At 49.7% G+C, this 70,853-nt stretch overlaps 1 protein-coding gene and 1 long non-coding RNA gene across 2 annotated transcripts; both read left to right on the top strand.

Annotated features, from left to right (window-relative positions):
• Window positions 1-2,029: 2,029 nt before the first annotated feature.
• Window positions 2,030-4,445, top strand: LOC129517500 (uncharacterized). The gene is made up of 3 exons (XR_008666065.1): window positions 2,030-2,176; window positions 3,969-4,032; window positions 4,196-4,445. It is a non-coding gene; the product is annotated as an uncharacterized LOC129517500 (long non-coding RNA).
• An 18,066-nt stretch (window positions 4,446-22,511) lies between these two features.
• Window positions 22,512-46,926, top strand: IDS (iduronate 2-sulfatase). The gene is made up of 9 exons (XM_055338396.1): window positions 22,512-22,733; window positions 23,190-23,326; window positions 23,971-24,148; window positions 26,439-26,527; window positions 28,843-29,043; window positions 30,573-30,743; window positions 35,768-35,894; window positions 38,711-38,884; window positions 42,186-46,926. The coding sequence occupies exons 1-9, from the start codon at window positions 22,637-22,639 to the stop codon at window positions 42,689-42,691; spliced, it is 1,680 nt and encodes a 559-aa protein (XP_055194371.1). The 5' UTR covers window positions 22,512-22,636; the 3' UTR covers window positions 42,692-46,926.
• The last annotated feature ends 23,927 nt before the right edge of the window (window positions 46,927-70,853 follow it).

The following is a 70,853-nucleotide window of genomic DNA, read 5'->3' as shown; positions in this document are numbered from 1 at the left end:
TGTGTGGCATCCCGTTGTCGGCTGTCCCACAACTTACTGGCTACTCCCTTACTGACGGAGAGTCGCAAGCTGCTTTGCACTTTCCGCCACTACAGAGGACATCCTCACAAACACTCACTGGCATAGGACTTGTTTAGAAGGTGGCTAGGGTCACGGCAGGGGTGTCTGAGATGCTGACACATGCCCGCACACGGCCTTCCACCAAGGCTCACCTGTGTATGCTCCCCCCAGCACGGGCAAGGGCTCCGTTTCCTCACTCAGCTGTCGGCCCTGAGCACAGTTACTCTGCTCACCCCTTGCCAACCCGATGGGTGACAAAGGGTCGCCCTGGTCACTGGCGAAGGATTATTCACGAGAGAGGCTGGATGTCCTCCCTCCACCCCCCAGCACGGCCTGGCCCTTTCTCTTTCTTGTACTGGGGCATGTAAGTGGACTGCAGTTTTGCCTCATGTCTGCCATTCAGGGTTTTGGCCAATCCTTTTCTCACCAGGACAACTGAACTGTGTTGGGGGAACCCCTAGAGGGATGGATCTGTAACAGGTGCCCTCCTGCCTCAGCATGCAGAGTACCTGCTTTGTGGCCTGAGGAGGAAACGCTATTCCACTTCTCTGGGCTTCTTCACCTGCACAAGGATTGGGGGTGGGTGGGTGGAGGAGAAAAACTCTTTAGGTACAAGACGACAATGTTGGCTAACATGCCAGAACAGGCTTTCTACTCAGCAGGGATGGGGGGCCACTGGCACTGAGGAGGGCCCGCCAGATGGGAATCACCCCTCATGGTTTGGTTCTGCTAATCATGCCCCAGCCGGCAGCAGAGAAAATCATTTCACGTAAGCAGATCATGTTCGCACAGCCTAGCCCGCCCCGAACCCAACAGGAGAAAGAAGACACCACCCCCCTTCCACCGTCACAAGATTTGGGCGCCCTGCAATCCGGTTCCCCTCAATAAAATCCTGAGTAGGCCCCACGGGGATGAGTGCCAAGGGCAAGCAGCTCAACGCCGCACAGCCGGGGGGGTCCTCGGTGAGGCAGGTCACAGCCTGGGGGCCCAGGGGGAGGCGAGGAGGGGCACAGTGAGGGCAGAGTGGTCCGCGTGGACCGGCACGCTCACGTTTCTTGGCGCGCACATCCTTCCCTGGTATATGCACTTAGAAAGGTGGGGGGCCTTTTGATTGTGGCGGGGGAAGGGGGCAGGGAATGGTGGCCTGGGCCGCTCTGCGCATGCTCCCAGACCCCCCGCCCCGCCCCGCCCCGCCCCCCGAGTCCGGGAAACCCCAGCCCAGGGGTACTGTCCCACGCCAGGTGAAGCAGGCGGGGGCCACAAAGGCTTCCTGGCTCCCCTCGCAAGGGGTGGGGGCGGGCCTCCGGGCACCTGTCCCACCGGCCAAGCGAGCCAAGGGCGCGCTAGGCCCACCTGGCAGTCCCAGGGCGCGGGGGACCACCCCGCCCCCCCCACGCTCAGGCGAGGAGACGAGGCGGGCAGCGGAGAGACGACAGAGCGCCCTGCCCGCGTCGGGACTGTCCCGCCATCGCTGCGGCCCAGCACCGGGGACCACCGACAGGTGACAGGCGACAGGCGCCACCGGCCCCTCACCTGATAGGCTCGCACAGACGCCGGCGTCCTGTCTTTGCGTGGCGTACGCCGGCTCGAACCCACGTACGTCCTTACGCGCCCACGGGGGTACGCAGAAGGCTCGTGCGCAAGCCCGTAGGCACGCAGCCAAGCAGTTCCGCACACACGCACTTACGTGCACACGCACATAGGCGCGCAGGCCCCGGCCGCTAGACGTCGTTGGACTCACGCGGCCCCGACTCGCGCGGGAGGATCAGGCTGGACCGGGAGGTAGACGCCGGCGGCCTGAGCGGAACCGGAAGGAAGAAACAACGGGGTGGGGCGAGCGGTCGGTGAGAAGGGGCGGGGCGAGGCGAGCTTGGGGGCGTGGTTGTGGGCGGGGCTAAGGGGCGGGGCTGGGGAGGAGAATGCGGGGCGGGCCTGTGGGAAGGAGCTGTGGGGGCGGGAGCTGTGAGACGGGGCTGGGGGAGTAGCTGGGGCGCACCTGCCAGAGGATTCAGCCCCGGGTGTGAGAAAGAGTTGGGGAGGAACTAGGGCAGTGAGCGGGAAGGAGCAGGACGGAGCCGGCGGCAATGTTGCGGAGGAGGTGCTCTGCCAAGAGCAGGTTGGGCCTTGGCGGTGTAGCCGGGGAGGTGCACGGGGTTCTGGGGAACGCTGGGTAAGCGGAGCTTGGGGCAGAGCACAGGACTATCCGTGGGCCCCTGGGGATGAGGACCTGGGGAGTTGTAGGGCAGGGCGGGAGACCCTGGAAAGGCAAACTTGGAGTAGGGCGTGTCTGGTGGAAAGCTCGGAGGAAGAGCTGCGGCCGAGCGGGGCGGGGCTGGGAAGGGGCAGGGACGGATTGGCCGAAGGGTTGGAGAAGTAGCTCCCAGCAGGGTCTGGGGCTGGAGCACGGCTCGGGGCAGGAGCTGTGGAGGTGCAGGCGGGACTGAGGCGGAGCAGAGGCTGGGAGGACCAGGAGGGGGCTGGGGAGGGGTAGGGCGAGTTGAGGGAAGGCTGGGGGGAGGAGCTGGGGCGGGGCTAGGGCGGAGCATGGAGGGCCTGTTTGGGTACCTGGCGGAGGTGGGGCGAGCCGGAGGACAGCTGTGGGGAGGAGCTGGGGAGGAGCGGGGTGGGCCTGGTGGAATAGCTGGGAGGAGGAGCTGCAGAGGAACTGGCGCGGCTCCGGGTGGGGGTGGGCGGCTGGGTGAGATTCTTAGTGTAGCTGGGAGGCGGGGCTGGGGAGGAGCTGGGCGGGACTGTCGGGGGAGTTGGGAGGCGTGGCCGTGGGGGGCGGGCAGGAGTAGTTGGGGGGGTAGTTAGGAGGCGTGGCCAGGGAGGGGCAGGCCGGAGTGGTGGGCGGAGGGACGGGTCGTGGCTGGGACGGGGTGGGCGGGGAGGCGGGGCTTGGCCGGGGTTGGTGGGGCCGGATTGGTGGGCGGTCGGGGGTGTGGTCCGGGGGCGGGCAGGAGTGATGGGCGGGGGGCGGGGCTTGGCCGGGGTTTGTGGGTCCGGATTGGTGGGCGGCCGGGGGGCGTGGCCGGGAGGGTCCTGCGGGGATGACGGGCGGGGGAGGCGGGGCGTGGCCGGGGAAGGGCGGGCCGGAGTGGTGGGCGCTGGGGGGGGCGTTGCCCGGGGGGGCGGGCAGGAGTGATGGGCAGGGGGCGGGGTTAGCCGGGTTGGTAGGGCCGGATTGGTGGCGGCCGGGGGAGGGCCAGGAGGGGACTGCGGGAGGAGGGGCGTGGCCGGGAGGGCGGGCCAGAGTGGTGGGCGGTCGGGGGCGTGGTCCGGGGCGGGCAGGAGTGATGGCGGGGGGCGGGGCTTGGCCGGCGTTGTTCGGGCCGGATTGGTGGGCGGCCGGGGGATGTGGCCGGGAGGGGCCTTCGGGGATAGTGGGGAGGGGGGCGGGGCGTGGCCGGGGAAGGGCGGGCCGGAGTAGTGGGCGCTGGGGGGGGGCGTTGCCGGGGGGGCGGGCAGGAGTGATGGGCGGGGGGCGGGCTTTAGCCGGGGTTGGTAGGGCCGGATTGGTGGGCGGCTGGGGGGCGTGGCCGGGAGGTGCCTGCGGGGAGGGGCGTGGCCGTGGAAGGGCGGGCCAGAGTCGTGGGCGGTCGGGGGGCGTGGTCCGGGGGGGAGGGCAGGAGTGATGGTCGGGCGGGAGGTCCCGGGGCTTGGCCGGGGTTGGTAGGGCCGAATTGATGGGCAGACGGCGGGGGGGGGGGGGTTGCCGGGGAGGGGCCTTCGGGAATGGTGGGCCGAGGGGCGGGGCGTGACCGGGGAGGGCGGGCAGGAGCGGTGGGCGGTTCGTGGGCGCAGTCAGGGGTGGGCGGGGCGGGAGTGGGTCCCCGGGAGCGACGCGGGGGCTGGGACTGGGCGGCCTGGTGGCCGAGGCCAGGTAGTGTCTGACCCCCGTGCGACAGGCATCAAGTCGGCGCCGCAGCGGTGTGAACAACGTGGCTGCCCCAGGGACCTCAGCGACCTCAGGTGACTCTCAGAATGGACTCCCGAGAATACGGAGGCGGGGAGGGGCGGCGGGGACGTGTCGGGTGAGGCCTGCCCCTTGGGAGCTGATGGCAGGGGCGGGCGAGTCTCCTTCCAAGCCACCCTGGGACGGCCAGCGGGGTCTGTATCTGAACTTTTTTTGCAGGTGAGAAGAGAAATTCTTCTGTGTTTCCTGCTGCGCCTCTAACCTGACCTGCGCCAGATGAAGCCAACTGCCCTGTCGGTGCTGTTTCCTATCCTCTACCTCCCAGTCAGGGGCTCCACACACTCAGTGTTGTGGCGCTTTGCTCCTTGGGTTCCCTTACCCTCACGCTCCTTCTGTAGTTGGTTGGTGACCGAGTCCTGTGTCCCTGCCTCCCACATGCCTGATCAGAATAAATTCTCCTCTTGCTGTCCCCAGTGCTACTTCCTTGAGTTCAGACCTGCGGTCTGCACCTCCCCACCTGCCTGGACATTTCCGTCTTTCGTCCTCCAGTGAGTCCTCCACATGCCGGCAGTTCAGTTTGGTTTCTTAGCCGCACATCTCTCCTCAGCAACCCTGTACTGAAAACACAGGTGAACCCTCTCTTATTTAGGCCCGGCACCTCGGGCTCCAGGAGAGCCTGCCAATGCCACTAGCTCTCTCCATCCTTATAGCCAAACACTCTGGGTCACTGTGCTGCAGATTCCCTGTGCCCTGAGTGCACATATTCTCCAAACACTGCCTGCAGCCTGGAATATCCACCTCCTCTTCCCCTGGCAAACTCCTGTCCTCCTTCCAGGCTGTACTGCCCCACGCCCAAGCATGAAGCACTCTTCTCTGCCAGTTCTGGAAGCACTCTGTACTTTCTTTCCTACCTTTCTTCCCTGGACTCTCATCTCCCAGTGCTGCAAATGCGTCTGTAGCCCCCTCAGGGGCACCAAGTTCCTCACAGGCGAGGACTATGTCTTCCTTGGTTCTGTAACCCAGGTGCTCAGGACACGGTAGTCACTCAGAGAGGACTGCTTTGTCTTCCAGTGAGCTGCACAGTCTCTTTGCAGAACCTGGAGGAAACAGGAATGCTGGCCATGTCTTCGTAGAGTTTAGGCCTCAGGCCTGCAGAGACCATTTTCTGCAGACCACAGTTCTGTGTCCATAATACACCGTGTCTTCCTTTTAGAAAGTCCTTGGTATTTCACCATCGCTCTTTGCCGTGCCACTGTCTCCAAGACAGCGCCTCTTGCCTTTGTAGTTTCTCATCCTTCTCTCCGGTGACCTTTTTGCTAGGCCCCTGGCTGCAGCTGCCCCCTTATGACCTGGCTCCTGCTGTTTGTCTTAGTGCTCATCACTCTGGTTCTGCTGTCCTCTTTGGCCCAGATGTTCTCCTGCCTACCTGATCCTCTGTGCTCAGTGTGATCCGTATGCACCTCCTCCCTTTCTCTCCTTCCCTGAGCCTGTCACCCATTCTTTCACCTGCCAGGAGGTGCAGACCACAAGGTGCAGAATGCCATTGCCTCCCCACCCCCTGTGCTTCTTTAACCTTAAGGCCAGAAAGGCCTCTGGTTTGCTCCTGCCACATGTTTTGCAACACCATGGGTCTGGGATCAGCTTGACCCAAATCCCTGGTTTCCCTCATATATGTCTTGGCAGGTCTGGTTTCCTCCTCTCTGAAGTACTTTTTGCCCGTCTTTCTATTGAATGGCTTGCAGCTCTTGTACCGAGTTGTGAAAGCACCTTTTCTTCTTTTAATTTTTTTTAAGTAGGACCCACACCCATCATGAGGCTTAAACTCATGTCCCCAAGATCAAGAGTGGCAGGGGGAGCTCTTTTTGTTTTTTTTTAATAAATTTATTTTTTATTGGTGTTCAATTTACCAACATACAGAATAACACCCAGTGCTCATCCCAGTGCCCCCCCGCCAGTGCCCGTCACCCATTCACCCCCACCCCCCACCCTCCTCCCCTTCCACCACCCCTACTTCGTTTCCCAGAGTTAGGAGTCTTTATGTTCTGTCCCCTTTCTGATATTTCCCACACATTTTTTCTCCCTTCCCTTATATTCCCTTTCACTATTATTTATATTCCCCAAATGAATGAGAACATACAATGTTTGTCCTTCTCCGATTGACTTATTTCACTCAGCATAATACCCTCCAGTTCCATCCACGTCGAAGCAAATGGTGGGTATTTGTCATTTCTGATGGCTGAGTAATATTCCATTGTATACATAATCCACATCTTCTTTATCCATTCATCTTTCGATGGACACCGAGGCTCCTTTTTGAAGTGTGGATCCTCATTCCACCTTGGTTCTTTGTGTTTCAGATTCCTCCTCTTTGGTTGGGGGCCTGGCAGTAGGCTGCCCGTCTCTTCCTGGTTTTCCTGGGACTCTTCTGCTTATAGCATTGCAAGTTCTGTAGCCAATCAAGATGGTTAGTCACCCTGCCTCCTGGGATGGAGAGCACTTGTGGGGAAAGACTTGTGTAGTTTTTTTGCTCCCTTAGGGGTGCGGTGGACGTTCTGGTTCTTCATGGGAAGGGGTGGGCCACTGCCACAGATTCACAAGTTTCAGAATCATCTTTGGAGTCTGTCTCTTCTGGGGCCTTCCCTTAGATGTCCCTTCCCCTAGATTGTGGCAGGGATGCAGGTTTTCCCAAGTGGGCTTCTGATATTGATATGACATACCTGCCTTAATTAAACGTTCAGCCATCTTCGAAGTTTCCTATCAAATCCTGAGTTTGACTTTTGCCCACGGTCTGAGGTGGGGGATACTTTGTAAGCTACCAAGAAAACTGTGGAGGAAACTCCCTTCATTTTCAGCTTTTTAATCACCCTTAACTTCTCATGAGCTTGTGAGCCATCAATGCAGAGAGGTCACCTCCATCCATTCCCATTGTCCTTGGAGTTGACATCACACATTCCACATACTTGGATCTTCTCACCTGCCAGCCCAGTGAAAAGTTCTAGTGTGAAGGTTCTTGAAGCTGGACTCTATCCTTATGCTTGAGGCTATCTGCACACCACCTGTCCTCCAGGATGGGTCCTTGTCACCAGTGGGGCAGGTAAAGAGTAACCCCATATCTAGAACCCCATCTCATCACCTGCTTTTTGGGCCACTCTGGAACCCCTCAGGTTAAGTCCTTCAGGAAGCTGACCCTAAGAGAGAGTTATGAATGCCAAAGACTGGGGTCGAACACCTACTAGAGGAGCAGGGAGAGAGGGGGGTTGGGCAGGGTGTTCCTTTGAACCAGATGCTGACCTGACTTCTACCAGCCTAGGGATGAAGGGCAAGGATCATCATTGCAGGGTCCGCATCCAGCCTGGCATGCATGGTCAGGCTCTCACAGCGGGGCCTGAGGCCCTGCAATCCATATTGACTGAATGGATGAGTCAGCACCCAGAAGGAGTGGCTAAGGTATAGGTATATGCTGAGTGGCACATGCAGGGCACCAGCCACCTTTGCTAGGGCAGAGCCACAGCACTCTGCCCTGTGGCTGACACAGTGGGAGGTGATTTGGCCACTTGTATGTCAGATACCTGCTGGATCAGGAAGGGCATTTGCCATCCAGGTGTCTACTAGCACTGGTGTCCACATAGCCTGATGAATGAGGGCAGATCTGGGTACAAAGCTTCGTAAGGCAAAGCACGTTCAAGTCAGTGGCCACCCATCGGTGGTGAGCCAAAGAGGCTCTTTGATGGTGTGCACTCACCTCTGTGCTACTCCAGGCTGATTGGGAGCAACTTCCAGGCAGGCGTGCAAGCTGTGGGACCTGAAAGGAGGCAGAATGAGTTTGGGTAAATGTGAATAAGAAGGAACTACTGGTGTAGAGAAAGGAGCTGCAGAAAGCTTCACAGAGGAAGAGCTGGGTCTTGAAGGCACCTCAGGGCTTTTTGGGTGGAAAGTTGGGGAAGGGCTGCCAGAAAGGGCCAGATGCTTGCAGAGAACTGAAGGAAGGTTGCTGGCTGGAGCAGGCATGTTTGTGAAGGGCACATTAATTCGGGTCTGCGGTGGAATTTTTGGCCTAGGAGTTTGGCAGATGTTGATCCGCTGTGAAGTTGCATTCATTGCCCACAGAGGGAAGTGTGTGAGTGCACACACAAAGCTATCTAGAAGAGGCTGGCCAGGCTCCTGTCCTCTGCAGGGGAAGCACGGCAGGAAGTACAATGTTTTTTCTATGGCCACAAACCTGGGACTGATCTGTGGCACTGCCACTACTGCAGTGTCAGTCCAAGCAAATCACTTCACCTCTCTGAACCTCAATTTCCTCCATCCAAAAGATGGGCATGATATAAAAATCTTAAGGAGTAATAATATTTTCCAGTTTACCTCCTGGGGGTGAGGATGACATGAGGTAGTTCCCATGAGAGCGATCTATAAACCATAAAGCATTCTTCTGCAAATTGTGGCTGAAGAGGCATCTCTTCCAGAGAAGGCTTTGCTACATAAGAGTGTGTGGGTGCTGGCCTGTGCCTTGACACCTGCTGATGGGAGATAGGCAGATGCCAAAAACTCTTTAGCTTGTAAAAGAGGAGGAAGAGTAGTAACACCCTTGGCCCCCGGTCCCAAAGCTCCTACAGGATGTGGCCTGGTTGGGGTCTCAGGTGCTATGCATGGATTTTGACCAAAGATGTATAGTGAGTGGCCCCTGGGGCCAATGGGGAGGCATCGTGAGCCTACTTGAACTGCCCAGGTTTGAGAAGTGGGGGCTCTGTGGGTGCTGGGGAGGCATAAAATTCGGAGTCTCTTCCCAGATCTGTGTGGGAGTCAGTGTCAGCCTGCTGCCTCAGGTCACCCAGGTCCAGGATCTGCTATCCACAATTCTGTCATTCATAAAGCTTTGGTAACCAAAAGTGTTCTCTTTTCATCTTAAAGATTTTATTTATGTATTCATGAGAAACAGAGAGAGAGGCAGAGACACAGGAAGAGGAAGAAGCAGGCTCCCTACGGGAAGCCCGAAGTGGGACTCGATCCCAGGACCCAGTATCACGTCCTGATCCAAAGGCAGACGCTCAACCACCGAGCCTGGGTGTTTTCATAAGCTTGACCTAAACTCTTTTGGTGGTAAAACTGAAAACGGATGGCATGAAGTTATTTAGAGAATCCTGAATTTTCTTTATCTCTTTCTGGTTCCGTTCTTTATTTGGCTTGTTAGTAACACTCGGTGTTAACGGTCACATGTTTCCCCGCAGCACTGTCCACGTGTTTGCTAGACCCAGCAAGGGTGTCACCGTCATATGGTCTGTCCCCATCACCTTTCTGATTTCTGAAACTCCTCTGGCCCTGAGATTTTGGGTAAGGCAGTGTGCACTTGTGCTGCTAATACCAGCCAGAGGCAACATTTGTTGAAGATTTATGGAGGGCCAGAGTTCCTAGATGTATGGCCTTCCTCCAGCCTTCAGCCAGCAGGGACGCCCTTCCTGAGGCAGGCAGGACTGGGTCCACTCAGATGACCAGATGCCTCCCTTGCTGCCAACCTGCATCATAATGAGAAATCTTGTTGGGTACCAACCACATCTCCCCATACTGGCTGAACGCGGAGCTCAAAATAGGAGGGCCCCTGGGTGAGCATGTCTGTTCACTAGTCTTTTGTATCAACTACAGTCGGCCCACAGCCTTACTTCATGCGGTCCTGAGCCCCCATGCTGTCTCCCAGTGCACACAGACCCTGGGCCCGCTCACATGATTTCAGGGGTACCATGTGATTCGGAGTCTGACTGTGAGCTGAAGGTGATGACACAGGCAGCTTGGTGGCCTCAGAGGCCCTGCTGCAGCTTTCATCATGTGCTCTTCACCAGCCCCAGTGGGAAAGTGTGGGCAGGGAGGGCACCCCACAGCCTGCCCTGGTCATCCTTGCACAGGCCCCTGCCCAAGCGGCCTGTCGGTTCTCTCCGAACAGAACAGTAAGATGCCAGAAAACAGCTTGCCGAGGCCGGTCTTTGATGCTCTCATTTTTGTCCAGCAAGTCTATTTTTTTTCCACGAGGGATGTGTTCTCCCCTCACCTTGAAGCATCCTCCATGGAGAGCTCATGTCTTGCAGCCAACCCAGGGGAACATGAAGGAGGCAGGGTGGGGAGGCAAGGCTGGGCAGCCTGGAGGCCGACACAGGCAGCACAGGGCCTGGCACACGGGGGGCACCTACCACAGGGTCGTGTGTGAAGGTCACACGGGCACACGTGGCTGGTTTATTGTCTTCCTCTTCACCGAAGCAGTGCTGAGGCTAAGCGAGGGAGCAGGGCTGGAACCCTGTCATGGCCAGTCTTTGTCACCTAGAAGCTGGGTGACCTGAGCTTACCTCCATGTGCTCCTCCTGTAAACTGAGGACAGGAGGACCCACACCCAGCGCTGCTGGAACAGATACTTCTGGCAGTGGCATCCAGTTCTTATTGCATACTTGGTGGCTAAGAATATTATTAGAATTAATTCTGAGTCTGAATTGCCAAGTGCATGTGTTCCCTGAGCAAAATTAGGGTGGTGTGCCAGCCGAATTTCTGGAAGCTGTGTCTTGCCTGCCCACCCTGCTTCCATGCCTCAGTGACCCTCCGTGTAACCTGATTGCCCATGAAGACATGCCGTGATCGCTCTCACAGCACCGGGGCTGAGCAGCCCAGACCAGGGTCCCTAGCCTGCAGCAGTGTGGCATCGTGGCTAAGAGGCCCGGGTTTGGGTTCCAGCTCTGCTGGCTGTGAGACCTTGGGCCAGCGATGCCCCTTCTCCAAGTCTTTCTTGGTCCAAACCTCTGTGTGCTGGAGTTGATAGCAGGGCATGGGCCCCAGGGCAGCAGTGAGGACTCACTCGGGTGGAAAGGCTGGAATGGATTTGGTGCACAAAGATGTTACAGGAAAGAGAAGCAAGACAGTGGTGTTGGGGTCTTCTGACTTGCCCCACCCCACCCCCACACCAGCTGACAAAAGCACAAGAAGTACTGATGCCACTCCACCACCAGCCTGCTATCATATGCCCCAGGAACTTATTCTTTAAACAGCTTATTGTTGATATAGAAGACAAGTTATACAGGAAATGGAAAACCAGGATTCCCTTCATCTTAGTACCATGAAAGGGGCACCAGGAAAGTGCCACATGTGCTCCCTGGAGCCTGTCTGGTATCTGGGCAGGCATCGCTAGAACGAAGGCCGAAGATCCCCATGCTACAGACTGGCTTTCTAAGTGGAGATGTTTTGCTGGCCCAGCTGGCATCTCTCTGAAGCCCACAAGCCGTGGTGTGGGGCTCGGGTGAGCCGACAATCACTGTATGCCCCAGTGAAGCTGGAGCTGGGTAAGCTGGGTAGGCTGGGAGCTGGGACTCCATGGGCTAGAGTCCAGCCAGGCAAGCACAGCCTGCTACACGCAGCTCCTGTGTATTAAGTGCCTGCTGGAGGCTGGGAACGGGGCCCCTAGGCGGACTCTTTGTGGGATTCACCTCGCCTGGTGAGGCCCAGAGAAGTCTGACAACAGGCTAAGTCCCCACTGTGGAGCTAGGATTGAAATCAGCTCTGATGGCAGAGCCCGTGCTCTTTCAACTGCCCCATTATGTGGCCACTCAGTGCCCTGTCACCCAGGGCTAGGACTGGGAGTCACAAGGCTTTGCTCCTGCCCACTATCCAAAGGCAGCACTCGGGGCCCCAGGATTCAGTGGAGAGAAATCGCAACATTGAGGGCTTTTGAGGACTTTAAATGTGAACAACATATCCCCGGAGCAAGAACCCCCTTCGGAATGCCTGCCACCTGTGACTATTTTTATTGATCCCATAGAGACCCTTAGAGAAGTTTTCCATATTGACAGACTTTTTAAATGACGTTACAGAAAAGTCACATCACACCAGTTCCACAAAGGGGAACGCACGCTGCTTCCCAAATGCCACGCTCATTCAAGGAAAACACAGATGACTGTGGTATATAGAGACCTCATGCCTTGCTAAAGATAGAAATGAAATTGTTGGTGAGACACGTCATCCCTTTCAGAAGCTAACCATGTCATAGCAAATGAGGGCTGATGTTCCTCATCGAGCCAGCAAGGTTGGTGACCACTCTATTTTGGTGTCAACTATTAACGTCACGCGGGCATCTGTTGGACAATGCACATGGTGATTTGGTGCACCTCCGAGGAGTTCTTCTGTGCTTCTGTTTTTATCCCTCAGTGGTGTCATATTTCAGGCTGTCTTTAGCTGTCCCTTCTATCAATGCATGGTTCCACACCTGAGCTGTGCTTCATAGGACACCAGGAGAAGGGCCCCCCCGGAGGAACATCACCACAGCCCTGAAGCGTTTCCCAGTCTGACTCATCCTCTGGCTTTTACTTCAGAAGTGCAGGAGGCAATGGGGGTCATGTTGGCAATCCAGCTGTGTGCTCCCCTTTGCAAGAAGCATCTGCTTGTCAGAGCCTGAGCATGAAGGCTGGCGATGCCTGGTGACATCCTGGGCCATGCCTGCAGACCCAGGGACCAGAGCGCCTCCCGTGGCGCAGAAAGCCTTCCACGATGAAAGCCCTGTTTTATTCCCAAAGAGCTGTCATTGTTTCCCTTCCCTGAGGTTCTGTGTAAAGCCAGATCTGGGGGGAATAAGCAGAAATTCTCCCTAAATCCAAGCGGAATGGTAAGCCAGGAGGGGAGGGAGTGGCCACATGTAAACTCCTCATCCAGATGAACACAACGCAAATGGAGAAAGAGCCAGTCATACCTCATTCAGTGACAGAGCAATGCTTACAAATTCGTGAGTAGGCATTTCTGTGCTACTCAGTTTGTTTTAAGCTTATGCTTTATAAAAACAAACAAACAAAATACAGTTTTGAGGAAATGAATCACCCGGGAAGCTGCTCTAGCAAACACGGCGCTCGCGCGACCCCTGGTGGAGGCCTTCTAGAAACGCTCTGCTTCCTAGCCCCCAACAGCTGGAGGGTCGCTGGCTCCAAGCCCTGCCCCTGCACCCAACCTGGGCTAAGCTGGCGGAGTCCATGAAGAGAAAGATGGAAAATCTGGGCTTGAAGAAGGGAGATGAGAGAGGGAAGAGAGGTGGGGAGGGAAGGGAAAGATTGCTTACTGGATAATGTAAGATGTCCAGAAGCAAATGGGACGGTGACGAAGTCCTTCCCTAGGAGAGAATCATCTTGCCTTATAAAGTCCTTGGCTCCACGTGTGACCCAGGGTAGGAGTGGCGACTGTGAAGGCTGCGGGGTTGTCCAGCCCCTCCTCTGCCCCTCATGCTCCATGGGGCCTCTGCTTTAACAGAATCAGATGCTGGTTGTGATCTGATTCACTCTCACCCCCATGTGCCCCCAGCTTGGAGCCAGGCTGTGATTGCTGCATCACAGACCCTAGGGGCAGCCCAGCCCCAGCCCTGTCTGTCTGGCCCTCCTCAGGCAGTTGACTGTGAGTAAATCAGAAGGGAGAGGGATCCCTGGGTGGCGCAGCAGTTTGGCGCCTGCCTTTGGCCCAGGGCGCAATCCTGGAGACCCAGGATCAAATCCCACGTCGGGCTCCCAGTGCATGGAGCCTGCTTCTCCCTCTGCCTGTGTCTCTGCCTCTCTCTCTGTGTGTGTGTGACTATCATAAATAAAATAAAATAAAATAAAAAAAATCAGAAGGGAGATTATCCTGGGTGGGTCTGACCTAATCAGATGAGCCTTTCAAAAGAGGGCCAGGCCTTCCGTGAAGTTAGAGCACTCCCTGACTGGCTTTGGAGAAGTAGAACAGCATATTGTGAGAGCACTGATGAGAGGGTCATCTGGCAAGGAACCGTGGGTAGTCTTGGGGACCTGAGAGTGGCCCTGGACTGATGGCCAGCTCACAAATGGGACCTCCGTCCTACATCCGCAAGGAACTGAATTTTGCCAACAACATGAGGTTGAAAGGGAAGCCAGTGACGCAGATGAGAACACAGTGCCAGCCAGCATGTTGATCACAGCCTTGGTGAAACTGGGCTGGGCAAACGGCCCAGCCCAGCGGCACCCAGACTTCTAACCAATGGAAACCATGAGGTAATGAATTAGCGCTATTTACAGTCCCTAAGATTGTGGTGATTTGTCACACCGCACTCCTGGATCCCTTTCTCTCACTCATTGAGGACTCCAGCACCTGGCTCACAGGCCTGCTTGGCACCCTGAGCCCTGTTATTATCCTGGGTGACTTCAGCATCGGCCTGGGCAGCCTGTGCCACTCACAGCCCCTTGCTTTCTTCCGCATCTCTGACAACCTCTCTTCCTCTCCACCTCAGCCTCCCATATTCAAGGCCATATCCTAGACCTTTTCATTGTCAGGATCTGCTCCACCACACATGTCTTAAACTTCAAGATCCCACTCTGACCCAGACCAGTTCTTACACCCTCAGTCTTCACTGTCGTCACCCAAACTGCTCTCTCCCTGGCCCTCTCCACTTGTCACTCTCGTCCTGCTGCTGCTACTTCCTGCCCAACAAAACACGTGCACAAGGGACGCGTGTTGTGCCAGCTGGGCCACGTCATTTTCTGTCTGAAGAAGAAGCCCACCTTCTTCTGCACAGCCCATCGATCTCAGTATGTTTGAAATGTTTGTAAGTTGTATTAGTTTTGGGGGGCTGCTGTGACTAAGTGCCACAAACTAGATGGCTTAGAACAACAGAAATTCATTGCCTTACAGTGCTGGAGGCTAGAGACTGACTTTAGGTGTTGGCTGAGCCATGCTTCCTCTGACACTGGTAGGGGAAGGATCGCTCCTTGCGTCCTCCAGCTTCTGGTGGTTTCCTGGCAAGTTTTTCCATTCCTTGGCCTGGAGGTGTGCCACTCTCATCCTCCACATTCATGGGAACATCTGCCTTCTGTGTGTGCTTGCGTTTGTCCAAAAATCTCCTTCTTATGGGGACTTCAGTCAGATTATGCCCCACCTTACTGGCCTCATTTCAACTTGATTATCTTGTCAAGATCCTATTTCCAAATAAGATCAGATGCTGAGGTTTTTTGGGGTTAGGACAGCAACACATATTTTGGGGGGGGGTGCACAATTCAACCCAAAACAGAAGTCAAAGAGAACAAAAAGCATATAATACAAAGCAAAGAGCCTGTGCCATAGCCCTCAGCAGTCCTATTCTCATTTTGAATAATTCTAGTTTCACTTCTGGTAGTTTGCCTCTGTCTGGGTAAACACTGTGCTTCTATCTATATCAACTTCTCATGTTAACTTTAGACATTCTCAGCTGACTTCTTGTGGTGATAGAGGAGATTATGGTTCACTCATCATTGCCTCTTTCATGTATATTTTAAACTTTTGACTGCAGGAATCTATCAAACATAGACAGAGGCACATAGAATAGTATCCTAAAGCTCAGTGCTCATCACTAAAATGTATCAGTTACAGACTCGTGACCATTTCATCTCTGCCTACCATTCTCCTTTATCTTAATCTATCAATATATCACTATTTCCAGGTTTCTTTTTATCTTGAGATAATATCCCCATACCTCTATGTCTTCTCGCATCAACTGGAGACAATAACTTCCGGTTTTCTACTTTGCAATGCTGTTATTCGCGTGCCAGGGCTTCCCTCCACCTCTATCCTTTCCTTCCTCCTTCCAACTCTCTGACAATTGTTGCAGGTCAGGTCCTCAGGGACCCAGGCTCTAAGCTGGAGATCAACGTGCAGGAGTTTCTTAGGGAGTTATCTCCGTATCAACACCTGTTGAAGGGAAGGGAAGAGATTGGATGGATGGAGAAGGCGGGCTGTGATGCAGTCTCAAAACATGCTCTGGCCCATCGCCTGGGGAGCCCTAAAGCTGGAATGGCCTTGCAAAGATGTGGATGTGGGCTTCCTGAGGACTGGTGTGATTTAGTCAAGGTAGCTGTCTTCATCCAACGCCATTTCTGGGGAGGGCCGACAGCAGCTGACAGCCCTCAAGCCAGCTAGGGAAATAAGAATTTCAGTCTTCAGGGAGTTCTGAGCAGTGCATCGCAGCACCACCACAGATGTGTTTGTACTTTTTTCGTTGCTCTTTAACTGTAATTAAGTCTTCTGGGCTTTGTTTCACTTCTTTTTTAAAATATTTTATTTGTTTATTCATGAGAGACAGAGAGAGAGAGGCAGAGACATAGGCAGAGGGAGAAGCAGGCTCCGTGCAGGGAGCCCGGCTTGGGAGTCGATCCCGGGTCTCCAGGATCACGCCCTCCTGGGCGAAGGCAGCGCTAAACCGCTGAGCCACCCGGGCTGCCCAAGTCTTCTGGGCTTTGTAACGGGTTGATTCTCAAAGCTGAAAAGTACACAGCTGTGCAGTATTGTGACTATGGTCATATTATTCATTACACTGCAGTATAGGGTTAGGATTCCATTCCCGTCTCTTTTTTCAGTTGAAGTACAGTTGACATGCAATGTTATATTAGCTTCAGGTGTACAGCATAGGGATTGGACGACTCTATATGTTACTCAGTGCTCACCACAAGAAGTGTAGTCCCCATCTGTCACCATGCATGGTTATTACAATATTATTGACTGTATTCCCTATAGTGTACTTTTCATGTCTGTGACTTATTTATTTTATAACCAGAGGTTTGTACCTCTTCATCCCCTTCACCTATTTCGCCTATCCTCCCACCCCTCCCCTCTAGTAGCCATCAGTTTGTTCTCAGTATTATGAGTCTGCTTCTGTTTTTATTTTATTTGTTCACTGGTTTTGTTTCAGATCCCATTTCTATAGTTATTCATGACCCCCTTGCCTTTCAAATGACAATGTTCAAATGGAGTCTCCTCTTTTAAACCCTTTATTTTCTGTCCCAAATCTTACCACATTCTCATAACACATGAGAATGTGTTCTGTTAAACCGTGACTCTCTTTTATAGTTTTTGTTTTTCCTGGGATTTCTGGCTGAATTTTTATTTGGAGATGGGAGAAAGAACAAATGCCTTCTTATAGCCACAGCCTTATCTTATCTTTCAGCTTTTTTTTTTTTTTGTTTCTGTGTAAGTGCTGCAATCCTTCCCATTCTTCTTCTGGAAGGCCACTGACTTCTGTTCCAGTTTGAACTGGTTGGTTAATATTTGGACACAGACTTTTAGAGACTTTTGTTGTTTCGTTTTGCTTTAGGCACTGTATGCTTTCAGCATATGCTTTCCTTCCAATGCCTCAGTTATATTATCTATTGGATGAAATTCCCTTATTTCCTGTGGATCTTCCTTCCAGAGTCTCTAACCTTCTATTTCAATCTGGACCAGTTACCCTCTAGGTCTCCTAACAGTTGTCATGCTGGAGAATTTCCTAAACAAATGTGTATAATTAGTAACTTAATTCACCTATATTTAATGTAATATATATGTTTATATGTATAAATGTATAGTTAATGTAATTTAGTGTAATACATATATTACCTTATATATATACATATATATCCTAGTTTTTAAAATAAATTTATTTTTTATTGGTGTTCAATTTGCTAACATACAGAACAACACCCAGTGATCATCCCGTCAAGTGCCCCCCCCCAGTGCCCGTCACCCACTCACCCCCACCCCCCGCCCTCCTCCCCTTCCACAACCCCTAGTTTGTTTCCCAGAGTTAGGAGTCTTTATGTTCTGTCTCCCTTTCTGATATTTCCCACTCATTTCTTCTCCCTTCCCTTATATTCCCTTTCACTATTATTCATATTCCCCAAATGAATGAGAACATACACTGTTTGTCCTTCTCCGATTGACTTACTTCACTCAGCATAATACCCTCCAGTTCCATCCATGTTGAAGCAAATGGTGGGTATTTGTCATTTCTAATGGCTTAGGAATATTCCATTGTATACATAAACCACATCTTCTTTATCCATTCATCTTTCGATGGACACCAAGGCTCCAAGTTTTATATACGTATATATTAGCTATGGTGGTGGTAGTAATGATGGCATTTAGTTGCTGGAGTGCATCCTCAAGAAGCCTTGTAAGAAAGGATCAAGTAGGGGGTAAGTTTTTGAATTTTTACATATCTGGAAAAGTCTCCATTCTCTTCCCTGTTTGACAGTTTGGCTATGTATAAATCCGCACACTGAGATTTTGCATGATTTTTGAACCTCTAAAAGCTTTTAGAATCTTTTCTTATCCTTAGTGTTCTGAACTTTCACAAAACTGTGCATAATCTTGGGTATGTTTTCATTCATTGTGCTAGGAGCTCAAATCATTACAGTCCAAATTCAGTTTTTTTCTTAAGCTCTGAGGCTGTTTTTCTAATATGTCTTTTGGTGGCCATGAGGGCTCATGTGTTTTGAGTATATGCATTCTAGTTTTTCTCCACAACCTCACCAGCACTTGTTATTATAAAAGTTTTTGATAATAGTCATCTTATTGGGTGTGAAAAGCTACTTCTTCATGGTTTTGATTTACATTTCCCTGATAACTGATGACTTTGAGCATCTTTTTCCATTCTTTCTTGCTGTCAGGTTCTATTGTTTTTGTTCCTTCAGGATTATTTTAAAGGGGGGAAGAGTTATGGTGAACAGAGGGATATGCCATTTATCTTGGGCCTTATTGCCCCAGTTGCTGAGAGTGCCCTTCCTTCAGAGCTGTCCACCCCTTCAGGGCTTGCCTCAGCCGCAGAAAGCCACCTTGACCAAGCTTGGACCCCTCCTAGGGTAGCTGCATTCAGTGACTTATCAAGGTGACATATAAATATCTGGCCACATTGGCCTCATTTGAGATGACTCTAAAGGGCTATTCTAGTTCAAGACTGCCCCATGAGGTTAGGAAGGGCCTGTATCACAGCTCAACTGCTGCTTCTTCCCACTCTTGCTCCCTTCTCATCCTTTCTACAGCCATTTCTCCCAAAGGCACTTGCTGATAAACATCCTGCCCTCCTAATTCTGAGTCAGCTTTCTTTCTTTCTTTTTTAAGATTTTATTTATTTGTTCGAGAGAGAGAGAGAGAGAGAGAGAGAGAGGAGGAGGAGACATAGTCAGAGGGAGAAACAGGCTCCCCACAGGGAGTCTGATGCAGGACTCGATCCCAGGACCTGGGGATCACGCCCTGAGTCAAAGGCAGATGCTCAACCACTGAGCCACACAAGCGCCCCCAGAGTCAGTTTTCTGATGAACACAACCCATAAAAGACAATAAATGCATCTGTCTGGTTCACTACTTTGAACTGGAGGTGGAACCAATAATTATTTATTTAATATTCCAGAAACATATTTAATACTTGCTTGTGCATGTAAAGAGATTGGGGCTGTTTTCTTTGGATGCCCCTATTAAGTCTCATGTAGGCACTGAGCTAAAAGTGGTGCCAATCTGGAGACATGGGAGGCCTGATTTTATGATGCTCTCAACTAAATATTTTCACTTTTAGTGAAACCAGGCTATTCCCTTAAAAGCTTCTAGGTGAGCTGAAGCTACTGTGTGAATGGCCTTGATATTTAGGAGGCTGTTTCACACTTTGGTCTGTTGGGGTATGCAAGTACTTGGGAAAAAAATATCTGCTTTGTGTTTCTTACATTGGACTCTGTGGCCAACAGAGTGAATCTTCAGCTTTTGCCTTCATGTCTCCTGCATCATATCTCCCTCTACTTCTGCATTTCTTCCTCCAAACGACTCTAGTTGCCCTGAGAGCTCAATCTCAGCTCCGCTCTGTGGCCTCCTGGGCTTTGTTGGAACATTGAAGATGTCCCCTCTTCCCTCATCTTTTCTTTGATTATGACCATAGCTAGATTAAAGACCGAGAGGCCATCCTCTCTGCCCAGAATTATTTGGCCATCACATCACAGGACAGTATTTCACATCTGTGACTACATTATGATGTACATATGAGTTCATCTTGCTAGCACACACAAAGACTTCTCCTGCTGGTCTTGGAAAAGCCATATGGTAATGGCTCCTGGAGAGAGCCACATGGCAGGGAACTTTGGAGAGCCTTTAGGACCTGAGGGTGGCCTCCAGCCAACAGCCGGTAGGAAGCCGAGAACTTGGTCTCTAGAACCACAAAGAAATGGATTTTAGCCAAGAACCACATAAGCTTGACAGAGGACTCTGAACTCCAGAAGGGAATGCAACCAGGCTCCCCGCAGGGAGCCTGCTTCTCCCTCTGCCCCTCTCTCTGTGCCTCTCATGAATAAATCAATCAATAAATAAAATCTTTAAAAAAATGATCCCAGAAGATGCAAAAGAGACTCCATCTCAAATGCATCCTATGCCCCATATCTGATCCCTCCTATCTGCCACTAGAGACCCAGCTGTGCAACAGAACAGGCTTTCCAGCTGCTCCTTCTGGATGTTCTCCAGCACCTCAGCAGTATGTCAGAGGGTGCTAGAATCAACATTGGACTGAACGAACTTGTCTTTATATCCAACTGCTTCCTCGGGAGAAACTTTACTTTTTGACAAATCAGAAGTCCACGTCTATGACAGTGATCTGGCTACACTGTTCTCCTCCCCATGGATTGTGGGGCCTAGGGGTGGGGTGGAGAGCCTGCAAGGACCAGTCTGCCTCCTATTCCTCATATACCCCCCCACCCCCGCCCATGGGCCTAGATGGGGTAGCTCAGGAAATGTTTGCCAACTAGAAAGGAGTCCACAAAAGAACTGCAGATATTTTTGGAGGTAGGAACTGTGTATGACTTCCCTCATTCCCTTCTTTGGTTAACCCCGGGGATTATTGAATATTTTTTTATTAACAGCTTTTGTTTTTTTAGATTTTATTTATTTATTCATGAGAGACACAGAGAGAGAGAGGCAGAGACACAGGCAGAGGGAGAAGCAGGCTCCCTATGGGAAGCCTGATACGGGACTGGATCCCAGGACCCCAGGATCATGACCTGAGCTGAAGGCAGATGCTCAACCACTGAGCCATCCAGGTGCCCCTATTAAATGCGTTTTGATAAAGTCAAGTATGATGTAATTATGTGCTTAGTTCACAAGCTCACAGGAGATATTTGTTGCCATGAGAAAGTATTACAGATGCCAAGGAAAGAGGAAATAAAGGTAAGAGAGCTTTTCTAAACGTGCACCGGAGTCTTTGTTGACATCAGGCTCAGTTTCCTGAAACATTAAGGTCATACTTTTGAGAGGGAAAGGGTAAGACCCTGAGCAGCCACCAATACAAGGGAAGTGTCAGGACGAGGAGGGACAGTCGAGGTGCCCACTGAGGCCTGACAGCTTGGATCCTTGGCTGGGACTGGCCCACCTGAGGGACTCAGCATGCTCCGGTCTGGGGAGTGCAGGCAGAGGCTGCAGCGTGGCTTCCCAGGCTCCAGTGTGAACAACCACCCACGCTGGCTCCGGAGGAAACAGCAAAGCAGGGGCGGCAGCACCTGGCAGCAGGCTGCACATGATGACCGTCTCCTGGCTACCTCCTGAGGAAGCAGGCCTCTCAAAGAGAACTGCCCTGCTCCTCCACTTCCTGTGTGTCCTTCATTAAGTGATTTAGGCTCTTTGAGTTTTAATTTCTGGATCTATAAAATAGGAATGATAGTAGTATCATCTAGCCCACAGTGTTGCTGTGAGGAGAAAATTAGCATGTTGCCTGGGTTATGGGAAGCCCCCGATAATAATACTAGTATTTATGTATGCACGCAAAAAAAAAAAAAAAAAAAGAAAGAAAGAAAGAAAGAAAGGAAGGAAGAAAGAAAAGAAAAGAAACCTGCCATCTTCGTGGCATAGTGTTAGGTAATCTCAGTGGGAGGTGGGGGTGGGTCAGAGACTGGGAGCAAGAGGGACTGTGATGTCCTTCTCAACCATCAGCCCCAGGCAGACTGTGAAGGATTCTTGCTGTGGAGGAGGTTGGGGCCCTCACAACTCCGTCTCCTACGTCTCCTACGCCTTGCCGCCCATCTCCAGTTCTCTGCCAACCAGCCAGCCCCTGTGCTGTCCTCTCGCACTGTCACGCGTGCTTCTCCTCCATGGTTGCTCCCTCTGCCTGGAGCATCCTTCTTGCAGACAGCCTAGCTGCTTGATCCCTCATCTCCTTCAAGTTTTCCTTCAAATGTCACTTTACTAGTGAGGCTTTGCCTGACCACCCTACAGACAATAACAAGCAACTCCGCCTTGCCTTACTTTTGTCCCGACCGTGCCAGTCCACTGCCATTCTTTATTCGGTTTATTGTCTGCAAGCTCCACCAGGGCAGGGGCTTAGAATTCCGGAGCCACCAACAGGGGCTTGGTATAGGTACCTGAACACATGCATGAAAGGCGGGTCCTTTTAGATGAAGGAAGGGCTGCATTGAAGGAGAATGGCATTTGGGCTGGTCTGCAAGGAAATGTGACTTTAATGGTGAGACGAGGGAAGGGAAAGGCTTCCAGGTGGAAGGCATAACTCGAGCAAAGGCAAAGAGGCAGAAAACTGCTGGTTAAGGACTGGTTGCATCGCAAATCTTTGGAAACTGCTGGCAGCTCCGCAGCAAGGGAGTCGCCCCCAAACCCGTTTGCGAGCCCGGCGGGTCAGCAGCGCCGCGCGGCCCAGCGCCCGCACCGCGGCCCCGCCCGCAGTGGCCGGGTCACGCGCCGGGGCCTCGCGAGCCAGGAGGCCCCGCCCCTGGGGCGGGGCAGGCACGAGGCACGCAGGCGCACTAGCATTCCGGCCGCGGTGCCCCGGCCATTAGGGCCGGCCGCGGCCGCTTCGCGCAGAGGGCGGCGGCGACGCGGGGCCCGCGGCCGGCCCATCGGCCGCAGCCTGTCACCCTCGCCCCGGAGTGGCCTCGCCGGGGAAGAAATGCCGCCGGGCGGCTGGTGCCTGCTTTGCTTTGGCCTGGTCCTGTCCTCCGTCTGCGCCTCCGCTGAGTCTGCGGCGCCCAGCAACTTGACCACAGGTACAGCCCTGGCCCCCGCTCAGATTGCGGGCTCCCCACCTTCTTCTGTGCCTGCAGTCGTCCTTAACTTCCCGTCTCTGTCCCACCTACTATTCCTTCTAACATCCATCCTTCCTTTCCTCCCTCTCACTGTCCTTTCTTTCCTCCCCCGCCCATCCTTCTGTCCCTCTCTAAATTCTTCTTTCCTTTCTTCTCTCCTTCCCTCCCTCCCTCATCCAGGCTTGAGGTCATACCCAGAGCTTAATTCTGCCACCCAGGACTGGGGCTTCTTCTGTGCACCACTCCCACTCTCCCTGAAGCACAGAGCCCTAGTCTCTCGCTCTCTGGCTTGGTTGGCTGGGCTGTCCAGGGTGCAGGGGCCAGACTAGAGCCACTCAGTACCCTAGCACCAACATGGGTGGGGGAAGTTCTTTGTCACTGCAGGTGATCTCACTGAAGCTCCTCCCTCCCGTACAGCTCCTTTGAATGTCCTTCTGATCATCGTGGATGACCTGCGCCCCTCCCTGGGCTGTTATGGGGACAAGCTTGTAAGGTCCCCAAACATTGACCAGCTGGCATCCCACAGCCTCCTCTTCCAGAATGCCTTTGCCCAGGTATGTCTGGGGACCTCTAGGTGTGGCTGTGTACCTTGTGCCGTGGGTTGGGGGATGGGGTCCTTTCAGCTATGGTTAGATGGCACGGATTGTGCCTGGCATCTCTTTATTAGAGAGAAGCATAGTCTGGAAAATGGCGGTAGGGAAAACCTGGTTGTGTAAAGGCAAACAAGCTTGTGCCTTCAAGCTCTGCACAGGTTGTCCCTTGGCTCTAACATGCTCAGGATGGTTCTGCCCCAAAGGGAATTGCCTGAGAGGGGAGGAGTGTTACAGAATGCCACTCTCAGGTCTGCTAATTGACCTCAGGTAAGCAGCATGCAGCTTGCCATGGTGGCCCTCCTCCCTGGGCCCCCTCCCAGGGCTGCCCTCAAGACCCTTGCCTGCACTGTGCATCTGTGAGACACCGCCACACAGGACACAAGCGTCTGCTGGTTTGAGGGCCCGAGTGCTTTCCTGCCTCTTTGTGGGAAGACTTAGTCCTGGCGGCTGGGTGAGGCCGAAATCCCACTTGTTGGCTTTGAGATCTGCATGACTCAGCTGCCAAGCTGTTTTGCTGAGGACTCTTGAGGTTGCCTGGTTACCTTTTAGCATCCAGACTGTATTTGCCTCTGAGGATGTTTCTCTCTGCTTCTGCTTCCTAACAGCAAGCAGTGTGCGCCCCGAGCCGTGTGTCCTTCCTCACTGGGAGGAGACCAGACACCACCCGCCTGTATGACTTCAATTCCTACTGGAGGGTACATGCTGGAAACTTCTCTACCCTCCCCCAATACTTCAAGGAGAATGGCTACGTGACCATGTCGGTTGGAAAAGTCTTTCATCCTGGTACTGTTTGCTGTCCAAAATCTGGGGTCTTTTGTGTTTTGTGCCCAAGGGCTGGAATTCCTCTCTGGGGGATTGGGCTGTCTTTGCAGAGGCCTTTTTGGGCTGGGTGGACACCTCATTAGGCACTGCTGTCTTTTGTACAAAATACTATTTCTCACCTTAGCTTCATGTTCTCACCAAAAGTGACAAAGGGTAGGAGGACTTTCTTCTTTTGGCAACTAGTCATGGTGCTGTTTGGTTTCTTTGGCTTTTCAGGCAGAAGGAAGGCGCTGGCTGGGGAGGTGGCTGTGTTGGGTTCGAGTCCAGCTTGCACCTGGCCATCTGTGCCCCAGGATCCTTGTCAGTAAAATGAGGCCAGGGTGGCTGTGGGGATTATTCCAATAAACAGGCAGCTGCCCACTGTCTGTGAGTTAGGTCAGCAAGAGGAGTGTGAGCCAGTGCTCAAGGCCTGAAGGGTGCCAGGGGCCACTAGTGCTGACTTCCAACACTGCCAAAACGAGAACGCCAAATTTAAAAACTTAAAAATTACTGAAGTAAGGCATGATTATTTGACAAAAAGCTGGGGAAAAAGCAAAGTTTAAACTAAAGAGTATGAATTTCTTGTAATCGCATCACACCTAGGGGGGCTGAATTTTGATGTCCCCTTCTTCCAGGCATATTAGTTTGCCGATTTAAGATTTTCCGGTATAGACAATCTTATGTCGTGAATGTTTTAAACAGACATTTCCCCATATGGCTCCCCCCTTGTGCAAAGACATTTTTCCCAGCAGCACAGTAGTCTCACACACAGATCTGCTATACTTTGGTCCCAAGTTGATTTCAGGTCTTCCCCCCCCCACCCCCGTCACACATGCTGCTGGGATGAACATCTCTGCAGGTAGAGGGGACTAACGGACACTGCACCAGGGATCCGGGCTCCTGGGTTCCAGTCCTAGCTCTGCCACTTCCTAGCTATGCAGTTGACCTTGGGTAAGCCATTCTTCGTCTCTGAGCCTCACATTCCTTCTCTGGAAAATGAGTCATAGCTGCTTTGGTTTTAGCGAGGGAACGAGATCTTTGCCTGAAGTCCTTGTGCAAACACGTTTTTCAACTGGGTCTTTGTTCTCAAGACCTTGTGTGTGAGGCAGGGACCTGTTCAGGAGAGACAACAGCCACCACCAGTTGATTGCCAGGTACGAGCCAGTTCCCATCTGGCCACTCCTGTAAACCCACCTTGCTTGCTCTCCTTGGCAGCAAGCAAGGTGGGTTTTTATCATCATTATCAACATCATCATCATCATCATCATCTCCTGAGGAGGAACTTGAGGCTTATGTGAGTCATGTAGCTTGCCCAAGGCTACGTGGGTCATACGGGGCAGTGCTGAGATTTGAACCCAGGCCTGTCCACCTCTGGTGCCCTTTCCCCTGTGCTTACTGCGTTGATAGGCCTTCCACCCACTGTCCCCTGTCCCTCCAGTCCTGCCTGGTCTCGTGCTTCCTGTTGGAGCCCCAATGGTCATGATGCTGGTGATGCTTTCTCCTGTGGTTCTACCTACTCTACCCTCTCTGCTCCTCCTCTTTCATCCCCCTAGGTTATACCTCCCCTCAGATCTCGCACAAGCCTCACTGACTCCTCACAGCCCTCACTGCCCACCTCCCTTGACCCATCACCTCTGTGGCTCCCCCACTTGCACGGCTCTTCTGCTCTCTAGACAACTGGCTGTCCTTCCATAGTCTCACTGTTCTTTTCTTTTCCTAAATAGACTAGACTGCTGAGCTTAAGGGTGGGTTTCTGCTTCATGAATGAGCACTGAACCTGAGGTCCCAAGGCATGGGCTTGGGTGCTGGCTCACTCATCTATGTGGTTGGAACCAGTCAAGGCACCCACCTTCCCTGGGCCTCCCCTTCGCCACCTGGCCCATGGTGGTGCTGCTGCCTCTGCTCCTCTTTATAGGGTGGCAGAGAGGCCCCATCGAGGGCTCTGTAGGGCTGCATTGCTGTATGGCCTGGCTGATTCCCCCTGCCCCCCACCCTGCTTTGTGGGTGCCTTGCTCAGAGCCTAGAGTGAATTACCAGGGCTTAAGGGCTAGGTCAGATGCTTAGTACCCAAATAGAAACCTAGAGAGTTGGCTTTCAGGGGGACTTCTCATCATTTGCCTAAGCTCCTGATTGTATAGATGAGGAAACAAGTCCCAAAGAAGGAAAGTAATACTTCTGTTGTCATTCACAAAGTTTTAATTTGGAGCGGGGAGGGCATTGAAGGGTCCTTCTTCAGATTATATTTAATGACTTTCTTTTTTTCCCCCTTAAGGAATATCTTCCAATTATAGTGATGATTCTCCATATAGCTGGTCTATTCCACCTTATCATCCCTCCTCTGAAAAGTATGAGAACACCAAGGTAAGGATGTGAAAAAGGTACTGTTCTGAAGAAGAACCGCTTTTTTCCTGTCAAGCAAATAAAGGTTAACTGTGTATATACCACGTATTCTTTCGAGTCGGTTGTACAGTGAATTTTGTGGGTTTTGTCTGTGATCATGACTTGACAGAGACAGGTGTTGGGAGCTTTAACATTAGATCCATTGGGAGAGGCGACTTCGTTTTAGAAGCTGGTGGGTATGCCTTATTCTAGAACCTTATGCTCTAGTGTGTAAGACTCTTGTGATGGCTCCTGGGTGCTTACTCTCTCTGGATGATGCTCTCTGCTGAAGGTTATAGGGGATACCAAGACCCAGAAAGGAGAAGAGTGACCTGTCCTCCAGGAGCCTTGGCCCACATTAGGAGAGAGGCATGCATACATCTGTCTGCCTGGCTCAAGCCTAATGGATTTGATCAGGTGCTGAGACCTTTGTTGGGGGTTTTAAAATTCTAGAGCATCATGGAAAATAAAGGAGTCTACAGGGAACTTCAGTCTTGTTTCAGAGGAACCTCTAATGTAGAAATGAAACTAAACCTCACATTTGAAACATTCAGAAAAGCAGTTGGAGAACTGAGCTAGGCCATTCTCCTTGGAGATTTTGGAGCATGTGGAGAGGAGCACACATGTGGGCAGGGTGGTGGGGGTGATTGGTAGGGTGGAGAGGAGTATTCTAAATTCTTGACACCTTTCCATTTCAGAATGCAGCAAGAGCTGAGGGCTCTGGCCTCTGGCTTATGGCTTGGGCACCACCAGAATGCAATTGGAAAGCCCTGTCTCAATGCTTTCATTCCCTGAAACCTTCTTGCTAGTTTTTAGTGACTTCACTTACAAATGCTGGCTTCTGTCTTCATCCCCCACAGTTGTCCTCAAAGCAGCAGGTCTGACAGTCCCAGACCCCTGTGAATGCTGCAGATCCCGTGTACCTGGAGGGCGAGCAGGACCTGTGTGGCAGGTGCTGGGCTGTCCTGCCTGAGGGCTTGGTGGCCAAGGCTGGCTGATGAAAGAACCCTCCTTTTTGAGATGGAGCAGTAGCTGCTACTGCCCTTGCATCTTTTTGAGGCTGACAGCATGGTCACAACTGACTTTGGCCTTGTGGGCAACCTGACCACTTTGGGCAGTGAAGCAGTAGGTTCCATCCTGTGCCTGACATAGTTGAGGATCTGGAAATTCCATGGATTGTCACCTTATCCAGTTGAGTGGGACCTTGTCACTCATAAGCCGTAGTCTTTGAAATCAAAGATTTTTTCCTTTTGTTAAAAAAATGTTTTGAGATATAGTTTATATACCATAAAGGTCACCCTTTTAATGTGTACAATTCCATAATTTTTAGTATATTCAGAGTTGTGCACAACCATTGACAAAATCCATTTAAGACCACTTCTATCACTCCAGAAAGTGCCCTTGCCAGCCTCTGACAACCACTGATCTATACTCTTGCTGTATGGATTTGCCTGTTCTGGACATTTCATGTAAATGGAATCGTACGGTGTATGACCCTCTGTTTGGCTTCATTTGTAATGTTTTTGAGGTTCATTCACATTGTAGCATGTATCAGAACTTCATTATTTTCTTTCTTAAAAGATTTTATTTATTTGAGAGCGAGAGAGTGAGAGCATGAGTTCGGTAGACTTAGATTTTAATTTTTCTTGGTGTCTGCTTAGCTGTGAGATTGCTGGGTTATGTAATAACAGCATGTTTAACTGTTTGAGGAACTGCCAGAGTGTTTCCCGTAGCAACTGCACCATTTCCATCCCCAGTGGCCATGTATGACGGTTCCGATTTCTTCCCATCTTCACAACACCTGTCATTGTCAGTTTTAAAAATTGTAGCCATCCTAAAGTGTGTGAAGCAAAACCTCACTGTGGTTTTGATTGGCATTTCTATGATGAACAGTGACATGAAACATCTTTACATGTGCTTGTTGGTCCTTATATCTGTCTTGTCTGGAGAAATGTCTATTCAAGTCCTTTGCCCATTTTTTAATTGGCTTCTTTTTTATTATTGAGCTGGAGACAGATCTGTTTTGATCATTAGTTTGCGTGGGTTTCCTTTAATTAATTATGACCTGGAGACAAAGGATTAGCAGCAAGAAACTAAGAGCTGGTGGTTTCTTGGCCCCTGCCTGGAAAAGAGGAAACACTTCTCTGCTTAGTTCTATTTGGTGTGTGCCCGACCAGTCAGCAGGACAAGGAAATAGAAGGCTGCTGCTGTGAATGCTAAATTCACTGTGTGTGTAACCTTCATGACTTTGATTTCTTGCCTTTAAAGAACTGACTTTCTATGTTTTGTCTTGAAAGACGTGTAGGGGGCCAGACGGAGAACTTCATGCCAACCTGCTTTGCCCTGTGGACATAGCGGATGTGCCAGAGGGCACCTTGCCTGACAAACAGAGCACTGAGCAAGCCATACGCTTGTTGGAAAAGACAAAAACATCGACCCGTCCTTTCTTCCTGGCTGTTGGGTATCATAAGCCACACATCCCCTTTAGATACCCCAAGGTGAGGAGCTGCCTGAGGGCTGATTGCCCACAGCTATGACGGCTGTGTCATTTGTCAGAGGAGGGGTTGGTGTCGTGTGGCCACATCCTGTCACCTGGTCACCAGGGATGCCTGATGGCACTACTGTACTTAGAGGTGTGAAGATGGGATTCAGAGGTCAAGGCTAGGAAGTAGACTTAGGGCACATAAGAATCTTGTCAGAAAGCGTTGGCTTTCTACCTCCCCACTGGAGTCTTTCTTTTCCTTGAACTCAGCACACGTTGGGTTGGATGGTGACATTAACATGGAGAAGTGAGTCAGAGCTGGCTGCTGATGGCTGCGGTAAGGGACTGTCCTCGGGGCACAGTTCCAAGGAACATGAAGCCCTCTTCGAGAATTGGCACTCCCCGTGAGCCTGGCACATCAGACTCCTTAAACTCGAGGCACTGCATTGCTTGTTGGAACCTTGAATGCTGTGCTTGCATGTCCATCATTTAGAGCATATAGTCTCCTCTTTTTAAAAAATCTTTTTCAGTTTTTCCCTGTGATGTTTTCCCTGGGCCTGAGCAGCCCATTCTTTTGACTTTGTAAAGACTGCCCCTCATTTGTGACTGGAGTAGAGAGCAAAAGGCACACTCTTTGATGCTTTGATTGGCCCAGGGGATCTCGCCTTCCTGGCCAGATCTATTCCCCTTTGATGGAGTGTGACTCACTGCTGTTCTTGTGTGGACAGGAGTTAACCCAGCAGGCCTGGCTGCTCTCCTTAGCAAGGCCTGCTTCCGAGGTTGGCCTTGGGCTGGCCTCTGGGAACCTGGATCTTGGGAGAGTTCACTGTGCTTCCACAGTGATGAGCGGCTCAGTGTATCCAAACTGTTTACATACAGCCCTGCTCTCCTGCCTGGAGTCTGCAGGTTTGGTTGGTGCAGGCAGAGGGTGCCTGGGTGAGCAGCCCCAGGAAACAGCCTGGGTGCCGAGGCTTTAATGAGCTTCCATGGCAACAGTGTTTCACACGCGTTGTCGCACAAGTCATCGCTGGAGGAATTAAGCACATCCTGTGTGACTTCACCAGGAGAAGATTCTGGAAGCTTGTGTCTGATTTTCCCTGGACTTCATCCACGTGGCTCTGCCCCTTGGTGATTGCATTTAGTGGCCATGGGTATGACTGTGCCAAGGTCTGTGAGCATTCCTGGGGAGCTGCCAGACCTGAGGGAGGTTTTGGGAACAGGAAACACCCTTCGACCCTTCCTTTTCCAGCTGGAGGAGAGGTAGAAAGCGGGGACAGGAATAGGAGGAGATTGATCTGGATGAAAAAGGAGAGCTGCTGCTGCTTGGTTTATAGGAAACAAGTGGCATGATTTCATTCCCATTGGTATCTTATGAGAGTGACCTTAGGCCTGACCTTCAGATGGGGGAAAGTACCTGGGGAGTGCTCATGAGCCACTGTGTAAACGCATCACAGGCTTAGAGAAAAGACAGACCTGTACAGTCCCAGCCTTGTGCCTTTGCCGGAAGAATGACAACCTGGTGTCTTTATGTGCTTTTCCCCCAAGGAATTTCAAAAGCTGTATCCCTTGGAGAACATCACCCTGGCTCCTGACCCCGAGGTCCCTGCTGGCCTCCCTCCCGTGGCCTACAACCCCTGGATGGACATCAGGCAGCGAGAGGATGTCCAGGCCTTGAACCTGAGTGTGCCCTATGGCCCAATTCCTGTGGATTTTCAGGTACCAAGGACATATGTTGGGGAAATCCTGGGCACTTATGGCATGATGTCATTGGTGACACCACTTTTCTCAGTAGACACCACTCCACCCATCGTGTTGTACTAAGAATCTTCTCTGCACTAGGTGTCTTGGGAGGGGCTGGCGCAGGGGGTGGTCTGGAGGAATTCAGGATACAGGAGGTGTTGGTTGGATACAGCCTCCCAATCCGTGCCTCCACTTATGAAGAAGGAGGGCATCTGGAGATTTGGTGATCACTGGATGTGGGCACTGGGGTAGAGAGGAGGCCTGGACAGCCCATCACGAAGTCGTGGGGGATGCTGTTTAATTCATGTGACAGTTCAGCAGCTATAGGGGGATGGGCAGGCTCCTCTGCAGCCCAGAATTTTGGTTTGCTGGCACTTGCATGACCCTTCTGTGGGGAAGCCTACACAGGCACCCGTCACTATTGGGTGGTGGCTTGGTGATTAGGGCCTTGACACACAGGGAGCTGGGGCACCATTGTGGCCAGTGCCATCCAGCTGCGACACCTGATGTCCCCTTGCCATCATGCGGAGGTGGAGTAGCCATAGAGAATCCTCAGCTGACTCATCACTCACCTTCTCCCCGGAGTACAGGAAACATGCCAACCAATGCTCTTTCCAGAGTATTCCACATGCAGCCCTGCATACTATGCAATATTATGTTATTAATATGTTACTATGCGAATATTCCAGTAGGCAGCAGTGGAAGATAGAGGGCAGTGTTTTTAAAGGGCACTTCCTGGACCACTTGCCTGTGAATCCCCTTGAGGGCTTGTTGGAAGCGCAGAGTCCTGGCCCCACTCAGACTTAGGGAATTGGGAGCTGGAAGTGGGGCCTGAGAACTTGAATTCGCAAAAGCACCCCTGGCAATTCTGATGCGCACAGAACTTGAAAATACTGCCATAGGGTAAAGTTCAAAACAGAACAAAATACACAGGCATGTCTTGCTACTGAAAGATGTTGGGGCAGCTGCTGGTAAGGGGGTGGCCCCTCGTATCTGTTGGACTCCCAAGGTTCCTATGGTGGTGGTAAGAGTCTGGAAAGGGGTGGCTTCATCACGTCGCTCTGTCCCTGACTTCTCATAGCAGGGGTTCTGAGAGCAAGGTGGCTCAAATGGCATCTCCGAGGCTATACCCGGATGCCTTGTTAGTGACAGTCACTTAAAATATCCCTTTAAAATGGACTGTGTCCCGGGAAGGGTGCTCAGGGTTTTCTGTGTGCCATCTCCTTTGCTGCCCCTGGAAACGGAGTGAGGTACGTGTCCTCCCTGTCATCCAGGTGAGAAAACTTAAGGCAGGGAGGGGTGGTGACTTGCCCCAGGTCAAACAGTTGGTGCCAAGGGGAGTCCGAATTCACCCCTAGAAACACGTAATGCCAGAGCCTCGTGGTTGGCCTTGTCCATTCTAAGCAGCCTGGGTTCGGATTCCCGTTCTGCCCCATACCAGCTCACAACCTCTGGCCAATCCCTTTACCTCTCTGAGCCTCAGCTTCCTCATCTGTGAAACGGGAATGAGATGGAGAGAGGTTTCCAGTGAGGAGCGCAGCAAACCTGTGGAAGCACCTAGGATAGTGCTAGGCTCCCTCAGAGGCCCTCATCATCCCGCACAGAGCCCCGAGGATCTCCCCACTGCCTGTGTGCTGCCCCTACAGTCACCATAAACTTGAGCTCTGCTCACTGCTCCCTTGCAACTTTGGGTGTCTCTATCCAGGTCATGTTTTCCTGTGCTCTTGAGTCTCTCAGTTCTGCCCTCTTCAGCCTCCAGCCCCTTGCTCTACTCCATGGGAGCCAGTGACCTCAGGGCCTACACTCGGGGCCCACTCACCTCCTAAGCTGGCTCCTCCTCAGTCACCACCGTGAGCACAGTCTCTTCTTCTCACCACCCTTTCACTTCATGTACATGGTCCCCAACACGCCTCCTGAGGACTGTGAGGGTAGACCTCTCCTCACCCCCTGACTCTGGGTCCCCTCTGCACTCTGCTCCTGAGTAGGTGGCTTACTGTTCTCACCAGGCCCTTGGCACACATGTGTACTGATCCTTGCCCCACCTGCAGCGCCCCGACCACAGGATGGTCTAGCCCCCACTCTGCTCTCAAGGCCAGGTCCTGAGGCTGCTGGAGTGAAGGCCTGCAGCCACGAGGTGGAGAAACACTTCTAGGCCTGGCCTCCAGCACAGCAACCCGTCCATGTGGGCTTTCTTACCCTGTGTGACTGCTCTGAACCCCTGCCGCTCCCCTCTGGCCCCTCACACCCCTCTTCGCCATCTCTCAGCAGATGATACCATGCCCTCACAAGCCCCGCAAGGAAGAAGGAGTGAAATGTGGCCTTAGTGGGCATTCGTTCCTCATCCGCCTCTGCCCAGCCTTCTGCCCCCCTTCAGCCCACTCAGCTCCCTCACCTAGGTCAGCACTGTCCTCTTTGGCAAATACAACTCATCCTTGTGGGTCCTGACCTTCCCAAAGTCCCTGCCACTTTCTCACTGTTGCCCAGTGCTGCTCCTCCTGGATGTGTCCTCCACCCGGGCCCCCTCCGCATGGCACACCCCTCTTTCTGTGTCTATTTAGAGGGTGCTGCTCCCCAGGGTCAGCCCCTAGATCCCCATTCTGACCTTTCTGCCCCTCGTCCCCAGCCAAGCCCTGAGCCCCGCTGTAGATAACTCCTGGAACTACCCCTTCTGTCCCAGCCTTGCTCCTGATTGCAGACATGTCTGTCCACTTGCCTGTGACGGTCATTGCCAGGCTGATGCCCATGGAGACCTCCGCTTTGCAGGCCCTTTTCTCCTTCCTCCCACTTTTCCTCCTTTTCTCCTTCCCCTCCATCTCCTCTCTTGGTGCTCCCCATGCCATTGAATGGTGCCATCAGCTGAACGAGAAATCTAGAGTCACCCTTGGGATCCTCATCTCCTTCCCTGCCAGCTCCCTCCACTGCCCACACTCCTTCTTGATCTCCCTACATTCCTCTTGGGTCCCTACTGCCTTCTTGCTCCATTAGCACACCTTTCAGGACCACTGTAGGGGGTGTGGGTTTGATTTGTTCATTCAACAAGTGTCTGTAGAGCTCCTCCTATGAGTGCAGTGCTGATCTAGTGCCATTCATTGTGAGCCCTGGCAGGTACTCTGGGCCATTGTCAGACTTTTACGTGCAGCCCAGATCTCATCACCTTGCCTTGAGTAGCCTCAGCGCCTCCCCTGGCTTCCAGCTGGGGACCTCCACTCCTTGAGTGGCCTCATCAGGTCTGTATTATGTGGCCCTGATGTGCCTTTTCAGTGTTCTCATCCACCTCTTGGCCCTGCCATTTGATCCCAGGTATGCCCGAGTCTTTGGTGACTCCATACCAGTCTACGTGCAGGCACTGTTTAGAGCATCTCACCCCCCGCTGTCTGACTGCCAGCCCCTTTTTTCAAATGCCACCTCATCTGTGAAGACTTCCCTGATTTCCCTAGCCTGACTCTGAGGACTCATTCTCCTATGTCATCCCTGGGTCCCATCAATAGCGTGTGTTTACTTGTCTCCATGCCTGTGCCCTCACTGGATGAGTGGCTCATTGAGGTCGAGGACATCTGCTTCTTGCCTTATCTCCAGGGACCATCACAGGAAGTCGGGCATACCCTTGAATAGGACACAGTCGCCCTGACAGGTGTATTTGGTCAACAGAGAGACCAAAGTTCCCCAAGTTAGAGACCGAAGACCTCTACCAGAAAGTAGAAGTAGACCAGAGTTCATCGTAATCCTTCTAGAAGATTAAACGGGTATTTTTATCTTTGCCACAAGGGGAGAACAGGTGAACTGCTGACTGCTCTCCCTCTGGTGGTGACACAGAAGCCAGTGGGTCCAGCTGATTAGATGGGCTGGGCACGTGGCGGAAGCTGGGGTTGGTCTGGTAGCTTGGCAGCTCCCTTGTTTCTCACCCTTGTGGCGGTTGGGGGGAGGTTCCTGGTTTTCTTTGATATTTGTGAATGAGGCTGAGAGGAGAGTCAGCCCAGAAACAATGGTGGCTTTTTACATCAGGGCTTAGCCTGGCTGCTCCGGAACTCTTTCTGGGGTTTAGAGACCAGGGTGTGCTGCTCTCTTATCCTCCACTGTTCATCTTCTGCCTGCTGGGAGTTTGTTACATACGAGCCTCACCTGACAGCCTCAGTCGAGGATAAGCAGTTGCTGTCCCCCTGGGTTAAAGAGTAGTCAGAAGAAAGACCCACACCCATGGCTCACTTGTGTTCCTTGAAAACCCCAAGTCCTGACCCCCAGTACCTCAGAATGGGACCTTGTTTGGAACTAGGGTCATTGCTGATGTCATGAGTTGAGGTCATACTGGAGTGGTACGACGGGTGTCCTTGTGAGAGAAGAGATGCAGGAAGAAGGCCGTGTGGGGATGGAGGGAGAGAGCAGGGTGGTAGGCCACAAGCTCAGGACAGCCGAGGCCGCCAGGTGCCAGCAGAGGTCCCCAGTGGCAAGCCCCTTCCTCAGAGCCCCGGGAGAGAGCAAGGCCCTGCCGAACCTTGGATCTCAGCCTCTGGCTTCGGGAACTGGGAGATGGTGGATTTCTCTTATCTTAAGCCCTCCAGCTTCTGGTCCTTTGGGAATGAAGAGAACTTCGTGGGGTCCTTGGCACTGCCCTCAGCAGAGTTTGGAGTGACTGGGGGATATGTTTCAGTTTATATGGTCATCTCCTGGGACCCATAAGAGTAGGTGAAAGAGACAGAGAGGGAAGGTAAGTGGCCCATCCATCTGCCATGACCTGTGCCCTTAAGTGAAATAGGATTTGCCTAGAAAAGAATATTCCTTTTGGATCTGCTGTGGACCCCGGATATCACCAGCAGCATGTAGGCACAGGGACACAGATGGCGGGTAAATGTGCTCTGTGTTTTGGCTGAGAGGGTCAAGGGCATCAGTGGAGGAGTGCCCAGGTGACACTCCTCTGTACGTGCCACTGTGGTTCAAGTTACACTCCTCTGCATCTGCCACTGCAGTTCAGGTTGCACTCACTCACCTTCTCCTTTCATGTGCAGCGAAAAATCCGCCAGAGCTACTTTGCCTCCATTTCATATTTGGATACGCAGGTTGGCCACCTTTTGAGTGCTTTGGATGATCTCCAGCTGGCCAACAGCACCATCATTGCGTTTGCCTCAGATCACGGTAAGCATTTTTCATGCCCTGGTGCCACTTGGTGCATCTGAACTTCTCCATGAAGAGTGCTTTTCTACATTGCCTCCAACACAGGCGTGTTCTCTTTTGGGAATCAGCAGTGCCCCAAGTCTGGGGTCTTGGGGTGCTTTTATGATGGTCTTGTTAGTCCCAGGAGCTCTCTCCAAAGAGGCAGGCCTCTTTTGGGTCCAAGGAGCATTGTGGATGCTTGGATGGGGACCTCATAACAACCAACCGTTTTTTCTTGGTGAATTTAGCAGGAACCCTCTTGGGTGGGAGCCCTTCTAACCCATGCTTCTTTTTTTAATTTTTTAAATATATTTTTAAAATATTTTATTTATTTATGCATGAGGGACATACACAGAGAGAGAGGCAGAGACACAGGCAGAGGAAGAAGCAGGCTCCATGTCGGAAGCCCGATGTGGGACTCGATCCCAGGTCTCCAGGATCACACCCCGGGCCGAAGGCAGGCGCTAAGGTGTTGAGCCACCCAGGGATCCCCTTAACCCATGATTCTAATCCAGAGATTTGGAGGACTTTTAGTTCTTCTTAGGAGGATCCAGAATAATCCTGGCAGGGCCCAACAAGGCCCTCAGACCTGATTTCACTCCTCCACCCCCAGTCCCGATACTCTTCCCCAAGAGCCTGGGGCTCATGATGCTTTGTCTCTTTTGTGGCAGATTCCCACTTTTTCCAAAAATTGAAACTATTTTTAAAAAAACTCTTCTTTATTTGAACACTTTTAACATGCTCAAGAATAGAGAATAAACAACCACCCACTCCCAATGGTCTGGTCTCATCCTTATCCCTCCCCACCCCCCCATATTATTTTGAAGCCAATCCCAGGTGGTTCAGGTTTCTGAACATTCTCTCTAAAAAATGTAGCTCTTTTAAAGTATAACCATACTACCACTATCAGACTGAGAAACAGGAAAACAGTTCTTTAATGTCGTAAACTATGCAATGGGACAACAGTAGATCTTTACAGTCATCGTAAAAAGACAAAAGCGTATGGGGCATATAACATAGGGCCAGAGCACCCTGCCCTTTTATCCCACTTGCGCGGGGCTAACTGGTGCTGACAGGTCTGGGATCCATTTGCCAGCCTTTGGTTGTATATAGAGGTAGCTGTGGGGTGTTTGTGTGTGTGTGTGTGTGTGTGTGTGTGTGTGTGCGCGCGCGTGCGTGCGCGTGCACATGTAATGTATAGTCATGGAACAAGGCAGGATCGATTGTGCTTATAAACAGTTTTGTCTGGCAGCCCAGGTGGTTTTCAGTGGTTTAGTGCCGCCTTCAGCCCAGGGCGTGATCCTGGAGACCCGGGATTGAGTCCCATGTCGGGCTCCCTGCATGGAGCCTGCTTCTCCCTCTGCTTGTGTGTCTGCCTCTCTTTCTGCATCTCTCTGTGTTTCCCGTGGATAAATAAATAAAATTTTTAAATAAATAAATAAATAAATAAATAAATAAATAAATAAATAAATAAATAAATAAATGTATGTTTTGTTCACTAGTTTGTTTAACGTCACGGACAGTTCTCTGTGTGATTTCTCACAGGCCTACCTTAAGCATTGTGAAAGACCCACATTATTTTGTTATATACGCTGGTGTCATAATGTCTCGCTGTCTCCCTAATAGTTTGCCATCCATTCCTGACCCCTCTTGTCAGGGCCCAGTTTCCTCTTCCAGTGTTAACACAATTCACTGCACCCATGCAGAAGGCAAGGCCCACTCAGAAGCTCTCTGCTCTAAGGCAGCTGCAGTGCTTACAAATGACCCTTCCGGATGGCCCTTCTGAGACTACCTCCAAACCATGAAAGCCTTCTCAGATCCACACATGGTAGCTTGAAGTGGCTTTGCTTATTTTGTAACATGGAAATACTCAATGTGCAGTCTCTGGCTTTTAAGTTTATATCAAAAAGGGTGCTCCAATGCAACATTAGAAATTTTCAGCATGGAGCGTTCAAGCTGTCTTTTGTAAGGAAGGTTTTCAATCAGGGTTACGACGGTTATGTTTTTCATCAAGGTTAAGGGTCTGGAATCAAGGTATTTTCTTTTGGTCTGTGGTATATTTTAAAAATTGAACAAGACATTCTTGCCTTTCTAAAATGTGCATGATCGTGACAGTGTCATGACTATTATTTGGTGGCACACACCCTCAAGTGGAAACCAGCACCTGTGGGACTTGTGTCCAGAGAGGGCAACACGAGACAAGGCAGTGATGGTGCTGGCTGGTGCCATCTCCACGAGCGCCTTTCAGTAGGGGGTGGCGCGTCTACAAGGGGTCCCTGGTCCCTTGGAGCCCAAGCTGGGTATGAGCATAAGTTGCTTGCTAAAAGAAGATAGTTCTGTTTGGAAATTCAGTATGTTTTTTGTTTTTCCTTTTAGAGGTTTCTTCATTCGAGACAAATAACTGACTTCAAATAAAGCAGTATTTAGGGGAATCGCCCTTTTTCTGGTACTTACAGAGGAATTTCTTCTATATGATGAGATTTTGTTTCCTCTGTTTTTTTTAAAAGATTTTATTTATTCATTTTAGACAGAGGGAGAGAGCAAGCGAGGAAGCATGAGCAGAGGGGAGAGGCAGAAGCAGAGGGAGAAGCAGGCTCCCCGCAGAGCTGGAAGCCCGATGTGGGGCTTGATCCTGGGACCTGGGATCATGATCTGAGCTGAAGGCAGATGCCTAACTGACTGAGCCACCCAGGCGCCCCAACTTCCTCTGGGTTTTACAGCAGGGAATGTAATGTGATCTAAAGTGAACAAGCTGTGATATCATTGTTTTCTGTTACCCTGTGCTTTTCCCAAATCAGGATGGGCACTGGGTGAACATGGAGAATGGGCCAAATACAGCAATTTTGACATCACGACGCGTGTGCCCTTGATGTTCTATGTTCCCGGGAGGACAGCTCCACTTCCAGAGGCAGGCGAGAAGCTTTTCCCTTACATCGACCCTTTCAATTCTGTCCTGGAATTGACGGAGCCAGGTATAAAATACTGCCAGAGCACTATTGCCTAATAGTAAACTGCTTCTACTTTACCTGTGAACCACCTTCCCAGGTCATGGCCCCGGGGCTGGCCTGGCCCATCTTCCCTTCCTGTCCAGCATCTGCATTCCTGAGTACCTTGGGGTCAGGGAGGAGTGGCAGGGCCAGAGCCAGCAAGCATGCCCCCTGTCTGCGAGGAGCCCAGAGGATGGGGAGGGACGAAGGAGTGGGCGACACCCCCAGGATGAGGGGCAGTGACAGCTGTGTGCTCCGAAGCTCAGAGAAGGGGGGCAGACTGTGCCAGGGTGGGGGCTGCCCCCTGACAGAGAAGCGCCACTCCACTCCCTACATGCTCCTGGCAGGGACTCAGCCCTCTGTGAGGGAGACATTTGCCATCCTGGCAGCTCGGAGTCTGGTGAGCCACTAGATCCATAAAGTCAGAGCCAGGTGACTCTCTTCCAGCCTCTCCAACAATGAAGGGCAAGTTCACTGCGACTTTGGCACGCAGGTCCATCCCAGCCTCGAAAACGACGCTGACCCCTGTCTTCTCTAGGCTGAACCCCCACCAGGCCTGCAGCCATTCCTTTGTGGTAGCAATAGACCCATGCTTGTCCTGGTCTCTCCTTCCAAAAAGCTCCCATGTGAGAAAACATTTCCAGAAAGGGCCCTGGAACAAGATACCCCTTACTGCTTCATGTGGTGACCTGTGTAGGTTCTTTGTGAATTGTTTCCCCGAGGTGATGTGCTCCATGCAGAGATGAGTTGTGTACTTCAGGCTACTTTTGCTTTTTTTTTGAGTACTTTTCCCCACAAACTCAGCAAAATCAGATTGCCCCCTCTCTGGACTTCTGCAGTCAATCCATCTAAATCCATTTAACATCTAAACCTTACCCTTTAAAAAAATAAAATAAAAAAATAAACCTTGCCCTTTATATTGATTGCCCTTTATATTGATTCCTGTTGATTATTATTATTTTTTTGGTTCTGGCCCATCATCCTGACTTTTCTGGATCTTTCCAAGTTTCCTCCATGCGGCCTAATTTTATTTTCTCAACATGATTTTTGTGTGCCGTGTGCTCTGTCTCCTTTCAGGTCATTGGGTAAAAGCTTATACCATTTTAAGGCATGACTATAGCCCTTTGTTTGCTTGGAGAAATCTGCCAGGTTGAGAATGTTTTCTGAAACTTTGTGGGGTGGTGTTCAGCAGGTCATAAATTCATGTCCCTGCACTGTTCCCAGTTTATTCCCCAGTTTTGTCTCTAGCCCCCGTCTCTTCCCTGAACTTTGGATTTCCAACAGCCCGTTGCCCTCGGCCAGTTCGGCATGCTCAAGCTAAGCCTTTGGCCTTTCAGCAACAGCCTCTCACCATCCTTCCTCTCTCAGGGAATGGCCAGAAAACTGTACCCTCCTGACCCCTGCTTGTCTCCCATCCCCCATGTGTACAAAGTCTGTCAGCAAGCCTGTCGCTCTCCATTCAGTCCGGCCACACTGCTTGTCACTGCCTCATGCAGCCACCTTGGACCACCCCGCCACATCTCCTGCTGGGGTTCTGCACCTGCTTCCTGAGGTCTTCCTGCTTCTGCCCATGGCCCCCTGGAGTTCATCCTTCTCACAATAACCTAAGTGATCCCCTTAAAGCCTGAGTCACGTGGTGTCACAGCCCTGCTCTGGAGCCTCCTACACTCCTGTCTCACTGAGTGAGAGTCCTGATGGCTGACAGGGTCTTGTGTGATCTGGGCCCCTGTTTCTTCCTGAACTCATCTTTTTATAAGCATACTGGGTAGTTGTCTTGGGCAGGAGCTGACAGTATGGATATATCTCATGGCTTCCCCATGACTGGATTCAGGGTCACTGTTTTTGATGTGTGCACTACCCGTGAGATGGTGTGCTCCCATCGTGTCACGGTGGGGATGCTTCTTAGGGGCTTTGACCATCATCCGCGGTGCTGCATTTGGTCACCCGATTAAGGCGGTCAGGTCAGCCAAGTCTCACCATCTTAAAAGTATCTTTCTTAAGCTTCCTTACTTTTTGCCTTTTTCTTTTACTTACTAATCAAATGTGTAGGAAATGAAACTGGGCCATATCAAGCAGGATCTTCCAAGATCCAGAAAGGCCAGAATGAGGGCCCAGAACTCAGATCAGTGTTAACAGGAATCAGTATAAAACATAGGATTGAGACTTTAAAGATGGATCAACCACCATGAGATGTCATTTCATACCCGTTTATTTATCCAAATAAATAGAAACCTGCAGCACTGGCCTGGTGCAGAAAAATTGGACCCCTCACTCTGCTAGCAGGGAGGAAAAATGGTGTAGCCCCTGTGGATGGTGGTTCAGTGGTTCCTCAGTAGGTTAATCATTAAAATTACCGTGTGACTTGGCCATTCTGCTCCTATGTAGATGCCCCAAAGAATTAACATAGGTATTCGAACAGAGACCTGCACGGGCATGGTCATAGCATTATTTGTAGTAGCCAGGAGGTGGGAGCCCCCCAAGTGTCTGTTGCCGGCTGAGCAGAGAAGCTAGATGTGGTCTCCCAATATAGTGGAGTGTTACTCAGCCTTAGAAAAGGCAGGACCTTCTGATGCTGGCCACAGCCTGGGTGACCCTTGAGGACATTGTGCTCAGTGAAAGAAGCAGTCCTAAAAGGACAAATAGTGGGTGGTCCCACTTAGATGAGGTTCCTCGAGGAGTCAAATTCACAGAGACAGAAAGTAGGATGGAGGGTGCTGGGGGCTGGCAGAGATGAGGTGGAGACGGAAGGGGAGTGTTTAATGAGGGTGGGTTATAGTGCAGAAAGGTGAGAATGTTCTGGACCTGGATGGTGGAGACGGCTGCACAACGATGTAGATGTTTTCCATGCTCCTGAACCGGATGCCCCAGAACAGTGAAGGTGGTAAATGTGAGGTTGTTGGTATTGTGCCACAACCTAAAGGCGGTGTGCTGACATCCAGAAGGGCGTGATCTGTGGGTGGGGGACTACTGAGTCTCTGAATATCCTGTCCCTCAACGGATTTTTACCCAGTGGTCAAGCTTCCATTTTTGATCCTTGCCTGAATCAATGATTCCAGAATTCCCATAGTTTTTAAAAGTGCCACCTGGCCATTGGGCACTTTTGTTTTTGCATCCTTCTGTTCGGTGAGGTGCTGAGTTGGTGGTGTTCCTAGACTCTCTGGAGCCAAAGATAAATGCACAAGAACAAAAGACAACCCAGGAACCCAGATGTGCTCCCTTCTTCATCCTGTGAGCTGTGCAGGCTTCTGTAAAGCAGTCCATTCAGCCGCATCACTTCTTCTTTCAGGCCGGCAAGTCACGGACCTCGTGGAACTTCTCTCTCTCTCCCCGACGCTCGCAGGACTCGCAGGACTGCATGTTCCACCTCGCTGTCCTGTTCCCTCATTTCACGTTGAGCTGTGCCGAGAAGGCCAGAACCTTATGAAGCATTTTCAAGTTGAGGACGTGGAAGGAGACCCGCACCTTCGTGGTAATCCCCGTGAGTCTATTGCCTATAGCCAGTACCCCCGGCCTGCAGACTCTCCTCAGTGGAATTCTGACAAGCCGAGCTTAAAAGATATAAAGGTCATGGGCTATTCCATACGCACGATAGACTATAGGTACACCGTGTGGGTTGGCTTCAGTCCCCATGAATTTCTGGCTAACTTTTCTGACGTGCATGCAGGGGAACTGTATTTTGTTGATTCTGACCCTCTGCAGGACCACAACATGTATAATGACTCCCAGGGCAAAGACCTCCTCCGAGCATTTGATGCCATGATTCTCGCCAACCACCGAGGAGGGCATATATAATGTACTCCCTTCCACCCGGGGAGAGCAGGAATTAGAGGTGGTTATTTGGTGATTACCCATAATATTGGAAGCAACCCAAGGGCTAGGCAATCAAAGCATATGTCAACAGTTTGACCTAAGAATATGTAATAGCCCAACCTTTTGATTTTTTATTTATTTGAGTCTTTATTAATTTCTGCTTGGTAATCAAACTGACCATGGCTATGCTGAACCATTCTTTCCTTTTTTGGACAATCACAGTTTATTTACTGAGTGGATAAATGTAAAGTGAGCAAATGAAAATTGTCATGCTTTTAGCCATCAAGACCATAATAACCAAACACAACACCATACTCAAGAAATGCTGTAATTATCTCTGGAATTTAGTGCATTGTACAAAGTTATCGTATGTCACCTTAGATGTAACACTAAGTCCCTGGTTCTTTTGTTCATAATTTAATAATCTAGCCCAATATATTCAAAAATTATGTCAACGTTTCAGGTTTCTTTGTAAAATGTGAAGTTAAATAATAATGCTAGATGCTAAGGTCTTAAAGTCTTGTCTTCAGTTTTCATTAGTGACATGGCAAAGTTTCAAAATCCAAAGCTAAAATATGCATGAAGTGATTAATGTGGAGTTTATATGTCAAATAATAAACAATGCCCAGCAAACTAGAGGGATGAGATATATGAGAAATTCAGTTAGAAATGTTCAGAGACTTCTGGCCAAATAATACTTTGTTAGCAAGTTATATAACCCTTGACTGCAAAGATCACCAATTGAAAGACACTGTTTATTCACAGTGGAAAATGTTTAAACCCGAAACTGTATCCATGAACTGTTAGTGATCTCTTTCTTCCTTCGGGAATGGTTGGTTGCAGGTATCCACTTATCCAGGATGCAGGAAATATTCTACTTTTAATTGCTGATTAAAGACGACACTCATTTTACCAAATTCTAAATTATTTCGAGAATTGTGAAAACTTCATTTAGTGTAAAATAAGGTAATTTTTTCTATTCCTCCAGAATAAAGTTCTGTATTCCCTAAGTAATAAAGTAACCAGAAAGGCAGGTGGTAATTATCATCAGCTTGGCCTACAGCATTTTCAAAAGGACAGGATAGTCACAACTCATATTTCCAACACATGGAAGCTGATCAGTGATCAGTAGTCATCAGATGAGTCAGCCACATTCTAAATAAACATCTTACCCAGTCCTGTATCAAAGTGAGTAATTTCTAGTACTTCTCCTTTACAAGAGCTTCAGTGTTTAAAGGTAAATGCTTGTGAAACAAACTGCAGCAAATTAGATTAAGTTGTTTAAGTGTATTAAATTGTAACAAAAAAGGCAAGATATTATAGTGAAAGAGGACTCCACATCAGTAATTTCAGACAGTGTTTTTAATAATTAGCCCACAACAGAGGTATATATAGTAACACAGCGATCTTCAAAGTGATTAAGTGACTTAGTGTCCTCGCAACAGCAGATTCTGGTTGAAGAGTGAAGGGCCCTATTCATCTCTCCTGATCCCAAGGCTCATCTTTCTTCTGGAAGCCTCAGCTTTATTTGTAGATGGGTTCCCTGGGCCTTTTATTTCTCCTCCTTCATCCTCTTTATCGCTCTCATCACTTCCGCTAAGATTTTTACAATCTGGCCTGTAAATTCCTCATGATATATTTTCCGTGTATTTAGCTTTATCTCCGACTGCACAGTTATAATGATGAGTTTTAACACAGGCTTTTCTTTCACATCCATTTGTGGCTCCTGTTGGCTGCAGTGTGTACCCTCCATCATCTTTTCTCGCTCTACTTCTTGAAGCAAAGTTTTAGTATCAAAAGTCTCCCAGTGCTGCTCCTGCAGAAGCTGTAAGCTGCACTGCACCAGAAGAGGGAAGTGACAGATAGATATGGGGCCGGGTCCACATGGGGCGCTTTTGTGTGCCGATCTGTCTGTACTGGAAGCATGTCTATCTTGTCTCTTCTCCAAGAGGACACAGTGTCAGAGTGCTAGAACTCTCCTTCCTTAGCTTTTAGTTTCTCTTGGCCCCCCTTTACAGATCTCTCCTGTTAGGAGCAAAGGCTGTATTTCTTGTTCAGTGGCTTGCTCTTCCAAATCATCTCATGGGTGATGGATGTTTTCTGGTATGGACACTGAACCCAACATGGAGCCGCATTTTGTTTTCTTTTGCACGTCTCCCACACACATCGGGATGAACAGCAACTTTCTGCTTTTCAGACTCAGCGCTGACCACGTTCCTTGCCCTGACTTGGCCTTAAGTTACCATGTCTCTTGCTTTGCATAGTCTTTTTCCTCCTGCTGAGCTGGACAGCTTTTCCTGACAGCCCTCCAGTCACCTCATTTGTAGAATGCCTCATTTCACTTGAGCAAGGGTTTTGGCATCCAGTTTAGTTGAAACCAGAACCAGCGAGCCCAGAAATTTTGAGGGCCCTGTGTCACTGGCTCACAAATGCGAGGGTACATCAGAGCCACCTGAAGACTTGCTGAAATCCAGCGTGCAGGGCCCCACCTATGAAGCTTCTGTGGCCCGCGGCGGGAGTGGGGCCTGAGAACATGCGTTTCCTGCAAACACCCACCGCTCCCCCAAAGACCACACTTTGAGAATCACTGCCCCTAGGTGTGTGCTGTCCAGTGGCCGCTAGACGTACGTGACTAATGTCAATGAATTGAAATGCAACAAATGATTCCAAAGCAGAATCTCTGTGAGGCTTGCCCTGTGCCAAGTGCTCATCAGCTTTAACATGGTGGGTGCAGAGCATGGACGTAGAACCTTTCCATCGTGGCAGAAAGTGGAACGGAGCAGCCCTAGACTAACTCGGAACATGAGCCGGGTCCACCTGGCTGTTGGCAGGTTCCCCCTGGGGAGAGGCTGGTTCTCCGCCCTGTGGTGGCAAAGACTCGTGCAGAGACCTGCGCACAGGCCCGCCAGGGCTGTCGGGTCGAAGCGCAGCGCCTGGAGCGCCCTCCGACCCTTGGCCCCTGCCCCCCAGCTAGTGCCATCTCCATCACCAGCCCTCTTACCTCCTTCCCACACAGCTTACCGCCCTCCCTCTTTCCTCCCTGGCTCCTGAAGAATCCACGTGTCTTCCTGAAGTCCCTCTTAGACCCCGCCCTCTGCGAACACCGCCAGTGCCTATTACGGGGTCCACACCGACCTTCGCTGAGCAGTCAGAGTCTTCCCTGGCTCCACCAAGCCCCTTTCCTTGGCCGACCAGCGTGCGCGCTGGTCCCTGACTCTCCTTTGCCGATCCCTACCCCCCTGCCCGCCCTAGACTGTCCCCTCCCCATCCCCGTCCCATTCACGATCATTCTCCATGTCCAGCACCTCCAACAGGCTGGCGGTCTGTGACCCGAGAGTGGGTCGAGGCACGAAACGAACAGGAACATCGCTAAAGAGTCCCGTGGCCACTTTGGAATAAAGGTATCTTTTTCTGAGCACAGAGTTAATGCGTTAATTGCAGAGAGATGGGCAAACAGAAACGTGGTAAAAGGGAAGGAAGTGCATCAGTACTTTGCCCCCAGATGGTCACTTAATATCTTGCCTTCTTTGGGGTATGAATTATTTACATTGCTATGATCATCCCATGTTTTATCTCGCAGTTCTACATTCTTCCCTTTCTCACTAACAATGATAGGTGGTTACTATAAATTTCTGCAAAAATGCTTTATGCTGGAGGTAATTTTTTTTTGCATGCGTAGCTTTATCATGATTAGCTTAACCTTCTTTCAGTGACTGAAAATCCTGCTTATTTCCAAATTTGCGGTATTGTACATGACGCTGTAACAAACGACTTTTTGAATAAAATGTTTTCATGTATTTCAAACTACTCCCTTAAGCTGGTCTCTCGGTGCCCAATTGTCAAAAGCTCTGTTTGGCCCCTCTCCCCACTCTCCTGCTACTTTAGGGCAGGAAAACGAAAAATAAAGCAAAAAAGCATACAAATAACAAAAACCATAAAACCAAAAAGCCGCCACCCATAATGATGATGGGCGAAAGTGGTATCCTGTTTGACATTGTAACTCTTTGCTTATCAGTGACCTTGATCATTGTTCTCTCTAGAAAATTCTTGGGCATTTTTATTTCTAGTCATGTGACTTTGTCTTTAAATTTTGGCTGTGTGTTTTACTTTTTAAAAGAATCAAACAAATTACTCTTGACCTGCGTGATTTTGTTTTCCTATTAAATATGGAAACCTTTCCCAATCTGGAGATTGAATAAATATCCATTTTCCTTTGCTGTTTTTGTGGTTTGGTTTTATACTTCATCTACCTACTGTCTCTTCACCCCATTATCAGAGTCATATATGCTCACTGGATAAAATGTAGAAGGCATGGAAAATGGTGAGGATGAAAAGAAGAGCACCCTCCAGAATACAACCATTGTGACATTCGTGTGCATTTCTCCCTGTTCTTTTTCCTGTCTGCACACATATGCACACATAATGACATCTGTACCTTTACATAGGTGCAGTCTTTCGCATCTAATCCTTGCTTCTGTGATCTAAAGTAACATTAGCGAGGTGCCTGGGTGGCCCAGTTGGTGAAGCATGGGACTCTTGATTTCGGCTCAGGTCATGATCTCAGGGTCGTGAGATCCAGCCTCTACATTGGGCTCTGCGCTCAGCACAGTCTGCTGGTCCTTCTCCCTCGGCTCCTCCAGCCACCTTGCTCATCACTTGGCACACACCCTAACATTTTTTAAAAGATTTTATTTATTTACTCATGAAAGACACAGAGAGAGAAAGGCAGAGACATAGGCAGAGGGAGAAGCAGGCTTCATGCAAGGAGCCTGATGTGGGACTCGATCCCAAGACTGCAGGATCATGCCCTGAGCCAGGGGCAGGTGCTCAACCGTGGAGCCACCCAGGCGTGCCACACCCTAATATTTTTTTAACTGATTAAGACTGGGTATCTACTCAAAAATCATTAAAAGCAGAGATTGGAACAGATAACTGTGCGCCCATGTTCACAGCAGCATTATTCACAATAGCCAAAAGGTAGAAATAACCCAAGTGTCCATCAGGGAGAGAACGGAGAGACAGAATGTGGTCTATCTGTACAATGGAGCATTATTCAGTCTTAAAGAGAAAGGAAGCTCTGACGGATGCTACAACATGGATGGACCTTGAAGAAACCAGGCACAGAATGATGAATACTGTATGAGTCCACTTCTGTGAGGTTCCTCGAGTAGTCAAATCCACGGGAACAGAAAATAGAACGGTGGTTACCAGGGGTTAGGGAGAGGGGGGCATGGGGTTAAGTGTTCAATGGGGACAGTGTCGTGCCTCACTGTGTGAGGGGCTTTGGATATCAGTTCGCAAGTGAAGCTTAGCCCCTCCTTGCCCAAGTCCAGCCTACAGGCTATGGCTCCTTTGATTGGGCTTTGAATTAGGACACAGCTGTCCCCCGGTATCTCTTTTGGCCTGAGGTATAGTCCATTGTGGTTGAGCCCACTGTCAGCCTAACACCCACCCCCACAAGTGCACTCGGTGTCCCCTTACCTCTCCCTGGCAGTCTCTCCCCTACACACGAGAACTTGAAGCCAAGAGGACTGTCACTCGGATCACCTACAGTGTTGCTGTGATGGGTAAGAGCCCTCACTGCTCTTGGCACTCACCTCCCACGTTCTCCTGAAGTTCCTGCTGTGTCCCGGCCACTTGCCTAATTGGTGGGGCCAATGCGCTTTCCTCTCGAGCGTCTGCTGAAATCTGGGCAGTGTGATGTGATGGAGAGCCCATCCTTAAGGGCTTTGCCTGGGGATCAGAGTGTCCTGGCTGTTACTCCTTGTCCCACCCAGGATCGCTGGCAGCCACTGGTGGTGATCTCTGCTTTCCGGATGATGGTCCTAGGCCTCTGATGGGGGTGATTCCAGGCGGCAGCTAACAAACGCGGCTTAGGGTGGCTCTGGGGGAGGTGTCTGCAGAGGGCAATGTGGCATAGCCCCGGCGGAAGGAGCAGGGTCCTGCTGGTGGTGCGGAAGGAAGGGTCGATGTCCCGCATCCTTGGCACCTGCTAGGAAGCCAGACTTAGGACGTGGGCAGAGCGAGGAGTGAAGGCCAGGGGTTCACCGCTTTTGTGTTTTCCCATCTGTAAAAGTCAGGGACTGTGATTTATGTAGGTAAGATGGTTTAGAACAGAACTGAGGCTGACATTTACAAAACCCTGGCCCTAATTTATTGTCGTTTCGGGTGTGCTTGGGAAAGAACCTTTGCAGGTGATTTATATTCAAAACTCATTATTTACTTAACAGGTTTTATGAATTCATCTCTTCCACACTATTGAAAAAGGTATCCTTGTATTTGTGTTAAGTGCAGCATGAGTTATTGTATGAATAAATCATATTAAATTTGCCATTATCATTGTGTGTGCAGTTCTTGCTGCTGTTTTGGGACTGCTTGATGCTGTCTGCAAATGCATGAAGTCAGTTAACAGACCTCCCTATCGTCGTGCAGTTTGGCCCCCTCATGGTACCCGGCCTGTTCCCACCCGGGTGAGGCCAGGCCAGGCGCTATGTGGGTGTCATGAAAGAGCTGAACTACTGGTGGCAGGCAGGCAGTTGCACTTGAGCATGGAAGCACCCTTCTCAGCATTCTCAGTTATGACAATCCAAGAGGAGTTTCTCTCAGCTTGTCTTGCAGTTAGAGACGCCCCAGGAAGAAGGAGGAAGTGAGGTGACCAATCGGGTGGCCCTTTATTGAGGACAACCACTTAAAGGACAGCTGACTTGTCTTCTTGAGGGAAATGGGTGGGTTCATGGGGTACCAACTGGAAAGGCCCCCATTTGGTGCCTTGACTTAAAAGTGCCTTAACCAGGATGCCTGAGTGGCTCAGTGGTTGAGCGTCTGCCTTTGGCTCAGGTCGTGATCGTGGGTCCTGGGATTGAGTCCCACATCAGGCCCCTCACAGGGAGCCTGCTTCTCTCTCTGCCTATGTCTCTGCCTCTCTCTGTGTCTCTCATGAATGAATAAATAAAATCTTTTTTTACAAAAAAGTGCCTTAACACACCAGGGTTTGTCCTTTCCACCTTTCCTTATCGATAGCTTTGAGTGAAGATTTGGAAGGCATGCTTATCAAATTTGGGGGAAGAAAGTGAGAACACTGAAAGACATCACACATTTCCAAATGGATCAGGACAGGCAGAGAGGATTGGGTGAGTCTAAGCAGGTGAAATATGTCCAGTGGATTTATCTGCTGACTGACTTACTGCAACCGGGCAGTATACCAAGTTTATTGGTACAAAGTTTTTTTTTTAATAAATTAATTTTTATTGGTGTTCAACTTACCAACATACAGAATAACACCCAGTGCTCATCCCGTCAAGTGTCCCCCTCAGTGCCCGTCACCCATTCACCCCCACCCCCCGCCCTCCTCCCCTTCCACCACCCCTAGTTCATTTCCCAGAGTTAGGAGTCTCTATGTTCTGTCTCCCTTTCTGATATTTCCCACACATTTCTTCTCCCTTCCCTTCTATTCCCTTTCACTATTATTCATATTCCTATTGGTACAAAGTTTAACGGGCATGCATGGGTATGTGACGATGAGTCCTTTCCTATTCCATCCCATCCCCAGCCACCTCTCTGTCCTCAGAGGCGAGCACGGGTACCAATTTCTTGTGAATTGGTGACGTTTGAGAAGAATAAAAGTCGCCCTAATGGTTGGGCCCCAGGACCAAGGTGCTAAGGAGGGGTGACCCAAGGGAGCAGCGTCACGTGTGTGAACCTTCACATTTTAGTCAATGGCTCAGTGGGGGGACCTAGTGTGACACAGGTGCCAGGAGTGAAAGGGATGCATGGCCACATGAACAGGTATCCAGAGGAGGGAGGTTGTCAGCTGCTCTGCCTGCTGTGTCCCGGCCACTTGCCTAATTGGTGGGGCCAATTTGAGTCTGGCTGAGGACCTGGAGCTGTCATGGAAAAGGTGGACAAATGGAAGACCCTATGTCTCTGGTGAGGAACAGCTGAAGGACGAATGTTCAGCGTGGAGGAGGAAAGACGTAGGAGTAGGTGAGGGGCAGAGCATGGCACCGTCTTGAAATCTCTGCAGGACCATCCTAGGCAAGAGAAACTGTATGAGCTCTAATGGCCCCCAGGCAAGAGCCAGCACTGGATGCTGCAGAGAAGCAGGTGGCCACTCTGCAGCAGGTCGCACTTTTGAGCAGCAGCTCGAGGTTGGAAGAGCCTGCTCCTACGTGTGGTGACCTGTGTCACCTGAGGTATGCAAGCATCATCTAGGCCTTTGGTTCTCAGGGGAGGGGAGAGGATGGGATGGGGGGACGATTGTGCCCTCAGGGCACATTTGGTGATGTCCAGACTCCTCTTGGATTGTCATAACTGAGAATGGGGGTGCTGCTACTGGAATCCAGTAGGGAAGAGGCCAGAAATGACAGCAGGCATGCACAGGGCAGCCCCCATGACAGAGAGCCGTCTGGCTCCAAATGGCCATGGTGCCAAGGTTAAGAAACCCTGATCCTGACACAGGCAACCGTTGGCCAGAGCAGAACTAACTACTTAACCCCCTTCTGTCTCTGAGATGTTCATGATTTGGAGAGTACGCACTCAATTATTGCAATAACTTGCTGACTATACAAGGTGAGTGGCCCTTTACATGTAGACTTGAAAATCTTATTTTTAAGGATTTTATTTATTCATTTTGAGGAGAGAGAGTGTGAGTGAGCTGGAGGAGGGAGAGGTTGAGAATCCCAAGCAGACTCTTCACTGGGCGTGGATCCCAACATTGGGGCTTGATCCCATGACCCCGTGACCATGACCTGAGCTAAAACCAAGAGTCAGTAGGATGCTTAACTGACTGAGCCACCCAGGCACCCCTTGAAAATCTTTAAAGAGGGCAAGGAGCTTTGAAATAAAGATGAAGAATTTAAAACAACAACAAAACACTTCTCTAGTAATGGTTGGATTTCTCCTTTCTCCCTGTCCAGAGAGACTCCCCCATCTCAGTTTTGCTCCCCCTACAGAAGAGGAGTTATATATAGTAGGTAATTTCTTTTCAAGAATTATATCGGATTCAGTGTTATTGTGAAAGTATTTTACATGTTCATCATAGAAAAATTAGAAAAATCTACAAAAGCAAAGGCAATAATCCACCACCGTTACTTGGCGCAGCCCTTCCTATGCAGAATATATTAAACAGTTGGACCCTATTCCACGTCCTGTTTGTTTTTCTGTTTTACAACCTGTTTTTCATGCTGCATAATTTCTAAGGGCTTCCCCAACTCCAACTTTCTATAACACTCAAATCTGAAGCATTTCCTGGTGAGCATGTGACAGTTTCCTGCAGGACAAAAGCAGAAACTACAGAGTTTCCTTCCTCTTGCATGACGTCTAGTAAATGTGAATATTTCTACAAAGGCTAAGACCAAGACTGCTGCTTGGCCCAGCCTTGTCCTTCATGACTCCATGGGAGGTAGACATCCACGTACAGCCATGTGGATTTTACCTCTGTGAGTATATCCTGAACCCATCCGGGTCTCTATCTCTACTGGTGTCATTCTGTGCCACCATTTCCCATCATTGTGGACATGTGACCACTTCCTGAGTGGTCTCCACTCCCACTGCAGTACACTCCAGTTCACATGGTTCTTTGAAAAGTTGATCTTTGAAAAATGCAAATCAGATGGCATTACTGCCCACTGCTTGCTTCTCCCTCACCCTCAGATATTTCAATGGCTTCCCGTTGAGATGAGGACAAGCAGAAAACACTTGAACCTGGCCATTGTGTATGCAGTCCCTCCATGGCTTGGCCCTTGCTGACCTGCCACATCCTTACCCCAACTCCAACCCTGTCTTCCCAAAGGCATCTTTCTCTGAAGTCTTTGACCAGGCCACGTTGCATCACACCTGTACCACTTCTTAGCCTCGGCTCGGTGATACTTTCACACTCCTTTCTGTGATTATTTCCTTTGCTGTCTCCCTGGTAAGCTCCGTGGTGGTGCGTGGAGTGTCTGTTTTTGTGCCCCTGTCTCCCCTTGCCTGGAACATAGTAACAGCTGCAACAAATGTTTGCAGAATGAATGAGTACAATCTTAATAATGGCAGCATTGTTGTCCATAACTCCCCTAAGCCTCTACTGCTGACTCTTTAGGTGTTTCAAGTTTCATTTCTTTGCAGAGAACACCACTGTGCAATCATCTGTGTGCACTTGTGTAAGCATTAACGTATCTCTGTAGAAATGGAAATCATAGAAATGGAATTTCCAAAGGCAAAGGAATGTGTAGAGGACACTTGTCACGATTTCAGCCACTGGCATCATAAATGTCTTCCTCTGCTTGGGAAATTGTCCGTGCTATTACTTGGGGTGGCAGGCAGAGTCTACTTGCTACTGTAGAGGTACAAAATGATGGATGGCCACTTTCCCTGTGGCTTCCTTGTGGCTATAATATGGGCATGTGACCTTGACTCAGCTAAGCAGACACCTTCCACCTCAAGTCTGTAAAACACAAACTGTGGCAACTCCATCTTTGTGATAGTAAGCAGCGGTGGCACAGCGCCCAGGCTTTGCAGTAGTGGTGAGCTGGGGTGCCAGGGTTGGCCAGTTACAATGGCACTGTTGTCACCAGTTTTTATGGTGTGATTTCAACTGTGGTCATGGCAGCTGCCTGGTCACCTGTGTCCTTTCCTGGCCCTAGGAGTATAGACTTCAGCCTTCCCTTGGGTTCCCTGGGACTCAGTAAGTTAAAAAAAAAAAGAACCCAAACATTTTCTGTTTAAGTAGAGTCAGGCGACGAGGGCTCTCGACTCGTAGTATGTGCATTTGGCAGTGTCTGGGAGCTGGGACCAAACTGGGTTCCAAAGAGGTCGCACAAATTTGCACTGCCATCAGCAGGGCATCCAGCACCTAGGTTTGTACCTCTCCTCTAATAGTCTTGTCACTTTGCAATGACCTCATCCTAGAAGGGGGGAGGGTTTTCTTATTAATTTCTCTGTGCTAAGCCTCTAACCCAGCATATGGCACCTTTTAGGCACTCATGTGTTTGCTGAATGAATGAATGAATGAATAAAATTAAAGATTTTGGCCAGAGGCCTCATAGCTAGAATTACAGACTGAGAGTCAGGCAGCTGACCATGCAGCCCCTCGTTCCAGGAGGGGAGCTGAAGCCCAGAGGAGGGAAGCTTCTCAGCAAAGAATTCGCAGCTAGCCCAGTGGAGCAGACCTCAGACCCAATCTACCAAGTCTATTCTGTGGCTACCTCCTTGTCCGCCTTGCCATGGCCCCCCTGCAAGGGCTGCTTCCCGGGGCGACATTCCTCTCCCTGGGCGTCCCCAGTGAAGAGGACGAGATTTCAGCTGAAATGATGTGCAAATGAGTCCGCCGGAAGCCGAAAGCTGTGCAGCCGCCAGAAGACCAACTTGTGAAAAGGGGAAAGGCTGGTGGCCACCCGTTTGGAAAATTGCCTTTGTGTGGTACCTGGAAGGCACGAAGGGGTGTGTGTGTGTGTGTGTGCGTGTGCGTGCGTGCGTGTGCGTGAAGGATCAAGCGCCCGCCTCTCTGTGGCCATATTTTTCATTTCCCTTTATTCTTTGTATTCCTTTCAAATCAAAGGCAGAGAACCTCTTGCTCCGAGCTACATATATGAAAATGAACAAGGTTATGGGAGTCGTGTGTGTTTTCAATAACCGACCGGTAGTGCCTCCCTTTCTGGGAAATGAAGCAAGACTGTTGCTAGTTGGCCTAAGCAGCGCTGGGTGAGAGTGGGGGGTCCTCATTCCAGTGCTTTTACCCTGCCCACACCCCCTAGCTAGCCATTTAAGTCTAGCCAACTGGTAGAATAAGAATCAATCCTGAGCCCAACCGCCCTCTCATCTATTTAAAGGATTTTTTTTTGACGTTTCCATCACCGCAGCTTGATAGTTAAAACTATTCACAAAGCCGGGTCCGGTTGAAGAGAACATCTGTAAAATTGGGTCAGCAGTAGTACACTGGCAGGCAAGATGAAATATAGCCCCAGTCTGGTCGGAGCTTCACAGCAGCAGGGAAGAGCTTTGTCTCCACGTGGCGCCCTTCGATTGATTCGTGTCTTTGGGCGGCGATCCCCACCCCCCACCGCCCGGGGCCCCGAGGCAGCCGAGGGACGCCCCGTCTTCCGCAGCCCAGGCCGCACCCCCCTCCTCCAGTCCCTCGCCGGGCGGGTGCAGACAGCGTGCGGTTCCCGGGGCGACCACTGGAGGCCGCTGTGGCTCCAGGAACGCGCCGAGGGCGCCCAGCCGGCGGAGGGGGCGTCTCCTAGGAGTAATGACTGTCACACTCACACGCCGACTGTTCTCGAATTCTAGTCCAGGATTTAAGAGACACTGTTATGAATTAACGAGAATAAAAGACTCGGCAGATGAAGCGCGGGTCTCGGGTCCCCTGGGGTTGTTTTCTAACTGCTTTCTAACTCATTTTCTCCCCTCTGGGACTGGGTCTCATTTGCATCCCACAAGAGGCAGGCTTTCTATATGGCGAAGACGTCCTCCAAAATGACACGAGAGGAAGAAATGTCGCGGCGGCAGCCTGTAGTATTTATCCCCAAATACTTTTGCAAAACAGGGTATTACACTGTTTTCCCTATCAGCCAGTATTGGCAGCAGGTGGCAGCCACCAAGGGGGCTGCCTGATAAAATCCAGGCCGCGCAGTGAAACAGGAATTTCGGATGAACAACGAATGTCTGCTCGCTCTAAGCATGTCCCCGAAGTGGCGTGGGTCACACTGAAACAAAGATTTGCCGTCTATCTGAAATCCCGATTTAACTGAGCATCTTGGGTTTGGATTTGCAAACCTAGGCCCCCCTCCATGGGAAGGGTGACCCCGGTGGGGTAGCAATGAGCTTTCGCTGGGGAAACTGGGAGACTCAGGGTGGTCAGCGCTGAAGCGGGGCACAAAAAGCCCTCGTCCAAGGCCCTCGTCCAAGGTGGGCGGTAATAAATGCCACATGTTCAGACAGAGAACAAATAGGCTCTTAGACCTGCCTAGTGGTTAGAGGTCTCAGAGGAAGGGATTTTGCTCACTTAGGAGCAGCGACTGGAGGTAATGTTCTCCTTTTCTCTTTTTGGTTACTGCCCTCGCCCTGACACCTACACCGGCTTTGGGGGACTTTATTCCAAGCCCCACTGTGAGCCGCCAGTGGTCACCATGGCCTGGCTCTGGGAAGCCCTGGGCCTATGGCCTATGCTGATACAGGCCTAGCCCCTGGCGTGGTCACCTGGGCCCCACTGTGGACCTGGGGAGGCAGGTAAGACCAGCAGTAGATCTAACTCTGGGTGGCCAGAGAAGGTGAACCCAGCGAAGTTGTAGGTGGCACAGTGGGCCTCTTGAACATGGGGCTCCTGAGGTCCCAACGCATGAACACTTACCTCCTCTGACTCCCCACAAGGCTCTCCCATCTGACTGGAGATCTCCAGGACTCAGTGGGGACATGCAGTCCCCAAATTTCTATTTTAGGGTTTGGCAAATAAACCAGGTTTCCTGAGGAGCCCCCAATCTCTGGTCCTCTGGTCCCCTCTTTCGGTCTGCTTGGAACTTCAGGTGGCTCAGGAGACACCTGAGCCTGGATGGACCCCATTTCGCCACATGAGAGCTGGATGGCCTTGTGCAAGCCACTCACTCTCTGGGCCTGTTTCCTTGGGGGCATGGGGAGATGCAGAGCTCCCTGTGCTTATGTTGGGAGCCCTCAGTGAGCTGGTGCTGGGACCACACCATATCCGCGCTGCATCTGGCATCTGCTCCATAAGTGTGTCTTCTCCTTTTTTCCCCAAACTCCACGAGGTGGAGAAGGTAGGACCCTCCTGAAAGTGATTAGTCTGCACATCCCAGGCCGCCACAGCTGCAGTGGAAACAATTAAGAGGGAAGCAGGTCTCTAGTTAGGGGACACTTCTGAAAAAAAGCAAGCGAGTTAATAGAATTATTACTTGGCAAGTGTCAAGGTCCGGAGCAATTATTTGGAACATTTCTTCCTTATTTGCTGAGACCGTGAGGACCTGGAGGTTAGGGATTGTGTTTCCATCTCTGCCCTCCCAGGACCGAAATTCAAGCCCTGACCCTGACCCTGATGGTGACCCATGGGGTGACCTGGGACAAATCTCCTTCCTGGATCTGGGTCTCCCCATCCAGGGGCTATTTTTTGCAGCTGTCATACTCCAGAGTCCTGTGAAAGGCCAGTTCTCCTCTACACGGGAGCTGTGTTCGTTGTGAGTGGCAATTTTCTTCTCGTGGATTTATTTTCCTCCCTTCTGCATAAACTAGACTTGGAGGGGGTGTCGTTCCAAATCAAACTCTCACACGCACATGACTGTGCCAAGACTGGCGTGCTACCGGGCCAGGCTATAGCTTGAGGGCCACTTCCAGGGTGGAGGACCAGGTCTGGGGGACACTTTCTGGTGGAGGGGACATAGGGTTAACCTGCAGGTCATCACCTCCAGAAGCCAGGCTCGATCTGGGTAGTGGGCCCTGCCCTGGCACTCATACGTGCACAGCATTGGGGAGCAGGACTTCCTCCAGAGGCATTGGGCCATTGAAAACCTCATCTGCTCATGTCTCCCATTTCCCAAATCACCCAATCTTCAGACTTGCCGCATCTTTCTTGTGTTTCTTGGCTTCATTCTCTTCACCGCACCCACCATTTTCTGAACTTGAGTTTTGTTCTTGCTAGTGGCACATTGTGCATTTCTCCCAAAAGCATATGGGATCCAGAGAACAGGAACCTTGTAGTATCTTATCTATCATACTTTCTCAGCACAGGGCCTCACAAATGTCCAAAAAGTATTTGTTGCTTTGCTTTGTGATCATTGTGGTTTTTTTATTTTTTTTAAAGATTTTATTTATTTATTCATGAGAGACACACACACACAGAGAGGCAGAGACACAGGCAGAGGGAGAAGCAGGCTCCCTGTGGGCAGCCCAATGCAGGACGGGGTCCCAGGAACCCAGGAACACGCCCTGAGCCAAAGGCAGATACTCAACCACTGAACCGCCCAGGTGCCCCTTGTGATCACTGAGAGCTGGTAAGGGAAACCATCGCAGCTGTGAATGGGGCCTGATTTGGGGTTATGAATTCTGACTCCACCTTTGACTAGCTGTGTGGCCTTAGGGAAGTGTATTAACCTCTCTGAGCCTTAATCAGTCCCCTCATTCGTAAGAGGAGATGATACATCCTGCCTATATCACTGGATTGTTTCTAGGATTTGATCAGGCCACGTGAACTAGTGCCCTATCGCCCTGCATGTGGCTAGCTCCTGGCCTCGGCTGCGTCGTCTTGCGGGTTGGCGGTGATGCTGACACTAGCGCCTCGGTCTCCTAATCTCTTATGCGGGTCAATGGCCTTTGGTTTTGCTGTGGATGGCCTCAGCAAAGTGACCTTGGTGAAGCATGTACTGTTTTCTCACTGGGAGCTGGGAACGGTGGCCTTGTAGTTCCCAGCACCCTGGCCTGCCCAGCTGGCCCGTGCTCATGTGGCAGGCTGGCATGAAGGCACGGAGGCCTGGCCTGTGTTGCTGCATGTCCTCTGTGGAAGGCTCCCACGCTCCCACCGTGTTATCTCCATCACCGTCACCATGTCCCACCCGCCTGCAGCCTGGGCCCCGCCCCCCACTCCATGCCTTCCCTTGCGGCCCTGCCATGGGGCTGCAGGAGGCCCTGTCTTTCCAGGACCCCAAGCAGAGCTCATGCAGGCTCCAGCTTCCAGGCTGCCCAGCCCAGTGTCGACAGAGCATGGTCTCCAGAGCTGGTCGGTTCTGTAAGCACTTTGGCGATCATGCAAATGAGCTCTAGGCTCGTGTGTGGAGCCTCAAGGATGAGCTTTGTGACTTTTTCTGTTCTTTTCTCAGTTGGTGCCTCTAAAGGCCCCTGGAATGAGAGCCTTTGAGATAACTTACTGTGCCTGGAGGTGTCCACTTACTCATATGTTCCCTTTCTCAGCCCATCAACACAGGGGACCATCCCCTCCCGGCCAGGCCTGCCTTAAACTCAGCTGTGGGTGGCCCGGCAGGTCTGGGCTCTGGGAGTGACACTTCATTTCCAGCTCCGGCCCCCAGGGTGTGAGGTTTTGTGGGCAAGGGTGGTGTCTGCAGCCCAATAAGGAATGGGGCAGGTTTGAATTGGCACCTGACTGGTGGTAGCAGTGCGGGCAGGGTCTGCTGGGGCTGGAAGGCACAGTTGGCTCCAGCTTCAAGGGCCTGGGAAGACACTAGAGGTAGGAAAAAGAGGCAGACACTGTCAGCTGCTACCAAATTCAGAAAGGATGCTGATGCGTTTCAGAAAGGGACATGATAAAAAAAAAAAAAAAGAAAGGGACATGATGGGACACCTGGGTGGCTCAGTGGTTGAACATCTGCCTTTGGCTCAGGGCATGATCCTAGGGTCCCAGGATCGAATCCTACATCCAGCTCCCCACAGAGAGCCCACTTCTCCCTCTGCCTATGTCTCTGCCTCTCTCTGTGTGTCTCTCATGAGTAAATAAATAAAATCTTTAAAATAAAAAAATGAAAGGGATGTGATGCATTTCAGAAAGGGACAGCCAACTGCTGTCTCTTGGCATGCCAAGCCCTATGGACTGTGGAAGGCTGCCTAGGGCATGTCTTGAGAAAGTTTCTGAGAAAAAGAAACATCAACTCATGATGTCTGCCACGGACACAAGAAGGGTATTCGAGGCAAGTGTTTTCCCAATCTTCATGGGTGGAAATGGTGCCATTGAGGAGATAGGGCTTCTGGGCCTCACGATATATCACAGTAGTTTTGTGATTTCAGCAAGTCACTTGGCTGTACATTTGTATGTATTTATATTTTTATATATGTTTGTACATATATTTGTTTGAATATAGATTCATATATATATATTCATATATATATATATATAGAGAGAGAGAATGGGAGGGAAAGAGAGGGAGAGACAAAGAGAGATTTGTGATTTATTTTAAGGAATTGGAGGCCTCCAAGTCTGAAGTCTGTAGGGCAGACCAGGAGGCTGCGACCCCTGAAGAGCTGATATTGCAACTCAGGCCTGAAGGCCATCTCAAACAGAATCCCTTCCTCTTTCGGAGACCTCAGTCTTTTTCTCTTAGGGCCTTCAACTGATTGGATGAGGCCCTCCCATATATGGAAGGTCATCTGCTTTGTAATCCACTTTACTCAAAGTCTACTGATTTGAATGTTAATCACATAAAAAAATACCTTCATAAAACATGTAGACAAGTGTTTGACCAAACAACTGGGCATCGTGGCCTAGGCAGGCTGACATGCAAAATTAACTATGACAGAGGGGCTCTCAGAAAACACATGTAGAGGAATGAAGAAACGATACAGGAAAACAGCCAATAAAGGGTGTGTTACCAAGTCGGCCACCACTGAGGACAAGAGGGGCCTACTCAGGCAAAGAGACTCAGGTACTGGCAGTTGGAAGTTGGGCCAGTATGCATGGAAACGGTCAGGGCTGAGAGGCTTGGGCGGGGCACAGAGAATGCCTACAAAGCCGGAGAGAATAGCCCATTCTCAGCACTCCACCTCACTGAGAGTTTGTAATAGCAATATAGGAGTAGCTATGAAAGCACTGAACTTTTGTCTGTATATATGACGTATAATTAATTATTTAATTTAAAAGGAAGAACTTTAACCTAAATACCATCTTTCTTGAATATTCCATCCAATCAAGATTGTGCCAAGAGGTGCCATCTCAGGCTAATTCCTGTTCATCTTTCCCGTCTCAGTGGGAATGTGGTATTTTCCAGGAGACCTTCTCTGTTCCCTCTGGCCAGGTAGGTCTTATGTTATACACTCTCCAAGCACCCTATTCTTTTCCTGTAGAATGTGTCCCAGCTCCCTGAAGGAAGGAATCATGTCTTTCTTGTTTACTGTTGATACCCCAATACCTAGAACAAGTACCTGAGACACAGTGAGTGCTCAATAAACGTTTGACCAGAAAGATGAAGGACATGTAGCAGAAAACCTTTACTGGAATCCATTACCAATTGATGAATGTGCTAAAATAAATTCATCTAACTCAAGCTGGGATCAGAAAGGATATTTGGGAACTTGCCTTAATGAGGAGACAATAATGACTTTTATTAACATGTAAAGTAAATGAGCACTCTTTTTTTTTCTCTCAAAGATTCTATTTATTTATTCATGAGAGACACACAGAGAGAGGCAGAGACACAGGCAGAGGGAGAAGCAGACTCCCTGCAGGGAACCTGATGTGGGACTCGATCCCAGGACCCCGAGATCAAACCGTGAGCCAAAGGCAGACACTCAACCACTGAGCCACCCAGGCATCCCTAAATAGGCACTCTTAAAGTACTAGAAGAAAGTTATATCCTTACATAGGTTGTTTGACCCCTAAAATTATGTTTACACTATTAATTTCCTTGGAAAACTCTTTCAGCAAAGATAGTCTGTATTGGTCCATATGGGCTGGAGTATGCTGTGGTAACAAACAAACGCTCACATCTCATTGGGTAACACAACTAAGTTCAGTTTCTCGTTCATATGAATTCTCCAATGCACATGAGCAGGGAGCTTTGCTCTTCATAGTTGCTAGGAATGCAGGCTGGTGGAGGCTCCCTTGTCTACCTCTGCTTTCATTGTCACCATGGTGGGGACCAGGAGCACTGAGCATTATGCACTGGCTCTTCCAGCGTCCACCAAAAAGTGACATGGTTGCATATCTGAGAAGGGGTTAATATCCAAAAGACATAAACAATTCATACAAGTACACAGCAAAGAAACAAATAACCCAATTAAGAATGGGCAAAGGACCTGAAAGACATTTTACCAAAGACACACAAGTGGCCAGTAGATATATGAAAAGAAGCCCAACACTGTTAATCATCAGGGAATACACATCAAAACCTCAATAAGCTATCACCTCACATCTGTTAGAATGGCCATTACCAAAAAGTCGAAAGATAGCAAGAGTTAGTGAGCATGTGGCAACAAAGGGAACCCTTTTATACTGTTGGTGGGCATGTAAATTGGTAGAGCCAGTAGGTAAAGCAGTATGAAGATGTCTCAAGAAATTAAAAATAGAACTATCATATGATTCAGCAATCCTCCTTCTGAAAGTATATCTGAAAGTGAAATCATGATATCAGAGAAGTACCTGCACCTCCATGTTCATTGCAGTATTATAGATATGGAAACAACCTAAATGTTTGTCAGTGAATCAATGGATAAAGAAAATGCATGAACAGATAAAGAATACACCCACACACAGAATATTATTCAGCCTTACAAAAGAAGGAAATCCTGCCATTTGCACCAGCATGGATGAACCTGTAGTACATTATGCTAATGAAATAAGCCAGAGAAAGACAAATATTGCACGATATCACTGAAATGTGGAATTAAAAAAAAAAAGCCAAACTCACAGTTGCAGAGAGGAAAATGGTGGTTACCAGAGGCTAGGGCATGGGGGGAAAGAGGAGATTCAAAAATAAAAAAGAAAGTAGAATGGTCTTTTCAGGAGCTGAGGGGAGGAGGTGATGGGGAGTTAGTTAATGAGTATAGACTTTCAGTTTTATAAGATAAAAGAGTTCTGGAGATACATGGTGGTGAAGATTGCACAACAATTTGAATGTACTTTTTTTGATTTTTTATTTATTTATGATAGTCACACACACACACACAGAGAGAGAGAGAGAGAGAGAGAGAGAGGCAGAGACACAGACAGAGGGAGAAGCAGGCTCCATGCACCGGGAGCCCGACGTGGGATTCGATCCCGGGTCTCCAGGATTGCGCCCTGGGCCAAAGGCAGGCGCCAAACCGCTGCGCCACCCAGGGATCCCTGAATGTACTTAATATCACTGAACTGTGTACTTAAATATAGCCAAGATAACAACTCAACACCCAAAAAACAAATAATCTGCTTAAATGGGCAGAAGACATGAGCAGACATTTCTCCAAAGAAGATGCACAGATGGCTAACAGACACATGAAATGCAAATCAACACCACAATGAGATATCACCTCACACCTGTCAGAATGGCTAGACTCAAAAACACAAGAAATAAGTATTGGTGAGGTTGTGGAGGGAAAAAACCAAACCCTTTTGCATTGTTGGTGGGAATGCAAACAGGTGCAGCCACTCTGGAAAACAGCATGGAGGTTCCTCAAAAAGTTAGAAACAAATAAGAACAATAAAAAAAGTTAAAAACAGAGCTACCAATCATCCAGTAATCGCACTACTGGGTATTTACATAAAAAATACAAAAACACTAATTCAAAGGGATGCATGCACCCCAATGTTTATAGCAGCATTATCTACAATAGCCAGATTGTGGAAGCAGTCCACAAAGTATTGTGTGTACACAATCTTTATCCATACACAATGGAATACTACTCAGCCATCAAAAAGAATGAAATCTTGGCATTTGCAACCTCGTGGATGGAGCCGGAGTGCACTATGCTAAGCAAAATGAGTCTGAGAAAGACGAATACCATGTGATTTCACTCATATGTGGAATTTAAGAGGCAAAACAAATGAGCAACAGAAAAAACAGAGAGAGAGGCATGACAAGTATCAGACTCTTAACTCTAGAGAATATGATGGTTACCAGAGAGGAGGTGGCAGGGGGATGAGTGAAATAGGTGATGAGGATTAAGGAGCACACTTGTGATGAACACTGGGTGATGTATGGAATTTTATACACCTGAAACTAATATAATACTGTGTTAACTGTACTGGAATTAAAATAAAGACTACATAAAACATTAAAAAATAGTCAAGATAGTTTTATGTTACATGTATTTTAGGACAATAAAACATCAGAAAAATAAATAAATCAGGTTTCCTAGGGAACACATTTACTTTAAAATTGAAAAAAATATTATACTCCTTTTATTATGAAAATGGAACCAAGGACAGGAAACATAAGATGGGTTGCAAAATATATACGTATCTATATTTGAAGACTTAGTTCCAATTGGAATAGATGCTGCATTAGGTTATATTTTGCACATAATATTAAAATGTCAGAAAACAAAAATAAATTAAATCCTCTTGTTTTTATAAGGTAAAGTCCAAAGGAGTTAAGGTCCCAAATTGAAATCCCTTCTCCTTGTAAGTGAAATCCACAGCTTAGAATTCCTCACTCCAAAGAAATTAAAATCCAGAATGGATTCTCTCAAATTTCTTAAGCTGCTCCATCTCAGCCACGGGTGTCCTCGGTAACTGGGTGGAGCGGGGCTTTTTTCTGCAGCTGCTGCATGAGATGCCCTCCCCACGAATGGGTATTGTGACCTGGAAGTTGAATTCGTCTCTCTTGTGACTGTGGCCCTGCAGGTCTTTTACCTTCCTACAGTTTGGTCTTTATCCCAAGTGCAAAGGATCCATTGTAATGTGTGTGTGTGTGTGTGTGTGTGTGTGTGTGTGTGTTTTAAGATTATTTATTCGAGAGAGTAAAAGAAAGTGGGGGGAGGAGCAGAGGGAGAGGGACAAGCAGATTCCGTGCTGAGCATGGAGCTTGATGCGGGGCTCAATCCCAGGACCCCAACATGGGGCTCAATCCCAGGACCCCGAGATCACAACCTGAGCCGAAACCAAGAGTCAGACTCTTAGCCGACTGTGCCATCCAGGCACCACACTGGAATGTTTTAAGAAGGAGGGTGGCATGATGATCAGCTATGAATTTTAAATCGATCCCGGTGACTGCAGAGTGGAGCATCAGTTAGAAGGGGAATTGAGATGGGTAGAAGAGAGACCAGCTAGGAGACTTTTGACGAGGCCAAGCTGGAATTAATGACGGGGTGGGGGCAGTGGTGAGGGAAGCGAAGGGATGGCTTTAAGGATGTTAGGAGGTAAGATCAGCAGTACTGATCTGATGCGGAGGATGAGAGAAAGTCCTTTTTTCCCCTGCAATGCCTATGTAGTGCTTTTCCTTTGATTCATTCACTCATTCTTTCTTTTATTCATCCACTCATTGAGAAACATTTACCCAACACTGACTGCCTTGACACCCTTTTCCAGGAACTGTGCCCCACGAGGTGTCTGCCCTCAGGGGATTCAGTCCAGTGGTAGAACTTGGTCACGGTTTCAATCATGTGATAATCGCAATCAATATCTATGATGTGTTGACCCCTCCTGGCTGTGCCAGACACTTTACATATTCAGTATATGTCAAGTATGCATTGGGCCTTTGCATGTATGTTCATCATGTGCACCTTGTTCCACACCATGGAGCCATTTGTAGCTCTGATGGAGGCCCTGGGAGGTTGGGGTGTGGAAAGGAGTCTAGCCCAGCACTGCAGCTCTACATGATTTTGTGCTTCTCTACCCATCCCCACCCGCAGGAGATCTCTAATTGAGGATCCACACGTGCTCATGAAATTTCTCAATGAGACTTCTTTTTGTGCGGGATCTATGTGTAAGAGTCTCCTCTGAACCCCACGTCTTTGGTCACAAGTATTCTGGAGGGCACAGGCACCCATCATCATCTCCAACTTTCCATCCTCCCCCAGCAAGAGACCCCAGCCCAGAAGAGGTGGGGGGGCAGGAGGAGGTGACTTCAGCCCACTTCTGTGTCCCTAGAACACCCTGTAGCTATGTCATCACTTGAAGAAAGAACAAGAGGGGTTCATTCCCACAAGCTCTCTGTGGATTTGAGAGCATCGCTCCAGGCCTTCCAGAAACAATGGACTGCTTCATTGGGGTCTGGACTCCAGTGGGCCCGGTGCTGAGACTTCTGATCATCCCATCTTCCTCCAGCCTCTTCTGGGTACCACTCCCCACCCCCCATGTCTCAGTATGCAGAAACTTTGATGTTTAGAAAGTGAGTCTTCATAATGAGGTCTGCTAACAGCCAGCCCGAGGTGAAAGCACCCCAGTGACCTCAGAGGGAAAGTTTTTTTTCTAAATGACTCTTCGAGTTTCAAAGGAACCGGTACTGTACTTTTCATTTCACACATCACAAATTTACATCTTCAAAAGCTGGAAAACGTCAACGCCTCGGGAAAACACAGCGTCAGCTGATGTGGCAGCAGCTCGGTGGAGGGCAGCGATCACCCAGGGCTTCCAACCGCCTGGACCAGGCGATCGGCAGGCTTCAGCACCCTGGACCTAACCCAGGGTCATCCTCAGCCTTCCGAGGAGGCTTACAGAACAGAGGAGCCCAGCTGGCTCGTTCGTCCCCCTAACGGGGCTGCTAGTCCAACCGTAGACTCGCTTCCAGGGTGAGTCAACAAAGAAGCCGTTGTGTTTCGCGGGCCGGGCCCGGCGTGGACGAGCTGGGCTCCCCGCTGCGGCCTCACACCTTCCCGGGCCTTCCTCTGGGCGCAGGCCCGCTGAGACGGGCGGCAGCGGCCCGCAGGCGTTTCCTGAGCGCCTCCAGCTCCTTCTCAACGTGCGCATTCACGGCCAGGCCATTTATCCTGCCTGCCACCTCTGGCTGCTGAAAACGTTCCTTTGACTTATGGCTTGAGCACTTCCTCAGAAAGTTGGGGACCCCAAGCGAGTTCCACTCCGAACTTTCTTCATGGAAAGGCTTTCATTGTTTATAGGCTGTGAAGTTTGGACGGCGGCCAATGCCGAAGCCCAAAGGCAGGCTTTCTCTGTGGGATTTGCCTCGATCCACCACCGTGATAAATATGCGGGGTTGGTGTCCGCATATTTGACTTTATATCAATGCTTTCTTTGTCTTGAGAGGATAGCCGTGCGGTTTGCAAGGTTCCACACTGTCCTCTGCCGTCCACTGGCAATCACATTTTCATTTAATTATTATGAGATTAACGCAGCCTCTTTTTGGGGCCCTAAACACGTCACACGGTAAAGAAAATCCAGGCGTGTGGGGGATCGATAAAAATTAGCCATCTACTGGCCCTCCCTTCTAATTCCTGGAAGATGAGCCAATTATACCAACTTAGCAGGACAGAAAAGACAGACTTATCTGTGGGGCGAGGAATTGGTCAGCAAGCAGTAGGAGAGTTATTTCACTTCTGGATTATAAACTGAGAGAGGTGGCAAAAGCTTTTCTGATAATATGTAGGGATAGTAGACATGGTGAGCCTGCTGTTTAGGCATTACATTGTTATCATTTAGGGGGCTATGACGACACCCTCTAGGTACCTGGGTGCCACGTAAGAGGGATGGTTAGTGGTGGGAGGGTATCTCAAAAGCAACTTCTTGGTTGGATCACCACATTCTAGAGAAGTGTTTTTTTTAAAAACTTATTACTGGTTTATTATAAAGGATAGAACTCAGGAGCTGGTGGATGGGAGAGAGGCACAGGGCAAAGTTTCATAGGAATGGGGGGGGGGTTGCAGCACGGAGCTCCCATGCCCTCTCCAGGCATGCCACCCTCCCAGCACCTCCATAAGTTCACCAGTGAGGGAGCTAGAGAAGTGGTTTTTAACCTTTTTTTGGAGCCCTGGACCACTTTGGGAATCTGGAAGAACCTCTGGTTCACCTCCTAACCTCACATGCTTATATGCGCATATACACGCATTCACACATATACACGCATTCACTGAACTCCTAAAGACCTGTTCTAAAAGATCATGGTCCCCAGGTTAGAAACTCCAGTTCTACAGTGTGGCCCTCGTCTTCAACTGTGTCAGGGTGTCAAAAATGAGCATACACTCACACTAACTGAAATACCAGATGGTGGTGTCCAAAGCAACAAGTGAAAGGATTCATGACTGGCCTTCCTTCTTTCCAGTAGCCATAATGCTTTTGTGTCTCCTTCTCTGCATCCACAGACCGGGGAAGCAGAATCATGGAGCCAAATATTGCTCAGAGAGGTAGGCGGCCTGGAGGTGGGCGATTTTACTCCAGCATCAAGGGAGTTCAGGGATCTGGTCTCTGTCCCACAGCAAAGATCATCTCTTGAACCACCCCAGATTCAGGATTTTCCTCCCCTAGACAGTGCTGAGTACATGTGACAACTTGCACTTCTTGGAACTTGGTTTCCTATGCTTGTCAGAATCCCTTGAGGGACACATTCTTTCTCTAGATTGTGCCTATTGCCTGGAGTCCTGGAGCCATGTCGGTCTTCCAATTGTAGGGTGCCCAGAGTCTGAGTTTACATCTCACAGGTATGGAGAATGCAAGAGAGCAGGGGGTGGATCCAATCCCTGTTTTTCACTACCTCCAGCAGTCCTAAGAGTTCACAAGAAAACTGGAAGGAGCTCCCGGAAATTTGATGTGCTTTGTGAAACTCTTGTATCCTTTGTGTCAACCCGGCCCTGCACTATAGGTGCACTTGAGACAGGAGAGGAGGGCAGTGGTCAAGGCTAAAATATTCCCAGGTTTAACCCCTTCAGGACCTTGTGTAGTCAGGGAGGCTGTGATTTATCCCCAAAGTAACTGATTCAGAGAGTATATATGCACATTTTAATGTTGTGTGTTCATGCTACAGACCATATTTCTAGGTATGTTGCCAAAAATCCATCTCAACTATGTGCCCCATTGGCTTCCGTATTTGAAGATCCACAGTGGTGGGCAGAATGGTGTAGTTGAGTATCAACTTTAGGGTTCGGGTCCATGGCCCCTTGCAACATTGGTATTTGGGAATGCTCTGATATCTAAAAACTTCTTCATTGATTCATGTGACCTAAGATAGTAGAAAGGTACCTTCCTAAGCCAATATGAAGACTCTGTTGGCTTTTCCTGAACCTTCATGGGACAGGGTTGTTTTGGAATGCAGAGGCACCTGGGAAAATTAGGATAGTAGTGATGCCTGTGAAGGGAACCTCCAGTCCAGACTTTTATTCACTGGTGGGTGAGCTGGACATCTGAAAAGATGGTAAGTATCTTAGAACAGTTATTACCTCCCTGTCAAAAGTTTGACAGTTGAACTGAGGCCTAATATTTCTAACAATAAGAGCAAAATGGTGTAAACTAATGACTGGTCCTGGAGAGAAAGGAGTGTCCATGGCACAGAGCATGCGTCCCTGGGGCGCTGCCTTGTATTTTCATTCTTTAGACTGGCCTTACACCTCATAAATCTGTCAGTCATTTCAAATAAAATTTCTGTTTGTGTTGGGAAAACCATTTCCAGCATTTTATATGAACTATCTGGCAAGCGGGCAAGATAATGGAGACTGTATTCCACATTGAAATAAGGAGAGAAAATGAGTTTTTATCTTAACTGATCATTTCTTTGCTACCTCTAATGCTGCACACCTATTAAAACACTAGTGTCACATTTCCTTCAGTTTGGAGAATTTAAGTTGAATCTTCTCATTTGGGTTGCCATCTGGTGTGCTACTAACAGTCTCAGAGAGTAAGAGGCCATCTGTTAATACTTTTTCCAGGAAGCTTTTTATAGAGCAGTGAAGTGGCAACTCTCAAAAACACATTGTAATGACTTACAAGATCTTGGGTATATGTGCAAGTTGAGGCTGATATTTTATTTCTACCAACAGTACTTTCTTCCATTGAACAGAGACAGAGGAATCAATAAATATAGCATATTTGCATGCAAAAAGATGCTTATTTCTGATACACAGGGAGCCACAAGGTTAACGAGTTATTGGGCTGACGGTATTTCAAAAGGAAGATTGTAAATACATACTGAGAAGTAATAATAATGGTGATGATGTCGATAGTAATTGACTGAACACTTGCTGTCTTCTGGCCTCTGTGCCAAGTGCTTTACATCCATTGTCTTATTTTCTCCTTACAATAACCCTGAAAAATAGTTACCATGCGATTTACAGATTAAAAAGAATCGGTGCTCTGGGGCGCCTGGGTGGCTCAGCTGGTTGAGCATCCATCTGACCCTTGGTATTGGCTCAGATCGTGATCTCAGGGTCGTGAGATGGAGCCCCACATTGGGCTCTGTGCTCAGCCAGAGGTCTGCTTGAGATTCTCTCCCTCTATCTCTCCCTCAACTTGCAAGCGTGCACATGCTTTCTCTTTCTCTCTCTCTCAAATAAATAAATAAATCTTAAAAAAAAAAAAAAAGAATTGGTGCTCCGAGAGGTCAATGACTGGTCCATGGCACAGAGCTCGTAGTAGCCAGAACTTGAACACACTGTTCTTATGTTTTTTCAGACCATGCAATAGCTATCTATGAGCTATTCTTTTCTTTCTCGTTGTCCTGTGAAAGTTAGGCCAGTGTCTTTTTTTTTTTTTTACCAGGTGGATACCAGCAACTAAACTTTCTATTACTAGAAATAAAGGTTTAGATAAATTTGATCCAGGACAGCTGATGGTAGATTAATAACAGTATGGGTCAGCATGGGTTAGGTTTTGATATAGTTACAAATAACCCTCAAATCTCAGTGGCTTAGCAGAAAAACCTATTTATTGTCCATGTTACATGCCTGACAGCTCACAGGAATTCTGCTCATTATGATCACTCACACTGCTGGAGCCTCCATCCTGATACAGGCTAGTTTCAAATATTTCAGCATTCCTCCTTCTGGGCACACAAGTGGTAGGATTGAAATTCCTCAACCCATTTGGAGAATTTAACTTGTATCTTCCCATTTGGGTTGACCAAGTTCTGGTTTGTGCCAATGATATGTGCAAGGAAATAAGGAAGGGTTGGTACCGTTGTGGTCATCGAAGCCTGTTGGTCAACCACTGAGCCACCCAGGTGCCCTCTATTTAAGTCCTTTGCCCAGTTTTTAATTATTTGCTTTTTTACTATTGACTTTTAAGGGTTCTTTATATATTTTGGGTATTGACTCTTTATCAAATAAATGGATTACAAATATTTTCTCCCGTTCGGTAGGTTGAAAATGTCTTTTAATTTTGTTGAGTGTTTCTTTTGTGTGCAGAAGCTTGAATGATGCACTCCCACTTGTTTAATTTTGCTTTTGTTGCCTGTGCTTTTGGTTGTCATAGCCAAGAAATCAGTGCTGAAACCAGTGTCAAGAAGCCCTTTCCCTGGGACGCCTGGGTGGCTCAGTGGTTAGTGTCTGCCTTCAGCCTATGGCGTGATCCTGGATGTCCCGGGATCGAGTCCCGCATCAGGCTCCCTGCGAGGAGCATGCTTCTCTCTCTGCCTGTGTCTCTGCCTCTCTCTGTGTGTCTCTCATGAATAAATAAATTTAAAAATTAAAAAAATGATAAGCCCTTTCCCTTAGTTTTTTTCTAGGAGTTTTGCAGTTTCAGGTCTTATGTTTAAGTCTTTAAATCATTTTGAGTTTTCTTCTGTGTGTGCTATAAGATAAGGATCTAGTTTCACTCTTTCGCACATAGATATCAAGTTTTCCAAACACCATTTATCAAAGACAC

Source organism: Nyctereutes procyonoides, unplaced genomic scaffold (genome assembly GCF_905146905.1).
Source record: "Nyctereutes procyonoides isolate TBG_1078 unplaced genomic scaffold, NYPRO_anot_genome, whole genome shotgun sequence".
NCBI lineage: Eukaryota > Metazoa > Chordata > Mammalia > Carnivora > Canidae > Nyctereutes > Nyctereutes procyonoides.
Note: the sequence above shows the minus strand (reverse complement) of the source record. Positions and strands in the feature narration are given on the sequence as shown.

What these genes read in the sequence shown, in the direction of transcription:
- IDS (XM_055338396.1), top strand. Translation starts at nt 22,637, where the DNA reads ATGCCGCCGGGCGGCTGGTGCCTGCTTTGCTTTGGCCTGGTCCTGTCC. An exon ending in TCCAGAATGCCTTTGCCCAG is followed by an intron (nt 23,327 to 23,970) that starts GTATGTCTGGGG and finishes GCTTCCTAACAG; the next exon opens with CAAGCAGTGTGCGCCCCGAG. An exon ending in CCTGGAATTGACGGAGCCAG is followed by an intron (nt 38,885 to 42,185) that starts GTATAAAATACT and finishes TTCTTCTTTCAG; the next exon opens with GCCGGCAAGTCACGGACCTC.